Source organism: Numida meleagris, chromosome 2 (genome assembly GCF_002078875.1).
Source record: "Numida meleagris isolate 19003 breed g44 Domestic line chromosome 2, NumMel1.0, whole genome shotgun sequence".
In the NCBI taxonomy this organism is placed as follows: Eukaryota; Metazoa; Chordata; class Aves; order Galliformes; family Numididae; genus Numida; species Numida meleagris.
In genome coordinates, this window is record NC_034410.1 from 66,419,804 (window position 1) to 66,486,804 (window position 67,001).

Sequence of the window (67,001 nt, forward strand, 5' to 3'; positions counted from 1 at the left end):
TGGTGTGACAAATACCAATTGGCAGAACTGTACAGAAGCATCGTCAAAGAAAGGAAAAGCCTGAAAATGGCATATTTGCTTGTTTTTTAATATCAAAAGCAAAGCAAAACCAAGTAGTGCTCTGTCATTTGTGACTGCTTAGTAAATATGATGGTTTTAGCTGGGATGAGCTAAGAGTATAAATCAGGTTTGTCAGGTGAGATAGCATGTTTTATTAGATGAAGCGATAAACTGAGGAAGAAAACAAGATTTTTTTGTGCCCCCAAGCTCTTCTTCTTCAAGCCTGAAATAAGAGCAGCCTGCATCAAAACAAGATACAGGCAGATGACAGTTGCCCTGAATTTACCTTACTTATGCCTCTTGGTTGGAGTACTGAGGGAGATGTCATCCACACAGGGGAGAGGAAATTCTACTGAGAGGCAGCAGAGCTCACAGTCTCTGTGAAGCTTCACTAGTGAAAAGTTGAAGTGGTTATGTGAGAAAAGTACTGAGGGAGATTGATGATGTGGCATGAAATACCCAAATTCGGTAGATTCCATTCTAAGCAGTGAGGAAATCTCAGGACCCACTAGAGCTTTTAGCTCCCGGGCTAGACGGAAGCTTTCTCAAACAGCAGTGCTTTTTACCATCCACCAATACATTGGAACAGGGTGCCCAGGGAGGTGGTGGACTTACCATGCCTGGAGGTTTTTAAGGGTATCTGTGGCACTGAGGGGCATGGTTTAGTGGGCACAGCGGTGATGGGTTGATTGTTGGACTAGGTGATCTTAGTGGTCTTTTCCATCCTTAATGATTCTTTGATTCTGTTTGTGTCACGGGCACTGTACAGGGTGCGTAGGACATGTTTTGAGGGAGAGCGTACAGTGCAGGCTTGTCCCACTGATGGTGCGGCCTTTTTGGAGGCTTCACTGCCCTCTGGCTGGGTGTGCTATGCTGCAGGTCTTCAGCTCAGAGGCCCTCTGGGCCCTGAGGTGGGAGAGAAATGCTGGGGCTATGCCACCTGTGGACTAACATGGCAGGAAAGGGCAAAGTCGGTGGCCAAGAAGCTTGTCTGTTGTGTACTGTGAGGATGGGCAGAGTTAGTCTGGGACAGCAAGTGCAGAAAAGTGAGAGATCAGCAGAATCACAGAATCATTAAAGTTGGAAAAGACCATTACAATCATCTAGTCCAACCATGAATTTATCACCACCATGCCCACTAACCATACTGCTTAGTGCCACATCTGCACGTTTCTTGAACACCTCCAGCAACAGGAGGGCAAAATGGGGCCAGTTAGAGTCATTTTGCTGCTGGGCCTTATCCCCAGTGCCTGCATGGGAAGCTGGGAGGAGGAACTCAAATATGTGAAAGATGTCTCATCAAAACCACCTCTTCATCCACCAGCTGAAGGCATTATAAAAGACTGCTGATAGCTGAAGTCTTATGCAGGAGGACAGGTTAAATTATTGTACAGTTCCTCATGGCCTCATAAGCAATGAATCTGTAAAGCCGTGAAGTGTGTTGTTGCTTTCACCACAGAGGAATTCATCACTGTAGCCAAATTAATGACTGCTTCTCAGAAGTTTCTCCTGCTACCTGAAGCACTGATTTGCTGCCTACTGTTTGTTATCTACGGCATTTTTAAGCTTCGCCCAGATGAGTATATTGCTTTGTGTATTTAATGCCTGGGCACAGCCTATCTAACCTTGATGCTGTTCATTGTTTCACTTTATTCTTTTGCTGGGGTTGATGATGATAGTGTAACAAATTACCCAGCCAAGATCTTGCTGTTTATTTCCTTTGTGGCTGTTCCCTCCAATCCTTTGAATGGGCATGCTTTCAAGTTGACCTTGCAGTAGGAGCAGTAAGGCTGAGATGTTTCATTGGTATGTTAGATTGTGCAGTTTCCGTCTGAAGATGAAGCGCACGGTTCTCTATGGTGCCAGAGAAGGGGGAGAGAAGCAAACAGGTCAGCTGAGTGGCTGCAAATGAGCTTGTAAAGTCATAACTGCAAGGCATAACACCAACTAGCTGATATGCTTTGCTGTCAGTGTTATGTGAACAAACACCCTGAGCTGCGTTTAGTCAGCTCAGATTATTGCCAGCATTATCCTGATCTGAGCTTATCACTTAAATTTTTTTCTGTATGCTTCTATCAGGTGTCAGGGGTTGAGAGCAATGGAGAAACAGTCAGAAGGCTCCAGGGCAGGGCCTGATTACAAAATGTAATGGGTTAAATTAATCCTAGAAAAATGAGTAGAAGGGTGTTGGTTGTGTTCCCTGGCAGGTCTGGAAATTGTATGAGTAGAATAAATACATTGGCATGGCTGACACTGCATATGCAGTGGTTTTCACTTTGATGCTATCTGTTGCCGCTGAACATCAAGGCTGTTAGCTCCCATTAATTAATTTGGGCCTTTTATCAGCTGTATTCGGAGCTTTGCTGCTGAGATATCTGAAGATTCAGCACCGTCTTCAAATTTGTTGTGTCCTGGATGGATCAGAATCTCCAGGCCTAAAGAAACGACATGTCTCTAAATTCCAGGCTTTGGAGCCAGCTGATGGGCTCTCATCCTACCTGTGCTGGGGAATAAATAAATAAAAATAGAGCTGTGACTTAGGACATATTCAGTGCAATCAAAACACACCAGTAATTAAACAAACAAGCCAGTGTTTTTGTTTCTTCCTGCCCTGGTTAGAAGGCCACTAGGATTATCTGTGGCATGCAAACAGCTCCCAAGCTACTGTTCAGCTTAGCAGTGTCCCCAGCCTAATTAATTGGACACAGGTGGGGACGGGCACATTAATTGCACCAATGTATCACTTTTGAGCAGCCCCAGTCATGCCTATGTAATGGGAACAATGCAACTCAAGCAGGTTTTTGTGGTGGCCCTACGTGGAGCGTGGATAAATCATGAAGGCCCAGTTCTGCCACCTTTATTCTCGGTGAGCAAGACACGGCATGAGGAGTGGTGTTTGAAGCACCAGCATTAATGGTGAATAAAATGCTCTCGGCATGACTAAGTATTGCTGAGCAGCAGATTAACACGCTAGGCCAGGCGCTTATCTAAAATTAAGTGTTTTCCTCTACTTACGCCCTGAGATTCTTGTCTCTGATTATATTTGTTTTTTTTTCTTTCCTTTTTTTCTGTGTACACTCAAATATTGATAAAAGCTGCCTACGCAGAGACCAAGGGATGGATAAGGTCTGTGTAACACAGTAAAAATAAAGCACCTGGGTGGAGTTCAGCTGCTAAATCTTAAGGCTATACTTAAGCCATTATTACCTTCAGCTGGGTATAAAGAACTAATGTACCTCGGCAAGAAAACAAATTTACGATTGCTTCGATAGTAGTTCCCTTTCCAGGAAGATCTAGAGTAAACAAAACTTAGGCTGAAACAAAGCCAGGCTGCCCACGGATGTATTGAGAGAGGCCTTGCTGAAGTCAGAATAGTTGTGTGCAATTAAATTGACACAGACCCCTGGGAGCATGTCAGGCAGGGTTGGACCTCCCTTCCTGATGCCCAGCTTTCTGCCAGACCTCTCCCTGGCTCTGTCCCTTCGGCAGCTCAGCGCTGATCTCCTGCTGCACTGTGCAGGAGAGGCTCTTGTTTATACCTCCTTCCACAGCTTGAAGGCCCTGCATCTTCCTGGCAACATCTCTGGGAAAAAGGGTCAGGGCTGGAGCACTGGGCTTGGTTTACCAGGTGTCTGGTAGAAGCAAAGCAGGATTTAGGGCAATAGGTGTTTTACCAGTTAACAGTCTGTGCCTGTAAATATTGAATTCTTTGCTCATGCCAAATGTTGTGGTTTTGAGGTGAGGGTGAAGACTTCAATTTCCTCACTTGGCCTATTTAAAGTCTGGCAAGTGACTCCATGTCTTAGGAACATGGTTTAGTGGGCAATGTTGGTGGTAGGTGGATGGTTTGACTAGATGACTTTAGAGGTCTATTTCAACCTCTGATTCTATGATCAGTGTGTGTAGGCATTCAAAAATTGTTGGGGAGGAGCTAATAGTAGCACTGCTCTTTCACCTCACTGAGCATTTTTCAAGTGCCTGTAGGCAGAATATTGAATGGAGAAGCTCTGAGCTCTCTGTGGGCATCAAGCATTATGCCTGACCATGCCCTGCTCATGTGCTCTGGGCCGTGCTCATCAGCAGACCTAGGAGCAAGGAAGTTCCCTTTGAGTGTTTGTTTTTCTTTTTTTTTTAGTGGGCAGGAAAGCTTAGCTACTGAAGTCTCCAATGCACATCTGCCAAACAGGCTCAGACACTGGAGAGCTGTCAGAGGGAGATGATACCTCCTCCTCGCCTTCTGCAGCCCCATAATTTGTATTTTGGGGGAGTGACGCATACTTACAGCATCAGGATATTTGGATGAAACTGAGAAATGAGATGGGATCAAGCTGGATGCTCCAATGATCCCTGATAAATCTCACTTTTCAAAATGCTGTATTTTTTTTTTAATCTGTAACACAAACTACTTCTGCAAGCCTAAAATGAAAAAAACCAGCTACCAGCCCTCCAGTTTACGCCTCTTTCAGGTCTTGTGCAGCAGCCATTCTAAAATACCTCTTTACAAATATATTCATATCTTGTTTTTAAATGAAGGCTCTGACCTTGATCACTTGAGAATACATGGCTGAATTCAAAGTGAACTGCTTAAAACTTGTTTAAGATATTGTCATGTAGGATTTAATGCGGAAAGACATTTTAGAATATTGTTTATATGAAAAGCGCTACAAAATTTAATTGCATATTGATGTATCAATCAAAATGGTATATTAATGTAATTAAAACAACCTTCTCAATGCTTTGGAAATCAGTGAATGGTTGGTAAGTTCAAAAGCAAGTGACAGTATAAAATTCAGACAAAGCATGGTTTTGTTCTTTCCTTTGGTAATGCAGGTATCAGTTTTAGTGAATTGTTTCTCCTGTGTGCCTGTATGGTTTCAGTCTGACAGCAAGGATGATGGAACAGTGTGTTAATAGCAATTATCCCTCAAAGTGCTTTGTGTGAAATTTAGAAAACAAAGCACAACAACTAGTGTTCCTTCTCATTTACTCAAAACCCTGTGCATATCTTGAGAACATTTAGCACAAGCTGAAGCCTGTTTTATAAAAGCATATATATACACGTATAAAATGTATGTGCATGTATTTATACATATATATGTGCATGTGTTTAGTGTTATACATGTTGTAAAATTTCACATGACATTCCCTGAGAAGCCTCATGAGCATGGCATTTGTTTTCATGAGGATATAAAAACCTTGTAGGGAAAACCTTGCAAGAATCCATTATCTAAAGTAATAATAAGGTTGGAGTTCTACCTTTCCAGTGCTACTCACCTCTACATGGGGCTTTTCAGTTTTGCAGTTTTGTTCTCTCTCTTTCAACTCTTTCATGCGCACATGCAAACAGGAATACTCTTCTGTGACGTGACTCCAATTATCTGGTACCATTCCTCTAATTTTAAAAGACCATTCTCTTTCATCTTTTGAATAATTTAAGGTGAATGTCATATGCAAACCGATAGATATTATATACTGATGTAATGTGTGCATTTGAAAATTTGCAGGATTGATTCATAAGACAACTGGATGCAGATTGTAGTCTACCACATGCTGACTGCAAGCACCCCACTGTATTCTCAGCTGTGCTGCTTTGCTCAGCAGTCATCAGGAAATTATTCAGAGGTATGTGAAAGCCAGAAGTATGGTGAACTGGGTCAGTGGAGATCATTGGTTTCTTTTTGCTGATTGACTTTTGAATTCAAAATAAAAAATTCATTCTTTGCAACTGCATTCTAACGATGTTTGCTTCTGCTGCTCTTCCTTTGATTCAGTATTTGAGGAAAGCAGGAACAAGTGGACACTCCTGAGCTCAACACCCAAATAACAGAGCATCTCAGGGAGTTTTCCCAGGCAGCAGAATGCAGCCAAGTCTCTTGCCCGTGGCAGGTTGTTCTGTTGATTAACCTGACCTTCCTTTTTTTGCTCCAACACTCTTGAATTTTTTTTTCCTCTCAAGCTTCTCTGAACTACAGCTGCCGCCAGAGCACCACATTTTCACACTTACAGTCCATACCCCCTCAAGGACAGTGGGAACACTGCAGAGGAGTAATTTGTATGCTCAGGTAACCTGCATAATTTGGAGCTGCATCCTGAAAATATACAGAGTGGCCTGTGGGAGACCACGTACTGGAGTTTTACGGGACACAAGAAATCAGGACAGCTCAAAGGCAAAGAGGCTGCTGGGAAAAAGGGAACTGGAGCAAATGCCCCTTGCATTACCCATCTGTGTGTATAACCTAAGCTGTTACTGAATTGCTGTGGCTTTTCACAGAATAAGAAGAAGTTATGTGTCATTCCTTTCATTTTCCCCTCTGTGCATCTTTCCCTTTTTTTCCTCACTTGCAGTGCCACAGTTCATTCTTCTGTGCTTATGGTTGTCACCTTACGCAGGAGAAGAAAGCATGTCATTTCCAGGATAATTCCAGCCATGCCATTTAGGTCAATGTGCAAAATAGTCCAGATCCTTTGGGTTTCTTCAAAATGCTGCTGTACAACAGAGCTTATTTGGGCATTGCTTGCAGTCTTCATGGTTCCACTTGGGGAGCTGGTACCTGAGCTTTGCTCCTTGTGTAATTTGCAAGGAGGAGCTGTGCTAACAGCCCGTACAGAAAGCTGGAGGATCAGATAACACTTCTCTCATTCCATACTCATCAGGGAAAGGCAGTGTTTCCCTCCAGATTTAAGAACTGTTCTTCTTACAGGGCTGATTGCAAAACTGCGCTGAATGTTGGAAAAGAAAGACACCGCTCTGGCCTTTTGAAGCAACAAAGAAGCTGCCACCTCAAAACCAACAGGGATGTGTACCTTTCTCTCCTGCTTTGAGCCAAAGGGCAGCTACTCTCCTATTAGCTTTGCTGTGAGCTGACTTTCTGTTTATTGATTTTATGACCTTTCAGGCACTGTCTGTCAGTCTTCTTCGCTGACAGCTTTACGAGGATCATTTGTATGGTCAGAGCTCATAAAATCTTTCTATTTTTGGTTCTTTCAGAGTTGGGCAGATTCATAAAATCCTCTGGGCCGGATGCTGATATCATTTCTCACCTCCAGCAGCACTGTGCTTTGCAGGCCAAATCAATGCAGCTGCTCTGTGAGCCTGAAGAATTCAGACCACAGAATTAGCCTTTGGGGTCCACTTTTGCTCTCAGTGAAGTCTGGGAGGAAGATCATCCAGGGTCACAGTAACAAACTGTGTGCAAACTTTGGTTCATGCACTCCTCTATGGAAATCTGGCTGTATGCCAATGATGTTGAATTCTGCATCTAAAAATAGCTTCCTTTGTGCAAATGAGAGGTTTGCTTTGTTCGTGTTTCTTCCTTTATCCCTGACTGATTTTTTCTGTCCGTAAGTAGCAACAAAGCCTCATTGTTTTGGTGCTCTGACTGGGACCATTAAATGGATCTTATTTTCAGAAACTGCTGAGCCTCCAAGCCCTTGAGGTGCCTGACCTTTGGGGTTTCACCTTGGATGGCCCAAGAGGGTGGGAGCTGCACCCCCTCCCCGCAGCAGTATTGGCCAGGGATGCAGCTTTCTGCAACATGGTCATTTAAGCCCACCTAGTCTGTGATTGTCAGGGAAGTAGAGATACTAGATTGCTCTTCAGATTTTCATCTTGCCTTTTTGCTGAAAATAATGCCACGTCTTTGCCAAGTGATCTCTCACTTTCCTTTGTTTTTATCCTGCTGACCATTAATTCTCTATTCACCGGCCTCACAAACAATCTCATTTTTCATCCCTGCTTCTCCATTTGTGGACACTTCAGGCTTCTGCCCGTTGTTCTCCCCCAGCAACAAGCTCATTCGCATTCCATATTCAAAACCCACAACGTGATCCATTGAACAGAAGAGTGCTTTTGCTTTACACTGTTTGTTTGAGACAGTCCTGGAGGATGACATTATAAATGAGCTCCTGTATCTGAATTGCTTTGTTCTCCTTAGCAAAGTCAGTAGAAAATGGCAAAGACCTTTAAGTTTGAGGGCGATCAGCTGCTTCTGTTCCTGCCGATCTTAGGTCTTTGCTCCCCTCCTGTTTCATGGGAGGCACCAGTTTCAGTTTTTAGGTCCATGGGGGAGATTTTGAAAAGGGCATTTCACCACAGTTTCCAAAAGAGGACAGAATAGAGGTGGTCTTCAGATATGAAAAGAGAGGGCTGAATTGGTTCAGCCACATTCAGAGCTAATCTGAAAGCATGATTTTCTCTGTTCTGATGGTCAAAGTGAGTCTAACTTTTCAAATGTATTGTGTCAGTTTTGCTTGCTTCAGCAGTATTGGAACTGTTGAAGCAGAGTGTCACTCAGAACACCTTTGCCCAGGTATCTCCAGCCAGGCTGGACACAGGAAACTTAAACTGTGAGAATCCTACCGCGTTAATTTTGCTGATTTCAGAGGTTCCAGCCCGTATGTTATTCAGATCATTGACGTTAATGGGGAAGTTCACTCCTCACTGGTAGAGTTCAGCTCATAAACTGCACATAATTATCTAAACTGTCTAAATTATCTATATATAAATATATATATTTATATATATCTATATATAAATTATTAATTCTAAAACCAGATTGGTGACTGCTTTTGACTCACATCAAATGGGAATAACCTAAGATCATTCAAATATCAATTTGTCATCTATAGATTAATGTGATGGTATTGGCCGGATGTGCTATCTGTTTTTACAGATTTTCTCAGTTTTCTTTTAACCTCAGACATATTCTACAATATGTCAAGCCGACTGACTACTGCTGATGGGAGTGTCCCCATTTATAGAGTGGGAAAACAATACCATGTGGGTTAAAACTTCATTTTGAGACATAGTGGGTTTCAATATTTGTCGTAGTAGAGGTTAGCATATGCTTTAGTACTTACAGTGGTTACTACAGTAATTCAAAACTTCCTAGCTCATATCACAAAAATGGCATTTTTAAAAGTTGAGAAAAAATAATTTTAAATATGGGCTTGAGAAGAAAGCTGTCCTCAGGAGTGGGACCACAGCCCTTCTTAGCACCTAGAGGAGTTCATTAGCACAAGGTTATTACCTGTATGTTTATGGAGGCCACTCTTCTCTATCCCCAATGCTGCTCACTGTGCAAAGGGCTCACCTGCTGTAGGAGAAAGCTGCTCATGCAGAGTCATCGCAGTTGTTTCTTATGGTGTGGCTAACAGACTATGAAGAAGCAAAAGGTGTGCATGGTTAAAATGGACAAGAATTTTCTGGCATAGTGATTTAAGATAGATTTCTGAAGATATTTAAGAACTGCTTAATTTAAAATGTGCAATATACTGGCTTTGATGGAATGGAGTTCTAGTCTCCTGAAATCCACTGGAGTTCAGAAATTTGAATCACAAAGCAGGAAAGGATAGAAAGACAACATGAAGGAATCAGGAGTTGTTTTTCTACAGGAGTGGTGAAATTTAGGTGACACTGTGACTAATGTACTTGTGACCTGTACCATGTATAGCCACAGTGGAAGTGTTACATACTTTTCTGTGCTTGCATTTTTGAAAAGATTTTTGAAAATGAAACACTCTCAACTATAAAGGAGTTGAGAACGTTTTTTTGCGGACTTGGGAATCTGATGTTGAAACAAGAATTCTGTATCTCAGTTTTTTTCAGAAATAAGAGGTGATAGGTTTATAGTGCACAGGTTCCTTCAAGGAGAGAAAGCAGTTCCCATACAGAAGGGGGTGATCCTTCTGGATTTCCTGGAACCCAGACATACCATCAACTCTGACCACTACATCATGACACTGACTAAGCTGAAGGCTCCAACTACCAGAGTCGGGCCAGAGGAGAAGACAACCTTTCCCTTGCAACACGGTAACACCAGGCCCCATTCCAGCGTGAAGTCCTTGGAGCACACTGTCAGTTGTCCTACCACACCCATGCATCCTTAGTCCAGATTTGTTGCTTTCTGACTTACATCTGATCAGTCTGATGAAAGATGGGCTGCATGGGTAATGTTTTCCTAGCAATGACATCGTCATAGCAGCTGTGAAACAGTGGGTCATCTCCACTGGTGCAGATTTTTACAAGCATGGCATGCAGGCTCTTGTTCACTGCTGGCAAAAACGCATAGCTAATAGTGGTGACTGTTGAAAAATAGTGTTTTGTAGCTGAGAATTTGCTCTATTAAATAATATTATTGTGCTTTTTGCATCTGTGGCAGTCTTCATGGAATTAAATAGGAAGCATTACTTTTGAAGCAACCTACATACGACCATACATATTCTTCACTGCCTTACAGTGTTGTCTTTGAAGAAGGGCTCTATCCCAGCAACTCTCTTTTCAGCAAGGAAATTAGATCGATGTTCCAAAGAGGGAACAATTTTCTGGCGTTTTTCAACATTGAAGACCAAAGGAAGCCCGTGTTAAACACTGATTTGCAAACCAGCCAATTCAAAACCTCCCAGTACTTGTAATACAGACGCTCACAAGCTGAATTGCATGATGTCTTGGCTTGCCAAGAGGAAACTGGGAATCAATCCTTCATTCCACGCAGCTACATGCCTACCGCACTATCTAACTTCAAATACATCCATGTACCATCTTGTTTACCATCTGACTTAAATTAGAGATACCACTCTAAGAGCACCACTGAAATGATAAAAATAAAAAGCCATGAACAAAACGAAGAATTTGATTTTCTACATCAGTGACGAATACAAGTGTGCTGTATCAGTGTACAGCCAGTACAGCTTACGCTGTTACTGAGACAGAAAAAATAGCATCAAGTATAAGCAAAATTTCAGCAATGTAAAGCATCTTTCACACTGACATCACCTTACAATTCTTCCTCATGAATGTGTACGTTTCTTCCTTTCATATTCCCCCCTCTTAGTTTACTGACGACTTTAAGAGGCACAATTTGATGGCAATAAAGATGATGAAAATGTAACACAACTCACATCTGATCGCAGAGAAACCCAGCAACTAATGTAAAACTGTTAAAGAAACTTTACAAGTGTGATGAGATAACAAAGAAAAGGATGCCACTTTCTGTAATGCCGCTCTCCGCTTCTTAAGAATTAAATTCTACATTGGCTCAAAGGACATGAATATAAACCACGTTTTTGTCTCTGCTCACATCTTTCTACGTGTCTAGAAAGTGCAGAGACAAACTCACAAAAGCAGATCCCGTCCCAAACCATCCCACTGTGACAAATGCAGGAACTTCTCTGAGGAAGAACACATCGAAGTGTAAAGAATCAAACTCAAACCCAGTAACAGCATACGGCCATTTATCTACTTAATTTTTGAAACGGTTAAGTTATATCATGATCTTTGGCTTGAATTCCATGAATTTTTAAAATGGAGAACAACTTAATATGACTACTGTCAGACTGGGAGCCTCAGAATAAAAACAGTTTCCAACAGAAGTAACCTTTGGTCCAGAAAAGACAGTTATAAAAAACTTCTTCGTGAGCAGTTAGCAAAGATGTCTTGGGTTGTGTACTGAAACGCTTTCTTCAAGGCCAAGATCCAGCAAAGTATCTCGAAATGTAGGAGCATTGACTGAGACTCCTCCTCAAGGAAAGGCAAAGTTAGCTTCCTGACTTGGAACCACAGTGTCAGAGCACAGATCTCCTGGTCGACAAAAACCACTCTGAACAAACTCCATGTGAACAGCCGTGGCATTCCTCTCGATCTAAGCTCCATACAGCACTAGCCTAAAGTATCAAGAACTACGGGGGCTGCTATTACCTGGCTGCCTTGGATCCCACATCCAGCACAAGACAGATGCAAAGAGCTCAGTGCGGCTCCACAGCAAAGCAGTATTCATCCTTTGCCAAGTTGTCTTCCACAACTTTCTCGTTTTACTAAGTGTTATTGTACAAAACTTCTCTGGAACACCTTAAGAGCAAGAATTACATTGCAATTATATATAATGCACCAGATTTCAGCAGGAGGGTAGATTTACCATTTTTATGGAAAAAATCTTCACTTATACACTGAATGAGGTATCTGAATTTCAGTTTTTAAGATCTGTCCAATGAAAAACTCCAAACAACGTGAGGCACCATGCACTGTTCAGCAAATGTAGAAAAAGTGAGAAACAATCCCATATAATTAAAAGCAATGAAAAGCTGTAGCAAGCATGCCTTTAATAAACCTTCCAGCACCTCAGTGTGGGAAGTCAGAAGAGCCTCCTCATCCACTTAGTGGGGACGTGGCAATATCAGCTGAACAGCAAAAGATCACAAGTTACACGTGAAGCACATTAGGCTTCTATTTCATCACATTTCACAAACTAAGCAGGATCAGGACAGCAATCCCTGACATGCCTCAGGTAACCGCTGTACGCCTGGTAATGAAAGTGCACAGAGTACAAAGCAAGCAAACCCCGTGCAGTTACCGAACAAAACCAGCTGTGACTGCCCTGTGTTCCTGCGATGGTGGCAATTTTCAGCCAAGGTGCACACACATCCTATTCACTGGTGGCCAGTCAATTCCACAGCGCTCTGACAACCCCAGACAGCTGCCCCGGTGGCTACTCAGCATCACAGCAACAAAAACCTACTGGTAATTCTAGTTCTCTATTCTAGTCAAATGTGGTCCTCTTTTGCTACCCTGCTCAAGCTAACTAGCAGCCATACGCTGTTTCTGCAGTGGCTGGCTTTTCAGCAGACCAGACCACTGCACACTTAAGATTGAATAGAAAACAATAAACGCTGCAGTGAAGGAATGCTGTCAGCGCTGGGGACACCGGCATGACCTTATGTTCCACTGAAGTGGAAATGCTCACTCAACAGCGATCTTGGATGTGGGTGGCATAGAATCAGAGAATCATTAAGGCTGGAAAAGACCTTGAAGATTGTCTAGTCTGAGAGACAGAGGGAAGCGTGAACTTTTATTAAATAAACCTTCTTGCTGTATGTTCGTGGAGCTGCATGCCACAGCCAGAGCGACCTGATGGGGCCTGTGGGAAGACATGGCCCAGGCGCTGGTGGTTGGTGTGAAACACTGATGCCGAGCACACAAGATGTGGGGGGGAATGGAGCAGGCAGCGGTGATGGGAAAGCCCAGAAACGTGGGCTGGGGCTGGAGCGCTGCTGGCGCATGTGCAGCAGGTGAGGCTGGCTCATGATGATGACCAAGCAATGGAGGGCGGCATCACTGTGAGACGGGTGGTGATGGACCCAAGTGAAGGTGAGGACCAGCAACACGGCCAAGCGATGGTTTGTGACATCTCCGTGCGATGGATTGTGACTGCTCGGCCCACACCACTTTAACGCGGGCGCAGCTGCCCAGCCCAGCAGTTCGTGCCTGGCCTCCAACTGAGCGTGTGTGCGAGGACTGGAGTGTGGACAGGGCGAGCTTTGGAGCTGGAACGTGCTCTGGGTGCTGCTAGCGCAGCCCTCAGCAGCCGTCTCAGAGCCACTCGTGCTTTACCCCGACCCTGCTGGGAGCAGGCAGCTGGGACATAGTGGAGAGGCGTGTGCAGCAGCACAGGTAAGCAGTGTGGCAATGCCTCATGCCGGCAGCTGGGGGGGAGCTTCTTGAGGGACTGCCCCCAGTCCGGTCCATGCCCGTGGAGTCTCTCGTCCCCTTCCAGCGTGACACCTGCTGCCACAGCATCTCCGCTGGGGAGCACATTGCCATCTCCCACTCCCCCATGCCCACTGCAACTGGTGGAAGCATGGAGGCAGCATTAGACACCCGCTGCCCCATATGCCTGGAGAACCAGGACAGCATGGCATACACCATGTCATGCTGCCACCAGTTTTGTTTCCACTGCATCCAGCAGTGGACTAGCAGCAGGCCACAGTGTCCACTCTGCAAACAGGGCATGTAGTCCATCATCCACCCTGTGTGGGCGGACAGATACTATGAGGAATAGGTCCTCAGGCCTACTGAATGTATCTGGCTTCATCATGTCATCGTGTGGCACCAGCTAATGACAAGTTGGTTACAAGTTACACGTGCAGTAGAAACATGTGCAATTTTTATTTCCCCAAGTATATCACCATTACAAAGGAAAATCATGGAATGATGGAGGGCAATGGAGGCCCAGGCTGGTGCCCCAGTACATGCAGCTATGGACAGTGAGGTCACTGACAAAGGGGTTGTGATGTCAGCGATGGAGATGACTGTGACCTCCCTAGCCCTTGCTGTACAGATTCGGACATGGGCAGAGGCCAGCGTGTACTTGTGCCTGGACTCCAGTTGAGCATAGCTGCGAGACTTGGAGCACGCAACGAATTGGTTGGGTTGTGCTGTGGGGCTGCTGGCAGCAGTTCTTGCTGCCCATCCCACAGTATCACCAGTGTTTCCTCCAGCCCTGCCTGGCTCAGGCAGCAGAGGCTGCACAGGGTGCACTTGCAGCAGCAGAGGTGAGCAGTGCAGGACATGGCCCCTGTGGTGGCTGGTGGGGAACAGGAACGGAGAGGGTTTCTTGCTGAGGGACAGGGGCATCGCTGCTGCCTGCCCCTGGGGTAGTGAATGACCGTGGCCTCTCTCTTTTGCAGTTCGTAACACCTTCTGCCTGCTGCAGCACCACTGAGGGGAGCAGCTTCCCGACCTCAGCTCTCCCCAGCCCACCGCACAGCCCGGGGCCATGGACGTGCCATCCAACTGGACCTGCCCCGTCTGTGGGCAAGGCCGGGAGGAGGTCGCCTGTGTGACCCCCTGCCTCCACCAGCTTTGCTATGGCTGTGCTGTCTGGTGGGCACAAAAGAAGCCAAGTTGTGCCATATGCGGGCACAAAATCATCACCATCCGATACTCGGTGAGGTCGGATGATGATTATCTTGAGTGCTCTGTCCCACAGCCCACAGAACCCTCAGATCATGGCCTGCAGGATGAGCAGGGGCCTGCAGAGCCGGTGCTCATCCCTCCTGAGCACAGCTTCCCAGCTGAGGTCTGGGCTGCCTTTTTCAAGGGACATCCGGAAGACCTCGCACCCCTGCTCCAGTGGCTGCAGGAAGAGATCCAAGAGGTGTCCAGCGACGACTGGTGGGAAGTGTATGTGGGACAGTGCACCACTGTCAACTTCCTGTGTGAGCATGGGCTCGACCAGGCGGCCTTGGTGCGGGAGCTGCAGCCAGTCACCAGCGGCGACGTGGTGCCCTTTGTAAGGAGGCTCATCAGCACCGCCGCAGCCCTGTACGGTCCCGAGATCCGCCGCCAGCTGGATCTCCGGGACGGCCGTGCTGAAGGAGAGCGGGAGGACAGCCCCTCAGCCAGCCCCAGCCTCAGCGCCTCCGATCAGGAGCCTCCTGCCTCAGGCCCAGGCCGCTCCACCAGCCCTGCAGCACCCAGCACCGAGGAGCAGCCCGGCAGCTCTGCTGGGGGACCCGGGCACCCCAGCACCACCACCGCGTCCTCAGCGGAGGAGCCAGGGCATGCGGTGGCAGCGGGCCCCTCCGCCCAGGGCAGGGTCCGCTCTTGCAGGGGGCCCCAGCGCCCCCTGAAGAGGAAGGCCCAAAGCAGCCCCCAGGCCTCATCCCCGCCCCGGAAGAGGCGGCCCCGGCGGCACTAGGCCAGCACCCCACGGCCGTGAGTGGACGGCTCCGGCGGCCTGGGAGGTCAACATTTAAGTCTCAGCCTGGTGCTCTGAGAGAAAATAAACATATATTTTAAAAAAAGAAAGAAGATGTCTCTGTATTATTGGCAGTGCTGTTGTCTCTGCTGTCCCTACCCATGCTGCTTTCTCCCTCTTCTGGTCCTGGGAGAGGATGTAGAAACACAACTTTATTTCCTTGACCATAAATTGGCAATCATGACAGTGCTAACAAAACACATGAGGGCCCCAATAAGTTGGACATGGACCTCATGTTACTCCAACGCTCCTATCATCAGAACTAGTGGGGGGGAAGGGCAAATTTCTGCACCCAGAGTGGTCCTCTGCATTCTCAGACATTCTTTGACATTGCTATATGCCCTGTGCACCTTTATAGACTTTGGTGCTCTTGCAAAAAACACTACACATTGTGCCAGAATGACCTGGAAACAAGAAAGGGGAAAATGTTAAATGATTTCTTTTAAGCTCTAATGTCTGTTATCCAGATGTTTTGTGAAGCATGACAAGGCCTTTGCTTGTATACTGACCTCCTTCTGCTACTACAATATGAATATTATTTCACGACAGTACAGTTCTTCATGACTTTGGCTACTAGAAAAGAACAGCTAATTTACAACAGCTGGATATATGGCTATTTATAATTGAAAGAAAACAAATGAGCCAGAGCAAAGCAAAATTACTTGAAATATCACTTCAACAATACCTGTGCAGTAAGATTTCAAGGACAGCTTATATTTCTAGAGCAACAATGTTTTCTTACTCAAAGCCCTGCCTAGAACAAACCAATAAATTTGTCTTGTCCTTGCAATCTCTGTTTCTTTTTGATAATTACAACTAGGTCTTACAATTTACGTTACTCTCACATCAGTGAACTAATGAAGTCTTTACCTCGCATTCTGGCATGCCAATGAAGTGACAATCTTGATAAGCAGCAACTGCTTGCGTTAAAGCCAACGAATCTGCCAGCCCTGTAAGAAGGGATTACATGAAAGCAGGTTTAAGTCAGTTTACTTTAATCACAATGTTTCTTCTCCTCTGCCATGGAAGGCTGTCCATGCACACTTCAAAGTTGCTGTTTCAGGTGCTAGAACACCTGGTACAATATTTAACAGCACATGAGATAGATGCTTTCCATCTATAACCTTCTCCCTTTTGAAAGGCTGAATCTGTTGCCACACGGTGGTGGCCTGAGCAGTAGCAGGTAGCATAGGATTCACTTGCTTTTTGTGAAAAAGAAATGGGGAGCTATTGCTATACAGATGTAGCTTCCCCAGATCTACTTTGTCTTAACTTATCGCTTACACACTAAAAATGTTTCTGCTCCTGTTACTTAGGATAAACGAAATGCCTTAAAACTACAGACCCACCTATCACGAGGTTTGCATGTTGAGGTAGGCTTTTAACTTCCACAGCCATTAAAACAATGGAACTAACAAAAAAACTTAGGCATCCCTGCCACACACATTCTCTGTGACACAAGGTGACCTACAATCATGACTAGAATTGAAAGAATAGATACTTACACACATTCAAAACCTAATCTCAAAAATCTTTGTTCCTCCTGCAGCAGTCACCACAATGACACCAAATGTAGGGTTCTGTCTGCATATACTTAGTTTTTGTTGGACACAATCCATTTCAGTACTTTGTACCTGTTGTGCATGTAGTATTTGTTTTGGTATTTATTTCTGCCCCCTCTCCAACCCCCCCCCTCCAGGTACTAATCTTGGGAAATCAGAAGACTGGCAGTACTGCAAACAAGGCCTTGAAGTCCAGGAGGACCGCCAGTATTCTGGGAAGTTTGTAAACTTTCTGGGTACTGCGCTGTAGAGAGAAAAATAAATGTATTTGCTTTCTCTTGTAAAACTTCAAGCGATCTCATTCCATCATTTTTCCTCTGTTAATACTCAGAATGTACTGGGCCTTTATTAAGTCCACCACTCTGCTTTGTGGAGCTATATGTATATATAATACATAAAAACACTGATGGAAATACCTATTTGGTGTCTGCATACAATGTGGTAAGAACTGGACATTGAAAGGTACGTCCCAGAGAGAGCTGCTAATTTTACAGAACCTGTGATTTTTAAACAGGCTTCCAGTCTCCCCTTGAATCCCTTATGCATTTTTTGAATGTTCATCCGATGATCATGTTGTTCATCTCCCTGAGTGTACTCCTCATCATTTCACTCAGTATTTGTATTTATAATATTTTGAGGAAGCCTTCCCTAAAGCCAGAGAATACTGAGTGGCAGGGAGTGTGGAGGGACTTGGGAGAGACTTTAGAGAGATGGGCATCGCTGGTGTCTTGGAAATTTACTCCTGAGCACTTGCAAGATCCTAAGAACCAAAGCAGGTATTTGAGACAGGGATGCTGTGGCTCTGGTAGATCTGAGGAGGCACAAATTATTTTGGGCCTGGCTTATGGCCACCGCTCCTTAAACAATACTATCCCAGAGAGGGAGAGAGTCTCTGAAACTGAGCATGGTCATTTTTTTCTGAGGAATTAAGACCTCAAATTTTATCAGTCCCTATATTCTACATTTTTAAGCCCATCCTGTTCTCAGAAGCTCAGGTGCCCTACCCTCTTTCAGTTTATCTTGACATCCCTGCACCTTAGAACAGGGAGGCAGAACAACTCGCATACATTCTGAGCTCTTCACAAGCTCCTGATCATCTTGCAGGTCAGCAGTCTTGTATTTTTTCATGCTCTAAAATTAACACAGAGCGCCCACTGGATGCCATTGGGCAATGTTAGTACCTTGTAACTGATGATACTTGGAGAGAAAAATATAAACAAGCCAACAGGGGCACCCCAGGATCCATCACTCACTGAGCTGAAGGTGATATACTAGCTCAAGTAATGGAAAACTACAGCTATGGGATAATCAATCATCCTTCCAACTCCTCCTTAACTCCATATCTTCAAGAAGGTTTGTGGCAAGAACCAATGGAAAACAGAGCATGAACTACCCCAGCCTGTCCATCAGCAGAGTGGTTGTTCCAATGACAAGAGGGTATAAGCAGAATCACAGAGTAGATACAAGGAAGTCTGAGCAAGAAGAGCTTGGATAATGAAAGATTTAAAAATAATTGAGCAGAATATGAGATAAAGTACTCACTGTTTCTTCCACATATAAATCTACTGTCTTGAATTCACAGGGCAATTATTTTCACTACACTCACTCTAGTACAGAGAGCAACAATTTTACAGGCAAGCATAATCCTTCATCTGTAAGTAATGTCTCCTACTTGATCATGTTGGCCCAGGAAGTTAAAGGTGGATGTTGGTGATATGGCAGTAGGGGTTGAACCTTCCCACCAATATTCCATTGCATTTTGTTGCTGTGGGACAGTTGGCATCAGAGGGGCAGTCTGACCAAATGGCATCTGACTTGGAAGCGTGTATGAAGCAGAAGTATGACACTGAATTCCTCCATGTGGAAAAAAAGGCGCTCATTGACACTCATCGACGCTTAAAGAATGTTTATGGAGACCAAATAGCAGATATGAGCACAGTGAGGCAGCGGGTGGTGTGTTTCAGCAGTGGCGACAGAACTGTGAGAGACAAGCCACGTTAGGGATGGCCACATTCAGCTGTCAAACCATGATATGAAAAGTGTCTTGATCAGAGAGAAAGGTCTGGACAAGTGAGTGACAAGATGAGCTGGAAGCTAAAATTACACCAAAAGAAACAGCAAATAAAGCACAGCTTTTGAACTAGGAACTCCATATAACAGCACAACAACATCAAACAAACAACAAAAAAAAACAAATGCAGATTTTTCCCTATCCTCCTGTTGTTTGTTTTACCTCTTTGGAAAGTGTGCTTTAACAAGTGCAGGATACTTGCTCCAGTAGAAGACCGGGTGAGTGAATGTTAATTGCTTTTAAAATACAGAGGCCCATCTTGAGTTGATTAATTACTGCTTTTTGTGGCCTTAAGCTTCATGAACCTATTAGGCTCTCTCCTTTCAATCAGAAAGAATTCAGAAATCAGTATCATTTTGTATTATTTGCTCAGATATGATATCTTCTCTCTGTGTCATAACTATAGGATACAAAAGTGATAGATGCTTTAGCATTCAGGTCCCTCTTCCATAAGCTGATAGTTTAGTCCTGAGACTGTGGACACTGTTTTGTCATGCCATCTATAACTTCTATTGCTGTCTTATCATTTAAATGTAGGATTTTGGTTTCAGATGTGGATGCTATCACAGGATTTGGACATAATGCTGTAATTCCTGTCATGCAGACATGGGCAGCATGTTAAAAAGTGTTTAACTTAGTGTGGTCTTTTTCATGGCTCATGTGTTTGCTGCCACCTAAATTCTAAACTTATTGGCCTTGGGCGCTGACCTTGAGGCATCATTGTCTTCTGATTACTGCATGTGTGGTCAGTTCAGGCATGAGTCACATTCTGTACAACACAAGCACATCTCGATACCACAATTTCTCTTAGAGGGGAAAAAAAATCTTATGTATGTGGAAGATTGACTCTGTTTATATCCAGCTATTGTCAAACAGGAGTAATATTTGGAAAAGATGTGGAGAAAAACAGGTCGCAGTAGACTCTTGGTATTTCATAGGTAAATCATGGAGAAAAAAATTTAAAAATAATACTGTGATGCCAGAGGCTTTTTATAGCAGATGGTATTTTCCTCATTAGCATTCAATTTCAGTATAAATGCAATTATCTGGAGTAGACTGCACTGGGGAGTAGAAGGGAAAATCCTTTAGTGTAGAAACTGTCCCATGTATGGCTTTGGTGAAGCACTCTCCTGGAAAGCAGGAGGTTATTTTTCCACAGATATTTTTGAAATTGGTGATGGAAGGAAATCAACTGCATTTTAGCTAAGCCTGAAACTTGTTTTTCATCAAGCCCAGATTTTACTTTCTCCAGTAGGATTATGACACACTTGAGGCTGGTACTCAGTGGTCTCATTCCTCATTGTCATCTTGACTGCCCTGAACTGCGTCGAACATTTGAACGAAGAAACACAGGAACAAATTACACAGCAGATTTCCTCATGTCTTTCTCCTACGTTCTAATTTTAGTATACGCTACGACCTGAAATGGTGGTAGTCGTAGAAATAGATGTTGTGTTACAGGTAGTGCTCAATATAATTACACACACAAAAAAACCCCTTAATCTGCATGTATTGGAAAAGTAGAATTATCATACAGTACAAAGGCCTTGATCTTCAGCCTTGCAGGACAGTTTGGGTGTAGATGGCTGCCTGATGGGTTTATTTTACAGCATTATTTCAAACCCACAGGCTTCAGAAATATTGTGATTACAGACACTAAACATCTTGCCTTTTTTTTTCTTTTCTTTTTTTTTTTTTCCCCAAGATATCTATTTTCTCCTAATGGCAGACCTGGAAGTCCCATGTTCTCCCTCACAGAGGTTGGGATGCTTCACAGGAGTCAGCTCAGAAAGCCCTGGGTAAACAAACTGCTTTTTATCTCCCTGTTTGCTGAATGAGGGTTTCTGTCTTGGTTATTTGCTTCTTACCTCCTCCAATCTAGAGTTTAAAGTGTGCTTTGGCTGGGTATTTGTCTTAAGGGGACAAGTAGAAGTACATTTTCTAACAGGTGGAATTGTACTTGTCGCTGAGTTGTTTTCTGAATTGAATGTGCAGAAGGTGCTTCCCAGCCCAGCTGCAGTCCCTGCAGGTTGCTGCAGCTAGTGGAGCAAGAAATGCTTTCCATAATGTAAAATTTTGTAAACGATCCCCCCACTGACCTGTAGATAGGTAACACTCCTAGCTAGTTTTTTTGGGGGGGATTTATGAAAAACACTTTCACTAGTATACACATCCACATGTAATCCATAAATTGTTAAGTCTGTCATTTTGCACAGGCTTATATAGTTGGGAAGGGCTGAGAAGGAACAGCACCTCTGCTTTTCTTTATGTGGCTTCTTCCAAACTGCTGTGTGGATAAAGGCAAAAGCCATTGTGTTCTGACTAGATTTGTTAGTTACCTCTTTTGGCCACTCAGTAGGCTGCCAACAGGGTACACCACAGCTACTTCTGGAGAGGTTTAAGCCCATGCCAGCTTGGGCGGTTGAGTGGTGACTCTGGTGTGCAAGTTGCTTACCCTCAGGCAAATCCATTCTCCGTAGCAGAAACTTATAGTCACAAGTGATTACATGTCAAGCATCTACGAAAGCAGCAGCCCTACATGATTGCTCACGTGAACGCACCTTATGAGTTACCTTCCAAAACAAAAGTTGGAAATGGTACTTAGGCAAAGTGTAGTCTTACAATTAGAGTGGAATACTCTGTGGAGAGTAGCTGTTCCCAGACGCCACTCACTGTGTAGATGCACCCCCAAAACAGCTTGACTTGCACCTTGCTCAGAAATCCTGCGGTATTTGTACTTTAGAAAGGAATTGGTTCACTGAGTGCCAGGTTTTTACTGCCTGAAGAAAAAGCAATATTTCCCCCTTACAATCCAATCTTGAAGGCTTTGAGGCAAAGCTTTTCCTTGACAAAGGCAAAATATTTTATTTTGCATGACTAAGGGACCAGGACCTTAATATATACAATCTTTTAGTCTGGCTCATGTTTTAATGCTCGCGGAACTGAAGTGCCTTATGAATTACAGGCTGACACCTCCCGTATCAAATGAAATGACTAAGCTGGACTCGTTCATGGAATGTTTCCCAGCACAAAACTCACTCTGCTTTACATTTTCATCAAGAGCTGATCCACAGCATACTGATTTGTACTCACTGGTAGCCATTTAAATCTTTTTATGGTAAAAATTTTGTGTTTTGTCATGTGTGGTTCAGTAGAAACATCCTCTCCTGTGCTCCAGTGATAGCTTCAAGATAAATAATGGTATTTTCAGAATGGTTTGAATTATATAGCTTCAGCAACCATTTTAGCAGTAATGCATGGTGCTTTAAGATACATGAAATCATCTTCAGGCTTGGGAAGGTATGCATTGAGAGAATATTTTGAAAACTCATGTGGCAGACAGATATACTATTGGCAAGAAATTAAAACATATAAAAACCATCATAAGAAAATCAGCCCTTGATTAAAGATGTTCATTTTTCAAACCCTTTTGCGAAGCTGCTTTGTAGACTTTCAGCCCTAGATTCAGATGATGTAAGTGGCTTTCCAAAACATAAAATTAGCTTATACTCAGGAGGAAGACAGACTTTTAATCTAGTGTGATAGCGATAGGACAAGGGAAAATGGTTTTAAACTAAAAAAGGTGAGATGTAGAATAGATGTTTTTCGTACAGAGGGTGGTGAGGCACTGGCGCAGGCTGCCCAGAGAAGCTGTGGGTGCCCCATCCCTGGAGGCACTCAAGGCCAGGTTGGATGGGGCCCTGGGCAGCCTGAGTTGGTGGGGGACAGCCCTGCCCATGGCAGGGGTTGGAACTAGAGGATCTTTAGCTCAAGGCATTCTATGTTTCTATGTCTAGTTTTATAGGAAGTCTATTCCCTGTCTTTCTTCAGGGCATGCTTATGTAATTCCATTAACTTTGAAGGGGGATCCATACAGCTCTGCATTCGGAATAACATCTCCATGTTTTTGTTTAAAAATATCGCTTATCAGAAGTAATTGTGGTTTAACGTGCTACCTCTTTACAGTTCAGCTACAGTCACTGAATGGAGTCCTTCTCGATTACAAAAGAAATACATAAGCTTGCAGCACTCCTAAGATGATTCTTTCATAGATGCACACATACATCACCTGACATAGACCTGACTCGAAAACAGGATGACTCCATTAGATTTCACTGCGTTTTTGCTGTCTTGACAGTGACTACAAGTGCAACCATCTTGGCACTGACGGCGAAAATCTGTTGTGATTCTTCTTTAAGGTCCTTTTCTGTAACTCCTACAGCTCACTAAGGTTCCCAAGGTTTGCAAAGCAGTCAATAGCATGAGAAATTTGTAGTACAGGTGCCACTGAGGAAGAGTCCTGCTAGTTCTAAGCTGTGCTCCAGCTTCCCCTCAGAAGCTCATTAATTTTTCTTTCAGATCAAATACTCCAGGTCTACAATTTTCCACAATTGAACTCAGACCATTTACCACTATGGGAAACGTTCACTTCAGCTTGTTCAAATTCCAGGATCTCCTACCCAGTCCAAGGAAATAACACTGCTTTCAGTGCCTTTCCCTATCTGCACCTCAGTTTTTTGTTTCTTTGCTGGAGACAAAGATATAATTCAAAACTGTAGGAGCAATTTTTTTCCCCAAAGTTGGTGTGGTTTGTGACAACGAGACAGAAACAGAAGGACCTCATGGATCAATCATGGAACAATCTCCTGCTGTTCCAGCACTGACAGCCAATAGCTCTAAGCTGAAATTTTTCTATTTCCATAGTATTCCATTAAGAGATAAGTCCTGGAGTAAATTGGTTCAGCAGACAGACATTGAAAATGGAAAACTGTCTTAATCCAGCAGTCCTAGTTCAATTACAGTGTGAGTTGCTGGGATACATTCATATGATTGTGAAAAATCTCTCAAACAATAAAAGACAGTGCAGGATTCTTCATGAATGTCACACAGCTCTGTTTTCCCTTATGAACGCCAGACCGCACTGCAATGAGAAGTATTTTCAGAGCAAATAAAAACATTGCTTCTGCAAACGTAGGTGCTTAAATATTAATCAGAGCTCTACCGCTACCCTACTGAAGTACTCAAGGATTTTCTGGCTGTCACTCATTGCAATTCTGATGGTGCTAATGAAATGCTGGCGTCAGCCATGTGTGCTATCAACCTGGGAGACTGCAGCAGGTGTTGTTCCCTTTATAAAGATGACTATGCACAAGCAACCAATCTCTTCTCATCTGGAAGTGTGGCAAGTGGTATGTAAATACAAAGAGGGAGATACAATACTAGCTGTCCTTTGCAGGTGTTATGTGTGACCCCTCTTTTCTCAGTTCATGGGAGCCACGGGGAACAGCAATGTGTGGGCAGAAAATGCATCCAAGCTCTCTGCCACAGGAAGAGTCTGCTCTGAGAAGAGCTGATGCCTGAACTCTGGGTTTTTCCCTGTAAAGAGTCCTAGGCTGTATGGCTGTTTCTTAAGTATGGGATCTGGATCAGAACTGTTTGTTTCCTGTAATGAAATGACATTTGAATGGACCTAATTCTGCAGCCCGTCTAGATTGATTGCAAAGCGTGTGAAACATACTTTAGCCCCAGAACTTCAGAGTTCATTTTAAAGACTTGTCAGAGATAAGAAACAAGCCAGAAAATGATATTTACCTCTAATTGTGTTTTGTTGTTAGGCCTTGAGCAGAGAGAGGAAGCAAGAACGCCATTTAGGTGCACCACCCTAGCCAAAAAAATACATGTGTGTATAAACAATACAAATTCCTCACATCAAACCTTTAACCTTTCACTGGGTGAGTTCCAACTTCCTATGTTTTCTTTCTCTGAAAAACTCTTCCTTCCATCCTCTCATTAATATACTTGGTACATTTTGAACTGTGTTAGTGACAAACAAAATGCATATAAAATTGAGCTTAGTAAAAGTTAAAGTTAAATTAAGAAAAACCTATATAAGAACAGATGGATGTTCAGAGCTTTTTCCATGCTGCCTACAGTATTACTTCTGTTTTAGAGGGGTCCTGATACTTGTATATATTTGACATGTGAACATTTCTTTTACTTGGATGCCTCCATTTTGAAAACATATTCCATTTATTATTATGAACGGGAAGGTATAGTTTAAAAGTAATGCTGAAGTACTGGCTGAAAGATTGGATGTTCCATCTGTGGGAATTTGTTCCTCGAGCGGAGAAAGAGTATTTATTATGTTTCTTAAGTGTGGCTGATGTGAAGCACCCGTGTTCAATATCAACATAGCATTCAGAAGGCTTAAGTGAACTGGGGTTACTGGCTATGAGGACACTTACCTGTGAATTTTACCTTTTCTCCAACTGACCCTTGCTGGAGGCTGGTCAAGCATATTGTGAGCCTTCTCGGTCTTCATTCCAGGAGAAATGCAGGCATGGGGAGGGTCCTCTCTGCCCATCTTTTGTAGAGATATGAAGAAATGAAGATGGGAAGTGTGCACGTAAAAAAGGAAGTACTTTTTCACACAGCATACAGTATAAATCCCTGGAGATGGCTGAGAAGGAGGTTACTGTCCGGCCACCCTTTCCTGTTTGGTACCTGTGGTTCAGTCCCAGGTTCTGGCTTCACTGTCTGACACCTAGGCATGAAACCAGGATGTAAATGGCCATGTAGTTAGGTGCATGAGGTTTGGCAGCTCCGCTCTGGTTCTTTCCAACCCAAGCTATGATTCTGTGAAAATATGCCACCAAAACAAGCACCTGTGCACCCCAACTGAGATATGACCTTGATGTGCAGTGCAGATGTGCCTGTTATCTCCATACCATAGTGAGGAAAGGACAATGGCACAGAATGGCTGAGACTGGAAGAGACTCCTGGAGGTCATCTAGTCCTACTCAAGCAGGAAACTTGGAGGTGTTTGACCAGGGCCATGTCTTTTGAATATCTCCAAAGGAGACTCCACATCCTCTCTGGGCAGCCTGTGCCTATGGTTGGTCACACTCTGACTGAAAAAGCATTTCATCATGTTCAGATGGCACTTTCTGCTTTTCAGCTTGTGCCCATTGCCTCTTGTCTTGTCCCTGGGCACAACTGAGAAGAGCCTGGCTCCATTTTCCTTGCAGCCTCCCTTCAGCTATTTATATACATTGATGAAATTCCCCCTGAGCCTTCTCTTGTCCAGGATGAATTTCTCCAGCTCTCTTGGCCTTTCCTCATGGAAGAGATGCTACAATCCCTTCATCATTTTTGTGTTGCTTTGCCAGACTCTCTCCAGTATGTCTAGGTCTCTGTTGTGATAGGAAGCCCAGAGCTGGTCACGTTAAGCCCTATCTTAGTGTTATTCCTGTTAGAACACCTTAGTCAAAATTAGGTCAGAGTGAATCATACCCACTGGAGCTTCTCAACCTTAGTGCTGGTAAGTCACTGAAGATGAGACCTCGAGGTCTTTCTTTCACACACTTATGAGGAAATAAGGTTGGAGAACAGATTGTGGTGCTCATGCTGACTGCATGTGTGGGGCAGGATGGCTCAGTAAGACCACTTGGGTCATGCCCTGTCCCAGAGGAGATGAAAGTTGGCTCTCTGAGCAGCATGCTGTCTGGGCAACCTGCTGATGTCCCACTGCGGTACTGGATGTGCTGCTGCCATTCTTTGTGAGCAAGGGGAAGCCTTAGCATCATGGAGGAGCAGCTGTTTGCTTTTCCCTCTCTTCTTTTGGCCTCTTAAAATATCAACAGCAGTTTGACTAGCCACACAGCCCCATTTCTCTATTTTTTCCTCCCCTTCCTTCCTACCTCCTGAGATGGCTCTGCCCCTCCATTTTCCCACAAAAGCAATTGCTACCTCTTAGCCCTCCCGTGATGTCTCCTTCTGTCTCTCCCTGGGGACCCTACTTTTTACTTTTTCTAAGGGTGAGAAAGTTATTATCCACAAGTTAGTTAGCACATGGATTCTAAATCTATATACATTTATGAAATAACAAACAATGGTTGAAGCAACAAATAAAGTACACAGGGCTGCAGATAAAGCTGATCTGCATGCTAACATATGTTTGTGCATTTTATCTTTCTGCTAACATAGCTCTAAAATCAGCCAAAAAATAAAACGCTGAAATTAGAATTAATATATTACTACTCTGTAAACAAGACTCTGCATAAACTAATGGAAAAAAAAAAGTAGTGTATAGGCATACTGGAACAATGAAAGAAATACACATTGCTAGGGACACATCTTTCAAACAGTAAATAGAACATCCCCATATATATTATCTTAACACACTAATGCAATATTATGTTGAGGAACAGAAATGATCTTAGGTATATGCTGAAGAGCAACAATTAACAGCTGCCTTAGAAATGATAATTTGCAGATATCAAAACATCTTGTATATAATTTTATCTGAATTACTTCTTGTTTATATATGCACTGTAAAGCGTATATAAAGGATGTATACTTTATTAGTTGTACAAAACATTCTTTCCATCATCAGTCTAGGAGAAATTGTTTCAGATAAAAAGCTTTCTATTTTCAATTGCATCTCAGCAACTCAACATGCATTTTTTTCTGATTTCAGGAAACAAAGGAGAGGTTTTTCTGAGTAACACGATTCCACTTGTCCCCCCTCCCTTCAGATCTGCTTCAGGTGAAAGATATCATGGGTTGCACCCAGAAGCAGGTGCTCAGGATGAGAAAACAAAGGGCACTGGTAGGGGAAAAGGTGGAAAGCCTTAGGAGGAGAGGAGTGAAGTGTATACATCTTGACATTATGAAGCTGAGTGGTAGAGTTCACTACTTTGGTCCCTGTGGGATGTGGTGAATATGGATTTGCATGTGGAAAAAATGGACATAATAATAGTTTGTTATCCAAATTTGGGAAGGGAAGAGTCAGAGGCAGTACTTGGAGGTGCCTCATCAAAATACATCTTTGTCCCTGGCCCTCCCTGCCTTCCTACAAATCACCTGGTTTTTCTGAGTTGCAGGTGTGTTATATCTTACAGCACTGTTCACTACCCACCAGCATTGGCAGCCCTTCTTCTGAGCTCGAAGGGAAGCATGGCCCTGACTCCCCAGATCTTGAGATCTCAGAAAAGAGTGAAAATGCCTTATGGCTCTGTGACTGAGGGGGTCAGGCCATAGGGTAGCATGAGAAGGCTGTTGCAATGTGGAAAGGGAAGGTCTTCAAATCCAGATTTGATCTTCAGGACTGCGCAATTGGAGCTATCCTGGTGTTGCAGCATTGCTGGTACAAAGAGGTAAGGAGGAGTATATCCTGGTGCTTGTGTGATGCTCTGCAAGAGTGGAGTAGTAGTGTGGAAAGACCCAGGACAATTCTGAGCAGTATTACAAACTCCTGATGCTGAGGTGGAGCTTAGCTGCTGTGCGACAGAACTGGTTGTATCGCACAGGGGGATCCTGGAGTCATGAATGAGTAGTGGGAAGAGATGTGAGGAGGTAGGAAAAGATGGGTAAATCTTAAGGTATGTGGCTGCCCATGAATGGAGCTGTTTCCATTTTGCCTCCTATATTGGGTGGTCTCTGCTTCTGCAGGGACTCGCTGCTTCATCTGGGGTGCAGATGGTAGGGTGGTGGTGTGGAGAAAGGATCTGCTCTATATTTATTATCAGGGAAATAAAACTACTCCAAAAGCAACTGAGGATTGGAATAGGTGAGAAAGCAATTTGTGTCCTACTGAATGATCTGCTCCTCTAAGAAGTGTTTTTTAAGAACTGACTGCCTTTCAGAAGAGAAGCAGCGCTCATACATTTAAAGAGGAGGAAGACAAGAACGAGGCTGATAGATTCATTTTTCAGACGGTGTTGTATTTTTGGATGCTGACAGGCTTTAACGTGAGTTATTGTCATCCAAGTTTATTGATTGGTTGAATTGTTTTGCCTGCCCTAAATGTCCCTCAGATGTACTTGTTCCACAAGGCTTGTCACCTAATCACCTCTGCAATAACAAAAATCTCTGTCATATCCTCTTTGTTTGTAGTCAAGTTTTGGCATTGCTGCTACTCATCAAATTCATGGCTTTAGTGCAGTTTCTAGGTAAACTCAGGAAGGTGTCTTCTCAAGGTGCACCTGAGCCAAGAAATACAACAATGAGAAGAGTTGTTACATAAATTTCAGCTGCTCACCTGTAGTGGGAATGAGGTCGCAATCTATATTAGTCAACACTTATCTATGGAAAGAATCAAAGCAACACAGAAAAACCTCACTTTTCTCCTAATCGTGTTGTTCCATCAGGCCTTTTCTATTTGTGTGAATTGACTGTGTGTTGCTGTAGACTTGCTTAGAATTTTGCTAAGATGTAAGTGTTAAATCTTAAAAATAGTATTTTCTTTCAATAAGAGAGATCCCATGGAGCTCACAGGCCAGCTGTTCTGACCCACAAGTGTTTTATTTGATAATAGTAGGAGACAAATAAGGCCACATCTGCCTGACCTGCCATGTTCCCCTGGATGAGCTTTTCTTTATGTATTTGTTTAAGATGTAATATTAAAGTGGAATTCAGCTTTTAATCTCCTGCTAAACCAAACGAGATGGGAGAGCTGATTTTGTTTAAGTCTGCAGTAGTGAAAGCCATTTGCAGGAAGATTTTTCTTTGCAAAAGGGCCATGATTAAATAATTAATTAAACAGTGATTAATTTTTTTTGACAGCAGGAAAAAGATCTCAACAGGATAAACACCCAGGGTATTTCTCATTAATTTAGAAGTTGCTTTTATGAGAACAATAAAGAAATCACTTGTCAGAAGATTGGTTAGTTGTTAGCTAATTCTTGATTTTTGTAGTGATGGATTTGCTGTCTCCGGTGGCTTAGATCATGCATTTAGATTAGCAGTATTTTTCTTAAAGTTTGGTCTTGGAGCTTGATCACATAAAAATTAAACTTCCATTCAAATATAAAAAGAAGGAAATTTCTGCAGTCTAGAGAAGATTTGGGAATGCTACTTGAGCCATTTGTCATTAGGATGAAGTGTAGGAGGGGGTGAAGGCACATAAGGAGTACTTGCAAAGCAGATAATCCAGTGGCTGGTGGTGATCCAGGTGGAGGCACAGCAGAACCAGCAGCTGCTCTTGTACATCTGAGCATAAATCACTGCTTTTGTTGCCTGATACTTATGCTGTCCCTACGCTCCTGCTGTGGCTTGCCTTTGTGCTTTGGACTGTGGAAAAGCATATGTTCGTGTGGATGGGCTTGATTGTGGGCGTGGGTCCAATCATTACAAATTAGCCTTTTATGTAATCTGGTGGAAAGACATTATAGCCTTTGTTCAGTATGGTTGTTCATAAATTATAGCATCCCCTTTTTGTTTTGTTTGAAATTGTCATGTATAACATGTCTGTCTGCAAGTGCAAATCGATACTATTTCTCTTCTTTTTTTTTCTCCCCCTCTTCTTTCTTTCTTTTTCTTTTTTCTTTCTTCCTACCCTCCCCCCCCCGCCCCCCAAATGTCATTTTCAGAATTGCAGGGGTTGTAAGGGACCTCTGAAGATCATCAAGTCCAACTCTCTGCTAAAGCAGGTTCCCTACAGCAAGCTGCCCAGGAGCACAACTAGATCTGTTCTGAATACCTCCAGAGAAGAAGATTCCACAACCCCCGTCTGGGCAGCCTATTCTAGTGCTCTTTCCTCCGAGGGTGACAGAAGTTCTTCCTTGTGTTAGTATGAAACTTTCTGTGTTGCACTTTGTGCCCCTTGTTCTATTGCTACATGCCACCAAAAAGGGTCTGCCCCCATTGACTTGACCTTGACACATTAGATACTTATAAACAGTGATGAGGTCCCCTCTCAGACTTCTCTTTTCCAAGCTGAACAGTTCCAGGCCTCTCAGCCTTTCCTCATAAGGGAGATGTTCCAGGCCTCTCATAATCTCTGTAGCCTTCTGCTGGACTCGAGAAGTTCCCTGTCTTTTGTGAACTGAGGAGCTCAGAACTGGACACAGTACTCCATATGTGACCTCACCAGGGCAGAGTAGAGGGAGAGGATTGCCTCCCTCAACATGCTGGCCACACTGTTCCTCTTCTTAATGCACTCCAGGATATCATTGGCCTTCTTGGCCACCAGGGCACACTGCTGGCTCATGGCCAACCTGTTGCCTGCCAGGATCCCCAGGTCCTTCTCTGGAGAGGTCCTCTCCAGCAGGTCATCCCCTAACCTGTACTGATGCATGCGGTTATTACTCCCCAAGCGTAGGACTTCACACTAGTTCTTGTTGAAGCTCATCAGGTTGCTCTCCACCTAACTCACCAGCCTGTCCAGGTCTTGCTGAATGGCAGTACAGCCTTCTGATGTGACAGCTGCTCTTCCCAGTTTCACGTTGTCAGCGAATTTTTCCTAATGGATAGCCAACACGAAATAATTATCATGCTATAAAACTCTATTTGGAAGAAGACATCTTTATTTCTTATATTGTGGTGGCAAGATGAACTCAGCATTCTACACCATTCTTGTGGGTTACACTTCTAACTAGCCCAGAAGTGAAAACTCCAGGAGCTTTGTCTTCAGTAAGATTTTACTGAGATTGCAAATCCCAGCTTTTTCTTCACTGTTAAAGATACACCAGTCCTTGAGTACCACTTTTCTGGTGACCGTCCTTCTCTGAGTGTTTCTGTGCAAGTCCTCACTCCTATGCCAATACCACCAGTGCTTATGCTAAGATCCTACCACAGTGTGGGAGGAGACAAAACATGCACCTGTAACGAAAGCAGGAGTGTTAATGTCCGGACAGAAAACTTTTGGAGATCTTTTATCACTACTCATGTGAGAAAATAGGGAAGGGGAGTAAGCAATGGGAGAGAATTCATAGCGGAAGATGTGACTTGCAATATTTTCTTAATGAGTCTAGAAAAAGAGTTATGAGGAAGCACTGCCTTACTTAAAACATCTTCCCTCCCATGTGTGGAAGTTTGCAGAATCAACAAATCTAAGGTGTGTCTGTGAGCTGTCATGCTATCATTACTTCAGTGAGGATGTAGCAGTTGGAGCGAGAAGGGACAGGAAGTGGGGATTTGCAAGGGTCTGGGGTTCTGTGGAGACTGGGGATCCTGTTGCTCCCTTCTTATTATGTACACCTGACTTTGCACCTCAAAAATACCCTGGCCTTTAAAACAAAAATTTCAGTCACTCTTTCTGAAAGTGGCTTTTAGCAGGGCTTTTATTCAAACATGCAAATAAAAATTTGCATTAACTTCCACAGAGATGTAGAATTGTCTTCATCATCTTCTCAGGCTTTTCACCAGATGACAATATTAAAAAAAAAAAAGGCTAAAAAAGATAATTATCTGTGTTCAAAATAGCTCTTACTTCATAGTCACATTAATTTCCAGCCTATGCACATTGCATGTGATGGACTTCAGTGCAATTATAGTCTGAACATGACTAAAGAATGACAAGAAACAAAAACATTTCTGGCTTATTTGAGTCAGGTTTATTTTGGTGATGACTTCTTGCTCAGCTGTGCACAACAAAACAAAGCCATTGTTATGTTCTCGGTGAGAGCTGTGTTTATATGCCATGACACTACCAGTACTGAATCATGGTGTTCTTCCACATCTCCCAGAAATAACAGTCTGCCTACAAGCATTGAAGAAAGTGCAGTTATTGTTTTCTTGCATATTTTTGTACTGCATTATGGGGAGACTAAAGCCACAGCCAGAGTCTTGTTGACACTTCTGTTTTCACACAAGTGAAATTTACTGTCATTTGCTTAGAAAAGAAAGGTTGCTCTGCCATCACAGAAAATCAGAAGCATCTCAGGGTTATCAATTAAAAAAAAAAAATCCAGTTGGTGTGCTGAGGGTGGTTTGGGCTTGCTTGGAAAGATATTCAAAGCCACGATCTGCTATCTGCTTCTCACAGTTAAACAGTTAGTAGCATGCTGTGTTCCCTACAGGGCTTTTGCTGATCTCTGCCTCCACCAGAGCTGTTTCTGGATGCTTTCATCACTGCTTTTGTGTGACCTTATAGCTTCCCTGACTCATTAGAACTTGTTTCATGTCAGGAGACCACTTTCTTTGGCATGTAGCCTGCATCCAAATAACTCTTCCCGAGGTCGTGTCAGCGTACTTCAGGGAAATGACATTTTTGCTCATGATCTCCTTTTGCATATGCACGCATCTCTGTTTAGCCAGCTAAAGTCTGCTCGCACTCTTTAAATCTAGACAAGTGCCTTTCTTTTCACTGGGCGGCTATTTCTGTCCAACTTGCCTTGCCCCCAAAGAAGGAACTAATCTCCTATTGCAGTGACTCCATCTGCAGTTGGGTATATAATTTTGTAATTATTTTTAAACTGTTTTGATGGAAGCTACCTGGCAGCCTGTCAAAAGTGATAGATCATTGCTGAGCAGACGCTGCCTCTAGTTTACAACAGTTCATTAATGGTTGTAATGCTAAGGTAGGAGTGGCTTGTCTGAATCCTTTATGCTGAAATGATTCCAAGAAATAGAGAGGTGGAAAGTAGTCTACTCCAGTTCTCATACTTCCTAGTAAGTACTACACTTGGCTTCTTGGGCAAGTTACTTCCCAGCTTCCTTCATAAGCCAGAGTAGTGCCTGTGGAGGGTCAAGACCAAAGACCAAGTAACTGATTAAGAGAGAGGTATAGTGTATACCTTGCTTCTTTCTCACTTAATGTGCTACAAACCCAGGCTGACAGCTATAGATCTGCTAAGCATCACTGCCCCACTGAAGGGTGCTATTGTCTACATGTTGCCTTTCTCCTCCAGACGTGGGTGAGATGAAGGGCCTGTCACCATTGCTACAATGCTTAATGTAGACAGTAAGTATAAGCAGTCCTTCATTTCATCAGCATTAGTCTTGCTGATCCAGCAAAGAATGATTCCCAGACCTTCTCTACAATCCAGCCCAGGGCCTCACCCTGACTATGATAAAACTCCATCTCCTTCTAACACTGAATTGTGCCCATGTCTGCTTTCCCTAGGTCACACAAACCCCATGGATCTTTGGTTCACCCTCTGTTACCCTCAAAGGTACTGGTGGATTGTAACTATCCTCTAGCAAATTAGTTGGAGAATCATCATCTCCCTTTCCCTTTCTCGACCTTGTTGCTTACAAAATAAGAGTTACACTTCTATGACTCACAACCTCTAGTCCGGATTCAGTCTCTGTTGTAGTGGTTCAGTTATTACACAGAAAAGCCTGATTTTTTGCATAGCATGAAAGCTAGAAGTCACTTTTCCCATTTGTTCAGCCTTTGATGAAAAGGGATGGATTTTGTCCCAGTGAACTCAACAGCTTAGTCTTGCTCCACTCTGGATAAAATGATCTTCTTTCTTTAAACTTTAGAAACACTGATGCACCTTTCCAGCTATTGAGGAATCTTTCTGGATTCCCTTTGCACACAGTGGCAAGTTGTGAAGCTACTTAACTCGTGGGCATTCAAAAAGCAACAACACAGATCGAGGCTTTTAGCTTTCTTCTCTGTGTGAAGATGACAGCAACTTTTTCTAAACTTACTGTTCCCAACCCCACTGAGGTCCAGAGAACAGGCTCATGCTGTTGTACATCTGTCCTGTAGATGCTCATGTGTTGTTGATGCTTAGCTGTACATTGCTCTGCTGTCTCTGGTAAGTTTTAATTGAATGATGTAAGAGAGTGATTTAGCAGAACATAAAAAACGTAGAGCCTATCATCAGCAAGGTGTTTTGCTCAACTGTTTCTGACAAGAAATAGAAATTCTAGTAGAGAATCTTTGGCATAAGGGTCAGCCCAGCCCCACAAACTTACAGCTTGACCTTCCCAGAAGCATTCTAATGCTGCTCAGCTACTCCATTAGCTGAACAGGACATGAGTGGAAAGGAGAGCAGACTTGGATTTAACCACCTGTTCACTGGAGAGCACGTGTGAACACAAACAATCATGCAAGGTGTGTTTTTTGATTTATGACTCTGTATGATGCAGAGCTCAAATTCCTTTCCAGTCCCCATAATTTAATCTATGTAGAATCATAAGAGACTCCTTCCTGCCCCAGAATATTGAGTCCTGCTTTTGGGGTGCAAACACATGATACATTCTCTTTCATGAGGCTTTGACACTTGCCATCTTGGTTCCTCTTCCCCCTTTCCTCTTTTCTAGGCTAAGTAAGGCAATCTTGGTACACTCTTGTAATGCAGGGCTTCCACTTTTTCTGATGGTTTTTGGTAGTCCCTATCTGAGCATCATTCCCATATATCACTGATGCTTCATTTCTTAACCTGTGCTATATTTCCCTCAAAATCCCCCAGCCAAAGATACTGTTCCTCACCATGTTAATCCAGAGACTGCTTAAGAACAGTTTAAGGCTGTACAGAAAGCTGTCCATCTGAGTACCATTGGTTAATGCCCATGAATCCAAAAAATCATTCTATCTTTTCTTGGTAAGGTCAATGAATGTCATGTAAAAATCAGAACTCCTGACGGCAGAAGCAGTATTGGTACTGATGGGCAAACATGGATATAGGTAATACAGCAGACTAACACAAATCGCTTTTTTTTTTTTTTTTTTCAGACAAAAAAGCTATTACAAATCCATTAAGGGTTTTTTTAAATGTGTCAAGTTAAGCCTTGTATGATACTCAGTGAAATAATCTGTAGGCTCTCCACACATGTACCACCAGTCTGTGTGCATGTGGAACATAGATCCTCAGTATCATCTCTCTGAAATTAGATTAGAATTTCAAGGGCAGGGACTTTCTCCTTTGTTTGTGTGTAAAGCTTTGTGCGATGTTTTAACACCTTGTAAATAATATAACAGAGCTCTGCTCCTTTTCTTCCTTGTTTACATATGAGCAGTCTCTGCCACTGGAATAGATGCAGATTAACTCAGTACATGAAGATGAAGGTTGGATATGGGAGGTTTGTCTGATGCAGATCTTTTATTCTGCATGATCTCTAACTGGAAGCTCTGGGTGAAGGAGCTCTTCTAGACTCTGAAAATGCTTACCTGCTTGTATTTGCTGTTCCCATCCTCTAGAAATTGTTTAAAAGGAGCTGTAAGATTGGAATTCACAAGAAAAAATTTGACTAAAAATAACCACAGAATGAACACTGCTCCTTGAGAAAATACAGATCAGTCTTGTTCAGGGTGGAGGAAAAGATAATTAGAGTGTTATCTTTGAAGGTCAGTTGTTTTCTTACTGCTGGTCCAGCTGTCCAAGCAGTCTTCCCACCATTGCTTCTTGGTGAGGGACATAAATCTGTGGAGCTTGTGCTGTTCTTAGATTTTTTTTTTTTTTTTTCCCATTGACAAGAGTGAGGTAACCTACCACCCTTTATTGTTTTTGTCAGCCCAGGAATACTGACGATGGCATTATAGATATCCCGAAGAAACAGAATTTCAGGCCCTGGTAATCTCTTTTCTGCTCTACTGCCTTCTGCCCTTGGGGCAGTTACCATGTATGACGTTGATGTATTGGGCATAACTGTTACCTCAGCATGTTGTTTGCTATGCTCTGTATTAAATTCAAGATCCTCTCTCATCTTCAGCATCAGATCAAGTCTCCTAATGTTTTAGCATTTAAATTTGTATCAATCATGAGACTGTGGTGGAAGAAACTGATTGTACGGGTACAAGGGTCCTTCTCTGCTTCTTTGTACTGGTGATCCTCACCCAGTCTTGTGAGATGACCTGCTGTACTACAACAGTTTTAACTACAGAGTACCTAACTACAGGGCAGGCCTGACACCTGAATGGTTTTATTTTGTCATTTATACTGACTTTCAACCTGTTTTAACTTTGTGGCATACTGTAGCAGAAGTAACACCAGGATAAAAAAGAATGCTTGAAAAGGGGCAGAGTCTGTCTGGAGGGGTATGGTGTTGTCACAGCTGCTGTCCCAGTGTCATGAAGCTTATTGCCACCTGGTGAAATGCAGTCTCTTTCCTCAGAAGGAGCACACACACCTCCTGGGGTGGTGCTGTGGTGAAGGCAGGGGAGGCAGCTGTCACTCTGCTGGACCACCAGGAGCAGCTGTGCTGGATCAGAAGAAAAGTCAAAGAAAAGGCCACGTGAGTCAGCGTCCCCATCTCTGGAAGCTGCCAGCAGTGGATTCACATGAAAAGTCTATAAGGAACAGGGCAAGCCTGGAGAGGATACCTCTTAAGAAACCTTCACTGCATACGACCATAGGAACTTCCTGCAGCAGAGCTTATTTTGGCCTCTGGGATTCCTCTATGATTACTCTGTGATTTTATGTTTTATAAATGACTGAGATATCCCTATTCTAACCACAGTGAAAGCAGCGTCAGATTCTGCAACCAGTTCAGAGACTTAACCCAGAGCCTCCTACCTCCTCTGTGCCCTGTCTCTTGCTCCTGCTCTCCAACAGTTACTACATGCACTGTCTGCAGGATTTCCCACTTTGTAGGATCTGACTTCTATCTAGCAGGTGCAAATACTGAGTTTGCCCAGCTTGCAAACTATGCTGACACATTTGCAGCACTAACTACATGTTGCATGCTTTCTGTAGCGGGTTGTGAGAAGAGAATGAAAGCCCACAGGAAAGATTAGTGTAAACCTTTTTTCACAGCTTCAGGCTTCCCTTAGTGCCGTTTTATGAGTTCAGTTGCAACATCTCTCATGGCAGTGGGTGCTGATGGTACCAGTGCAAGGGAGATAGACATGGAAGAAGTAAGCAGTAATTGCTTGGCCATGTGTGAGCTGTTTGTCTTCACTGGTATGGAGATTTCCCTCCTGAGTAGAAGGAGATACTTTTAAAACATTATCCTTGGTGGCTAAAGCAGTCCAACTCTTGTCTCCTGAGGTTCAGCTGCTAGTTTAAAAATGTCACTGACATATTCATTAAACCACACTCTTCACATGATGGGTGTAAAATCAGAATAGCACCTGCACTGTGGCATTTAATCAGAAGCAGTCACTTAACACAGTACTTAATTGTCGTTACAAGAGTGAGTCAGGTCATCCCAGGCTAGCACCTAATATCTGGCTGCCGCCTACACTAAGCTTTCTTCTCTGGCTGTTTTTTTTATGTCTGACTGTTGCAAAAATGAAATCAAAGACTGATTCTCACTAACACTGGGCTGCATTTCCTCTTTCCTTTGCTGTATTCAAGATACCCCTTTCCCACCCACTGCTTTTTCCCATCAGGATCTGTCACATGATAAATCTTCTGAAAGTCTTACATTAATCATGCTCTTGTGAATTATCCAGCAACATATTTCCTCCGTCAGTCAGACTCCCATTTGAAATGACAAACCCTGCTTGCTAGTGACTACTGCATTATCACTGGTTGCATTCTTACTGGCTTTAATAGCAGAATAAATGGATTTAGACTGGTTCATTTGTAACTCCACAGCACGTATTTCCTCCTTTTTCTAATTCTTGAAAGGTGGAAGTCCAGATGAAGCACAGGCAAGGTTGTCCAGAGCTAATTTAGAAAAGTCTGCTCTTGGCTGTAGCTATGCAGTAGTGTCCTGCCCTCAGAATCACTCAGGATCCAGATTAAGTTCACCCTTACAGTATGATGCTAGTACTATAATGTTATCATTAAAGAATCCTAAATTTATTTTTTTTGATCATGAAACTGTTTTAAATTGATTGAATTATATCAGAGCAATAACACATGAGCTGAATTGCATGTGCAGGGTTTTCATTTCTTCTTTATGAAGACAAACTAATTAAGTTAATAAGTGCAGAGCCAAAGCTTTAAGTAAAGAAATGAATATGATACGGTATAGAGGAAAAAGATTAGGAATTAGATTGTTCTAATGGAAGCACTTTCTTGTATGTGGGTTAAAGAGATGATTTACATTCTCAGATACCCTGATGCAACCCCCCACCTTAATATATCTCTTTCCCATTCCTTGTCTTGATGTTTTATTTTTCCTGTACATGAGACTGATCCGTACTCTATCAAAGTGAAAGTTCCCCTACTGTCTTGAAAGGAAAATGCTCTGTGAAGTGCTAGTCACAGGCCCACTTCTGAACACAGTTAACTCAGGGGAATGGAGGAATACCTCCATCCTTGGGGAGTTGCACTGGAATACAGGGCACCATAAAGATTTTTGTAAGCTGCTGGACACCGGAAAGCCTTTTAAATATCTATTGGTTTATATTTATAAGGAGCAAAACTCAAAACCTCTTAAGAGTCAGCCAGCAGTGCAACTAGTGGAAAAATATGTCCAAGTTTTGTCTGCTTAGGACTTGATCATTTGGTGGTAGATGCTACAAACTGGTAATACGTTTTGCTCCTGTTGAATTCAGCTGGAGAGGAGCACCCTGTGAAAGTCCACAGCACCTGGTAGCACTGATCTTCACTGTGAAAACGCACATTTAAGGAGTGAATAGTGATACTGGATGAGGGCACACCTGCTACTTCTGTATATTTCCCGAAGGTGGAAGTGGAAAGTGGAAATACTGCTGTGAGACTGTTTCTAACTATTTTCCCGTTAAGCAAGATGAGAATACTTATTCCTCCTACTACCATGGCCTTAATGGCAGGCTATCATTTTCTCTTAACCACTTAATTCCCTTCAAATTTTCAGCACTGCAGATCATACTATTTTTCTGACACTCCATTTCCTTGTACACACACCAAAATTAGAAGCTAGTGGAGTTGCCTTCTGTCTCTAAGTAGGCAGCTTCTGTCACTTTTGTTATTTTCCCATTACTCTGCAGCTGCTTTGCGAAGAGCACTTCCCTCAGCAGCAGCAGCACCACCAGCACCTCTCTTGTCTCTTCAGTATGCACACTGATACCCCTTCAGATACGATTACGAACTCTTGTGGTTTATGATATTTTTTCCTGAGTTCCTTGTTGCAGGTTGTGCTTTTTGTACCCTGAGAGTAGTAGCTCCATGGATTGTAGGACTCTTTTAATTTTGAATATTTTTGCTGGCTGTCAGGGCCCTGAGGGCACCAGCAGGCTTCACTGTGTATGACCACCTTTGCTTTCATGTGGAGCATGAAAGCTCCATGTTCCACCATGGGCTCACATCCCAGTTTGGCTCTGGCACAGGCCCTCCCTGGTCCACCAGGGGAGGCCCTCTGCTTGGCTCCAGGGTGCTGCCGGTCCATGGTACCCTGATGCAGAGCTGTGTGGTCTTTGTTTTCCAGTTTCATTTTTGACTCATATCTTGTTATTTCTATCATGCTTACAGTGTGAGCTTGCATTGTCTGTGTTCCTGAAGCTTTACTTCACTTTTGGTTGAGTTCCGTGTTTTGACAACTCCTTCAGCAGTTTGTTTTTTTGTGCTCGGGCACAAGACATGAGCATGACCTGAGTCCTGTTGGGCTTTCAGTTTCTGAGAACTGCCCCAGTTCTTTGCAATACAGCGTGCACAGACCTTTTGGATTCCCTGCCTATTGCTTGGAAGTGTCTCTGCCAGGTGTTTATCTGGTGTGCAGGCCTCCTCCAGCTCCTATTATTGCATTTCATAACCTCCTGTCCCCGAAATAACTAAAAGCTCTTTTAAATGTCAAATGATCGGAGTCAAAGCCTATCAGGAATGGAGCTTGTCAGAGACAAAGCTATCTTCTGATTGCCTCCACTTTGCTGGCAGCCATTTCTTGCTGATACAGAATGAAGCTCTGTTTAAATCCTTGGCAGTAACCTCCTGTCTGTCTCTCCATTTCCCATGAGTTTCGGCTCTGGGTGGGATTTGAATTCTTCCATTTTCTTAAGGTATTTTCTGAGTTTGTTTTGCCCTGAGGACCATATGCTATTCAGCAAACACTTGCAACCAAGGAGGCCAACAGCAGTCCACTCTGTCCAGGGTGGAGCTCAGAATCACCGGCTTTACAGAGGCCTAACATGTTCCTTTCCCAAGGCCCTTTAAATGTATGATTTCTCACTGCCTGATTGCTTTTGCTTGGGAGTACAAATGGTTATCATGACATTCACTTGGAAGATCAGCTAAAAGAGGGTTAGCCTTGAAGTCTTGTTATTTACCCTTGCTATAAGGTTACTTCTGCACCATTTCTGCGACATATTTTTTGTTGTTTGGAAGTGAACATTTGACATATCATTTTTAGCCCCCAGGCCTCAATTTTCTAAGTAACATCAGTTTCTTTCCTGGTTTGACATGCAAGCTACCCAGGTAAAGGAAGATCTGAATCAAGATCTCTCCCCATGTTTCTCTGCACCTCTAGGGGAGTAATATCTGGGTCACTTTGAGTGCAAAGCCCTTTCTTTCTCTCTCTGATGAAAGCAGAGGCAGATTGAGCTCTACAAGATCAAACGAGAGATAACCACCACCATGAATCATTCTTCTTTTCCTAGAAATAGTAATTCATCTAACCTGTCTAGGGCTTTCTGAAGACAGAGGTTGTGAGAAACAGACCCAGCTTCTGCGCAGATCTCAAGGCAAAGAATGAACGCTGCTGATGTTTCAAAACTTGGTATCTCATTCAGGACTGCTCTACAGGCTGCTCCTGTGTGGCGCGATATTTTTATACAACTTTGCAATATTATGACTGAGATTTTTTTCTCTGAGAAATATATTGCCTTTTGCAAGTCAAAGCTTTCATAGGACTTATGTCCTGCTAGTTTAAGCCAGCACTGCCCTCTTCTGGAGGTGACAGCAGGCCTTTTCAGCTGAAGTGGTGGTCTTTCTCAACATCAGCTTCATCGGGAACCTAGCACTCACTCAGCAAAATACTTACTTAACTTGTGTATGCAATGTAAAGCATGTGAATAGTTCTGCTTAGATGCTTAAAGATGCCAGCGTGTCAAACTGGAGCCAAAATACTGCGACATAAATAGCTTCAGTGGAATCATATATACATGAACCACATCTTTGGATGTCAAATCCTGGGAGCAGCTTTTTATTTGATACTTGCCAGAGAGTCAGATATTTCATTAATCTATGACAATTTGTCCACACTGAGCATCTGCTCTTCAGCTGCCTTATAAGCACACAACCTCTAATCTAGCGTCCATAAATGTTTCATAAACCTTACTTCTTTCTGGCAGGGTCCAATTCACAAAAGAGAATAGACACTTGTAGTTGCTGGAGGAAGTGGCTGTAAACCTCAGTTTCCTTGTTGGGAAGAAGCCCAGGTGGACATAATGTCAGTGCCAGTTATGTGCGAGCTGAACACATGCTGCAAGGTGCTGCGCTGTCCTGGCCTCCTGGCAATGCTCATGAGAGTCTGGGTGTGCCTGGGATATGTACATAGACCTGACAGCTGGTGGAAAGTGCTTGGAGTTGCACAGCTGAAGTCACAGCCAATACTGTGTGTTGGTGGTGGTTGTGGAGACCTTGAATTTTCAGTTACCAATCAACTTGCACAGGCTTTTTGAGGGCAGTTTATCTTATGAGTTGTGATGTGCTCAAGTGGCTGTGGAGGCTGAGAAGCAGAGCTTGATTAACTTTATGACTGTCACCAAGACCAGATTTCTCTTTGAATATTTTATGTGGTACATTTGCAGCCCAGAGAAATTTGTACCTTCCTGATAGTTCCGAGTCTCCTGAAAAATATGATGTGGGAAGTTGAAAAGGAAACCCCAAACCAAAGCTTATTCATCTTCAATGTGAAATATGGTGCTGTATCGCTCTATAGCAATTTCAGCCAAGAAATAGACAGTGCTTTTCAAGAATTGATGGCAAATGATGTACAATATCCTTGAAAGATCTAATGTATGTTCTAATGACACTGCCATACTAAGTGACTTACACTGTTGTTCAGTACTTCATTTATAATTCAGGCTACCTGATGTCTAATTGCATAAGACAATATGGTCCTTTTTTTTTTTTTTTTTTGATACAGTTGTCTGCCAGGATTGCTAAACAAGTAAGAAATAAATTATATTGATATTTAGTATAGTTTGAATTAGATATTTTTCATCCTTTCTTTCTGTGAACTTCCTAAAGTTTCGGCGTGCCACGAATCAAAAATAGTGGATCTTTTAAACGTTATTATGCCACTGACATAGGAAAATATTGTATAAAAGTTTTTTTTTTTTTTTTTTTTGTAGGTTTTACTTCCTGATTAGTAATTCTTGGGAATTCTGAGAAATTATACAGATGGTTGAAAGTAGACAGATTAATCCAAATGAAGATTCCAAGTTCTGAATATTTAAGTCACTTTTACTTATTGTCACTATCTCTTTGTCCAGTGTACACTTACGTCAAGGTATGGTTGATCTTTTCCTTTCAGATTAGTCTCACATTTTTCAAAGAGAAGGGTATCTTACAAGAGGTTTTGGAAGTGCTTAGCACAGCATGATAGCCTTTCTGATTTTCCTACAGAAACCTTCATTTTCTGTTGTGTGAGAAGAAATGTACAAGGCTTTTCACATTCACCAACAGAAATCTTCTGCCGGTGTAAATTAGGAATAACTCAGTCAAAAGCTGTGAGGCTTGACTGGTGTGAAACTGCTCTGAAAAGCTGATGTCAGGGTAATAGGAGTTAATAGGAATGTCCCCCCTGACTTGCGTGTGCTGTGAAGTATGTCATTGGTAATGCACAGTAAGTAATAGACTTGTGGGCTGATGGCAGTGGTGAGGAGTAAGAGAAGGAGGAGAGGAAATTCTCTAAGGTTAATTTTTTCATGAGGAAAGCAGTTATCATTAGTCTTCATGTAGAGTCAAAAGAGAAAAAGCAGCTTCTCCTCTGGGCTTTTCTTGCTTGTCACAGCTCTTTGAGTCTGTAGTTTGCATTCACTTCTACTCCAGTCCTCCCTCCCTGATGTCTTCAGTGTGTCAGTAGTTTCCCACCCTTATTAGTAACGTTGATCAGTTTAAATTATGTTTAAATGGCTTTTACTGGAAATAGTTTAAGTGAAACTATTGAAAATGCAATTTAAAATAGTACCCAGGTATGCTTTATATAGGATTAGTCAAACTGGGGGTAATCAGGTACCCATTTCTTACAGTAATATCAACAATATTCTCAGCAGAATTTCCAGTATTTGTGAATTTGAAAAAGCTGGGGTTTGCATTAGGACTCAAGGACATTCTCTTTGAGCTCTCTCTTTTGCTTTCCTTAACAATCTGTAACAAGCTTCTGTAACAAAATGGCTGTTAAACTCCAAGCTAAGGGAGATTACTTGAAAAAGAGCGAGATGATGCATCACAAAGGCGGTGCGCTGCGTGCTGCAGATATGCTCTGCATTGGCAGGTCTTGGCATTGTGATTTGTCTTGATGTAAGTGTATTGTTCTTTTCATCTGACAGAATGCTGTTAATTTCTGCTGTACCATGTTGGAAGATGAAAAGTTTTTGGCTCCTGTGTGGTTTATTATAATACAGGCAAAAGCTGTGTGGGTTTTAAAAATAATGTTTGGCCTTCATTGTGTCAAGATTTCATAGTGTTTTGTACAGGTTTTTAAAATATTTCTGTGGTTATTACGAGCAAGCAATTACTATGGAAATTATAGACTGTGCTTGAATGTTTGGAGTGAGAAATTATAGATAATTTCTGGTATGTTGGTCCAGTTTCTATGGTAATCTGAATAAGCGTGAATTAATTGCCTGTTGTTGCCATGGTTCTTTATGGTAATTCCAGACCGTTAATGTTTGAAATATACCAAGTTGCATTTTATTCATGTTTTTAGGACTTGTTAACATACCTCTTAGGACATTCCAAAGATTACTGTCATCTCATTTACCCTGCTTTTGACTATCTGAGGATGTTAACATGAGGAGTTGGAAGATAATCTTCTTAAAGAAAATCCCTTGAACAACACTAGCTTTTACTTTACAGTCCAAGCAGAAGTCTGTTAAGGCCAATTTCCCATTACTACTCTAGGCTCTAGCTGGGGCCCACGTTCTTTTATGTGCAGTGGTGAGTGGCAGGTCATTGTTTTTCACTTATAATTCTCTCCTACTATTGCTAACAGATGGAACTGCTGCTAGCTTCAAAAATATCTTGGTAAAGTAATGATTGAGTCAGTGCAAAACCAACATTCAGATCCTTCTAAACAGGAATTCGAAAGGGGAAAAAAAAATTGGAAAAAAAATGTATTCTCATGAAAAGGAAAGGATTCCCCAAGCAGTGTTATCTTCATGTCTGCTGCATCCTTACTGGTGGATAATGACAAAGTATCACTGCACACTAAATGCAAAGGTATAGCAGTGAAAAATTTGCTGTGTTCTTTTTTGGAGAGTAATCATTGTGTCCGAGGAAAAAAATTCATGGGGAATGTAAGGTATTATCAAGGGATGAAATCGATATTCCTTTTTGTGTTTAGCAATGTGTCAGCTAAGTATGTGCTACTGTGTAAATTACAAGAACGTGTAGACTGCTATCCAGTATCTTATTAACTCATAGCCCTGTGAGCTTCATAGCAGACTCAGGCCCTGCTTTGTTATTCAGATGAAATAATGTGAAAAACTTGGCTACCTGGCACCTGTCTCTTCCCACCATGATACTTTGATGATTATGATTCTCTCATATCAGTCACCACTGGTTACACACAACCCCTAAATTAATTAATGCTATTCAGATTGCAAAGTCATGTGTTCAGGAAGTTCCAGTTGAGTTTATAAATGACAGAATTTAGGTATTTGTCTGTGGAGGCTTAACTCAATCCCCTTGTGCTTGGGCTTTGTGATCCAGCTTTTGATTACATGATCACATACTGTTTTTCCCACATTCAGTGCCAGGATGGCCAGTGCTGTCATTATGAGCCAGCTAATTGATATTTTGCAGTCATACTTTCTTAGTGGTTGGTGCCAGGATTATTTGTGACGTTCTAATGAGGCACTGTGGATGTGTTAAATTCCCTATTATCTATAACGACAGTGAATATACTTATCACCAGAACATACTTAGAAAGGTGACATTTAAAGGAGAAAAAGGAAAGTTGACAGATTCACCACGGTGACTCTTCAAAATCCCCATTGCTCTGAAAAATGTAGAGCAAGGGGAAAGTTTTAAAATATATATTTTTTAAAAAATACATCGTTTCAACATTCTGGAAATAACGAAACAGATTTGTTTAACATTTCAAAAGAAATCTTTGAAACTTCTTTGTTTGAGAGTAGTATATCTTTAGTAACTGTCTTAAAAGCAAACAAGAAACTCCAGAAAAAGACAGAAATGATTAAATAACACACACATCATTGCATCAGGCAGTTGTTAGATTGATCAAAATGGTTTGAGTTAACCTTAAGTAAAATGTGTTGATGCTCACAATTGGAAAATATCTGTTTTGACTGGATTTTAATCAGTTTTTTGTTGACTTCTTTGTTTTAGTTGGTGTGTTCAAGAATCTGTTCTTTTTGCAATAAGATCTAACAGTAATTGATAGCAGTAGTAGCTCCACCATTCATCAAAAAGAAATTGTGAACTGATTTTATCACTGGGGGTAGGTACTTATTGATGGTAAATAGCTCATTTTGGCATAGGAGAGCTTTTTTTAACTTCACTAACAAAAGTGCAAGAAGATCTAAAGATGTAATTTATAAATTCTTTCTTGATGTAAAAGGCAATTGCTTAGCAGTGGCCTTAGAAATTAGTACAAAACGTGTTATGGGAAGTCACTATTTCCTGTGACTTTTCAAAGTGAAATGGAGTTTTTTTGTTTGTTTGTTTTAAATGTTTCATTTTTAAACAGGCCTTAAAGTCATTTCTGAGGAAAAAAGAAAGTCAAGTTAATCCACATTTTTAAGAATGATAGAGTGCTTGGACCAGGGCTCTTGTCTGCTTTAGCAGAGGGCAGATCTCCTATATTTATACTTTTAAAACTTGGTTCTTGATGACAATACTACCTGAATTGTCTTCAATGTAGACCTAGCATTTGCAACTCTGTGTTAGATTTACTGAATGATGCTTCATGTTTCAGGGTATCAGGTGTTTGCTTGCGTAGCTCAGGAGAAATTTCTTCTTCCCTTGTGTACAGCCAGCCAGCTCTTTCCTACTTTTTCCCTTCTTCCTGAAGTGGTTAGAAGACTGGATGAGTATACACACATCAATTTTTTCCTAAGCCACATAATTTCTTTGTGTTAGATGGGCTGAGAACTTGAGTTTCTGACCTTTCTTCCACATGCTTAGGCTGATGGAGTCATCATGTAGAAATCTCAAGCACAAGCAGCACTTTGACAGTACACTGTGGAATGGAAAACACCCTTCTAGCTAAAACATCTAGGTTTGGTACAGGACCTGCTTCAGTACAGGAGAGAACATAGTGATCCTCTCTTGCCTTGAGATCTGTGAAACTCTGCTTTGAATAGCAGTAGGGGAACATGTGGAAAATACCATTTGCCAGAAGGTTTCAGAGGTGTTTTCTACTAAAAAGCTTCAGTAGACTTGGTCTCTGGTGGAAGCATGAACGCACCAGTGAACAAACTTTCATCTCTTTTTTTCCTGTGTTCTTGCTACTTCTCAAATCTGCATCAAAGGGGACCAGTGTATGCTTGATACAATACAGAGTGATGTGGGAGTGATGTGTGTATTAGAAGATACCCTCCAGGCATCCTATGGAGAAAGCCTGGAATCTGGAGAGGTGATTTCAGGGTTCTTAGGTCATAAAGATAGGAAGCTGCTGGCTTCTGCAGCATGACGTGTTTCCTTGTATGACCAGTATTAAGAGGTCTTTCTTGTGTCACTGTACTTCCTTGTCTTTTTCTGATGCTTGGTTCAAAAAGAAAACAGGACTCTAAAATTATTGTCTTCTGAGGAATTCACCCAAACAGTACAGATTAATGCTTGCAGCTACCATCACACACTTGTAGTTCAGTTGAATTTTTACATACCTTCTTAGCTTTGGGTATTTTAATGCGAAAGTAGAGAGATGCATTTTGTGGTAAAAGAATTCAACCATTTTCTTCTTTATTTCTTGTCACCTAGATGTCTACTCTAAGCTTTCCACTGTCAACCATCTTAAGAGATAACAAAAATAAATAGGTATTTTGAGATTATAATGTCTCGTCACATTACACATCAGCTTGTTGTGACATAGCTTACAACATCATGTCATGCTACTACTGACATATAGGATAAAGACAAGTAAGAGTGAAATGGAGACAGACTGTAATTTGTATATTTGTATAGGCAAATATCACAGTACTTTGAAATTCTCTAACAGAAAGAAAATGAGAACTTAAAAAATACTGCTGATGTTGGGAAACGGTTCATCCACTTTCACCCAGTGCTTTTATCCCCAGAGACCAGCTGGTGGCAGAAGAATGCAATCAATGGTTTCCAAACTGTCATTGCTGCTCCTATCTTTCACGTGGTGGAGGTCTGCCTGCTACCCCATTAACATGCACATGCCTGGGGGACGTCTTCTCTGACGCTCTGGTAGGTGAATTCAAAAGAACTACAAATCTGTTAATGAAAGAAATATAGATGTGTAAAAAGCCACAGCAGTCTGTGGGTTTTCCTACTGCTTTGGACTTCTGACCTCCATGTATCATCTATGAGTCTCTGAGGACATCAAGTATTAACCACAGTATCTCAAAGGGGTGAGACTCTGGAGGAAGTCATTGCTGCTTTCACCTCTCCTTTGCAAAACAGTTGTCCTTGGCTCTGACTGCTACTTTTGATCTTGGAAAATAACCAGCACGCATAGTTGTAAAAGCCATCCTGTCCTCCTAACTTTGTGAGAAAAAATAGTTGTTATTTACCATCAGTATGAAAAGAATCCCACAGAAAATCTTGTACCTGATTTCTTGTTTAAATTTGTCTTCAGCTTCTAGTCAATATTATCTTTCTCTTCTCTTTAGTGGGATTACCAATATTTTCTGTTTAGGAGTATCTTCCTCAGCAGAGTAATTTGTTTAACAGCAAATCAATAAATGATTGGGCTCATTGTCTTTAGCCTTGTACAGCTCTCAGGTTTTTTAATTGGTAAGTTTTATTTTTGACACCCATTTTTCAATATCTGTTGAGAAAACTGGCCAGCAGAACTGGCCACGAGCCAGCAGTGTGTCCTTGTGGCCAAGAGTGTCAATGATATCACAGGGCACATTAAAAAAGAAAAACTGGCCAGCAGGTTGAGGGGGGTGATCCTCTCCTTCTACTCTGCTCTGGTGAGGCCACATCTGGAGAACTGTGTCCAGTTCTGGGTTCCTCAGTTCGAGAAAGACAGGGAGCTACTGGAGAGAGTCCAGCGGGGGGCCACAAAGATGATCAGAAGCCTGGAGCATTTCCCTTATGAGGAAAGGCTGAGAGACCTGGGACTGTTTGTCCTGGAGAAGAGAAGGCTGAGGGGAGAATTCATCACTGTTTGTAAATATATAATAGGTGGGAGTCAAGTGGATGGGACCAGGCTTTCTTCAGCAGTGTCCAGCAACAGGACAAGGGGCAACGGACACAAGTGCAACATGAGGAGTTACGTACAAACATGAGGAAAAACTGAGGGTGACAGAGCACTGGAACATGCTATCCAGAGAGGCTGTGGAGGTGTACCTGTTCATCGCAGGGGAGTTGAACTAGATGGCCTTTAAAGGTCCCTTCCTACTCAAACGATTCTATAATTCTGTGACTCTGTTCTTTACTGATTAAGGCATCTCATCAACTCCTTTTATTGCAGCACGAGAGTCTGCATAGAATCGTTTGTTCACTGTGGCTGTGAGAATTTTTCCCCCAGTCTTTCAACTATGTAAGGCATAGAATGCTCTGACAGGAGGGCATGGCACTCTATACTTTATTGTGCCACTCACTGAATTTTATGTGCAGCAACTATTTTATATTTATTTCTGAATAATTGATAAAGGCATTTGTAAGTAGAGATTAATCTCCCGAGACACTGAGAATACAAATACTACAACTGTGATCTTTCTAGAATGGGAAGGGCCTGTTCACCTATGAGTCTGGAACTCAAAAGGTGTGCATGCTTGGGTGCTCTTGTAGTCTAAGGCTGTAAATGACCAAAAAACTCAAGAATTTGAAATAAATTTGCGTTTTAAACAGTTAATTTAGCACTGTACTCAATTGCCCTATCTTTTAAAAATGAGTAAATACGTTCAGATTTGATTTCTATTTCATATTTCAAATTCAATACTTACAGGAAACTGAGTCACAGATTCACAGAATAACTGAGTTGGGAAAGGACCTCTGGAGATGACTTGTCAACTCCCTGTTCAAGAACAGTCCCCTGGAGCATGGTACCATGTATTGTGTCTAGCCAGCTTTTGAATTTCTTCAGAAAGGGAGACTCCACAACCTCTCTGGACAACCTGTTCTAGAACTCACAGTAATTACATTTTTCCTTGTGTTCAGTCAGAACTTCCTGTGTTTCAGTTTGTAATTGTTGCCTCTCATCCTTTTGGTGGGCATCACTGAGAAGATCCTGATCTTGTTCTTTTGACACCCTCCTTCATGTACTTACATTAATCAGATGCCCCATGAGCCTTCTCTTCTCCAGGCTGATCAGACACAACTCCTCCAGCCTCTTCTCGTTTGAGAGATGCTCCAGTCCCTTAAACATTTTAGTAGCCCTCTGCTGCACTTTCTCCAGTATGTCCATGGATCTCTTGTATTGGAGAGCCCAGAACTGGACACTACATGGCATTCTACATGAGGCCTCACTAGGGCTGAGTAGACAGGGAGGATCACCTCACTCAACCCACTGACAATGCTCTTCCCAGTGCACCCCAGGACACTATTGGCCTTCCTGGCCACAAGGGCACACTGTTGGCTCGTGGTCGACTTATTGTCCACCAGAGTGCCCAAGTTTTTCTCTGCAGAGCTACTTTCCAATGGGTCAGCCCCCAGCCTTTACTGATGCATGGGTTTATTCCTCTCCAGGTGCAGGACCCTGCACTTGCCCTTGTTGAATTTCAAAAGTTTCCTCTCTGTCCATCTCTCCAGCCTGTGGAGATCCTTCTGAATGGCAGTGCTCTGGGTTATCATCTAATTCTCACAGTTTTGTGTCATCAGTATACTTTCTGAGGAGGCACTATCACTTTGTCTAAGTCGCTGATCACAGAATCACAGGAGTTGGAAAGTTCTTCCAGTTCTCAAACGTCTCTCATTATTGCCATGACCTTTCCAAGATGATTGAGAGTGGCCTAGCAGTCTTGTTCACCAGCTCTCTCAACACTCATGTGTTCATTGCAATAGGGCCTGTGGACTTGTGAATGTTGGGTTTGTCTAAATGATCTCTAACCTGATTCTCCTCAACCAAGGGGAAGTCTTAATTTCTCCAGGCTTACTCCCTTTTTTCCTGGGTCAGGGATTCCCGAGAGCTGACCTTGTCAACGAAGACTGAAACAAAGAAAGCATTTGGTATCTCTGCCTTCTCTGTGTCCTCTGTCACCAGGATCTCTGCCTTTAGTCAAATGATTATAGAATGACTTGGAAATATCCTTAATGCAATACAGTGCAAAGCCCATGAGAACTGCAGGTCTCTTAATCTTGGGACACATTGCCTTCCCTTTCTTGTCTCTATTTTCTACTTCACGCATAATTCAGCTGGAAACTTGTATGTGTCCTTTCATCTTCTGCCATCAAAGAGAGGATTTTCTGTGATGTGCCTGTGAATTCTGCCATGGACTGCCAGTTTCCCTAGTGGATGGTGACAAGACTGTGCTATTAGGACTTGATGCTTAAACTCTGTAGAAGGATTGTCTTCCTCAAGCTGAATTCATGGCTCTCTTTATATGTGGGGACCCTCAAATGCTCTTCCAGGGACACTTTTTTTTTTTTTAAGTCCCTTTTCTGCATCTTCAAGGCAGTTTTGAAACAACCTAAAATATGTATGTACATCCTCTCTTACTAGTTAATCTGTGTGGGAACTTTGTGGCATTTGAAACGGGGGACTTGTATGGGTGTTTGGGAAGTTCCTCTACATGACTTAATACAGTACAGGAGAACTGCAGGTCTATGAGAATCAATTCCTATTTGGATGCAGCTCTCTCTTCATTCTCCTGAAGCGATTTCTCCTGACGTTCAGTGGATTAAATCAAGTTCTTTGTCTGAGAGTTCTCTTTCTTTAATGTTACTTAACCGCTAGTGCTCCCTTTCCTCTTTCTTAGCATCGTCTGGTATTTTTCCTGCCGCTATGGGATTACTATTGCAAAAGGTCATTAAAACTCAGTGATTTTGTCACAACAGTGCTGTCTGCTAGGATAACACTGTTCCAGTTTGACCCCAAGAGGCCCAGCTTCCTGGACATGGCTTATTTTGCTAAGCTGAGAGTCTAAGTGACACTGAAGGTTGAAATGGGAAAAATGACTGTATGTACTTGAATGACATTCCAGGAATGTACATAGCCATGATACATTAGTAAATGGCGTACTTACCACAGTTCTTAATAGCTAATTTTAAAGAAAATCTTGAGAAAAAGAATCCTGTTTTTATGTACTTTTTTTCAAAACATTAAAGCAATAAACATACTCTAATGTGTATTCCACAATCTGTCACAGGTGTTTTTCCAATCAAATGTTATTTATTCAGCTGAGAAAGGGACATCTTCCTCCTTTCCCACAGTCCTGCAGTCACAAAGGGCTCACTGGAGTTTTCTCACTCTCTGGACTTACAGCCACTTGCATGATGTAAGAGAAATTTTAGCTCAGACTCATCAGAAAGTTGTATTTTTGGCTGTAGAAGAGGAATAAAAAATACTGAAACCAGTCCATTCTAGTTAAAATATGAGTAAATAAATCAGCACTCCCAACTATCTAAACAAAATGGCAGTATTTAATGAGCAGAGCCCCCGCAGGCTGGTGGAGAGCTTGTGAGCTACAAACTACAGTCACTTTGCAACAGAGTTCACACTGATGCTAATGGGAATCACATGTCTGGCAGGAGGGCAGTAGTAATCCAAAGAAAACAGTTTCTCAAGGAGATACCATCCTGACAGTGTCTTTGCCTTGCTGTGCAATGTTATGTTATGGCCTGGGAGGATGGAAAAGAGCATTAGAGAGGTTGTACAGAGGTGGAAAATGAGAAACAAGGGAAAAGGTCACAGTGAAGATGAAAATGAGAGAATGTTTTAATAACTAATGGCAGAAATGAAAAGCAGTGTTCTATCTTGTGAGGGTGCCTGTGATAGAAAATTCCACACTTCTGTGAGTGAGCAAAAGCTGGAAGATTTTTTGTTATTGTTGAAGTACTATATATATATATATATATACATATTTGTATATCAGAATATCTATGTATACACACACACACACACACATATATAGATTACTATTTGGTCATGGTTTTTCCACAGGTGTCCCATTTCACCCAGCACACAGGATACTTGGTGCTCATTCACAAAGCATCTTCTAAAATACTACTTTTTCCACTCTTCCTTGATATGGACTCATAAGCTTTCCCATAAACATGAGCTTGTTCTTTTCCTCTTGAGGTTTTCTATGGTGCTTGTGCTGGAATAACCTCATAGATTCCAAATACTAAAAACTTTATAGTATCTTTCAAGTAGAAAGGTAATATTATCTGCATTTTACTGACTGGTGACATAGATCTGAAGATTAAAGCCAGTAGCATCAAGAGGAAATCCAGCAGCAGAGATACCAATTGGATGCTGTTCTTAGGTTGACATGCAGTTTCTTTAGCTGTGAAATCTTTTCTCCTCCAGTTTGCTACTCTTCCACTCTTTAAGTCTTCATACATCAGTAACAGCGGAGCTGGGCTACAGAGAGACCTGATTGCGGCCTTTCAGTATCTGAAGAGGGCCTTTAAGAAGTAAGGGGGCAGTCTCTTTAGTAGGGTCTGCCATGATAAGGCAAGGGGAAATGGTTTAAAATTAAAGGAAGGGAGATTTAGATTGAATGTAAGGAAGAAGTTTTTTACAGTGAGGGTGGTGAAGCATTGGAACAGGATGCCCAGAGAGGTGGTGGAAGGCCCATCCATGGAGACATCTAAGGTCAGGTTGGACTGGGCTCTGAGCAACCTGATCTCGCTGTACATGTCCATGCTCATTGCAAGAGAGTTGGACTAGATGGCCTCTAGAGGTACCTTCCAACTCAAATAATTATATAATTGTAAATGATCTACATTTCCACCACAGAAATTCAGTTTGTCCCCTGGTCATGTAAAATGAAAGGAGGAAAGATGAAATGGGAAGGTTACATCCAAGAAAGATTCCAGTTAGCGACTGCTGTGCTTGGAAACACTGTAGGATGTGGGAGATCACAAACATTTCAGGAAACGCAGCAGACAGGGCGTTTGAGAAGTGTTGTGTACTGCCCTCACATGGTGGCCAGAGGGTGGGGAAGGTCAATGAAGACAAGATAAAACCTGCAGAAATAAGATGATCTAAGGGATAAGTGAGAGTTTCAGAAGTGCAGAAAGCACAGGAAAAAGAACTGAAATGTAAACAGTTAATGCAAGGCTGGTGTGGGAGATTCATGGGCTGCTAAAAGGGCTTAGCTGTGCATTGGGAATGGACTGAGAAAATGTGCCAATAGCATATACCTACAGTTGCACAGGAAGGTGAGAGCCTCTGCAAGGCTTCTGTAGCCCCTCTGCATACGTTTGCATTACTCAAGACCTCTGTGATGGGCTGGAGCGTCTATCTACAGGAGATGTGAGAGTAGCACTGCATGCTGAAACATACTGTAAGTTCTCAAAAATACGTGTAATGATCTTGTAGTTCTCTGCAGACGTTTGAGGGATGTAGACTTTTCTGCAAATGTTGTAGGAGGATAGACGCTGAAGGTGAAAATGTGTTTTCAACTTAAAGGTCAGAGAATGGCTGCGCACTCTTATGATCTTATGATGCCTCATTTCCAAGTTACCATGAAGCAGAGATGAGCTGAAAAGATACAACTACTAGATTGTCAGGTGATTTGCACAATTAAAAGCAAATTGCATCGGTTTGGGAGACATATGTATGATTTCTCCTCCCTCTGTTTGATTACTGTGCAAAACAGTGAGCTCAAACAGCATTTGTGACGTGAAGCTTAGCTCAGCTCCTTGCCAAAGCCTTTGAAACATATACTTTACCATCACACCCACACGTCTTACAAGCATATATGCAACTTTGATTGTAGCTCTGGTATGATAGCCTTGAAGAATATTGAGAACACTTTAGTAGATTTTGCATTGGGTTCCTATGTTTTCATAGGTTACCGTTTTATTTCCTTATCATTGTGCTGCAGTATCACAAACCAGCTGATTCTTAACCCTTGATGACAACATATAACACTACCCGTAGCCATCAAACAAGCTGCCTTTTTGTACATAGACATGTGTAATGCTCTGAAACACTGCCATCTTTTGGTTGCTGGAAAATGTGTTGTATGATGTGCTTCAGATTACTCACAGGTGATGGGGAGGAGAGAGGTGTTTATAGGCCCTGATGATTTTACCCTATGCATTAATGCAAGACACTGCAGGTGCATAGAGAATCACATTTCCATATTTTGGTGGGAACATCAGAGCTTGGAAAGTGCTACATTATTTTTCTTCCTCCTCCTGTCCAGGAAATGCATGTACAGTTGTCCCCTTTAGGCAAAAGGAAGAACGAACCACACATAGCAGAGTTTGATGCTATGCCAAAAAATGCTTATATAGTTTGAGTTTTGAGAATGCCTGCCTAGCATTCTGTCTGGGATGTATTTTTGTACAGTCAGTAGTAGCCTTTGAATTGAGTTTAGCCTAGGATGTTTAGAAATGAAATCTGGAAATAAGAAGAATGGAGAGAGAAGCAGTAGATGTTCTTCACCAGACAAGTGCCTGGCATGCTAAGAGCAGACACAGGATTCACAGGCTCTTCTCTTTGTGCTGATGCTGACTACAATCAAGGAAACTGTGACAGTGGCCTGAATACTTCATGAGAGCTCTGTTGTGTCTTTACCTGCCTTATCTGATAGCTGCAGTGTTCTGGGAGATGACTAATGTCATTATAAAGTAGAACTGTAATCAGGAAAAAAAGGATAAGGTATTGAAGATTGGATTCACTTGGCTCGATTTTCTTTTTCCCTGTGCAGCTATTTGTGTGAATTTAACTCTATTGCATTGTTTTATATTAGTGTGAGGAAGAGCAGACTTAAGCAGCCTTGTGCAGATGCTGCATAATTTGATCGCATCTCTCTAGCAGCAGACTGGAATATGTGAATGAAGAACTGAATGCCCAGACTTACAAATAGATGCTTATTGATATGTCATTGCACAAGGATACAAGTCAGTACAATTTTTTTTCATGGCAGAGAGCCAGAAGAAATTGTCACATTAAATTAGGAGGATCTATTTTAATTTTCTCCTTCTGACATCTTCCTATTGATTTCATCCAAGTGCCTTTATTCAATAATTCTACTAAATGAATACCCAGCAGTCTAGTTGCTTAAATAGCATTTATTTATCAATACAAATTTTAAGACACAGAATTCTGGACTATTGGGATCCAACTTATTTATGAAAGGGTATAATTTAAAAACAAAAACATAAAAGTGTATTTTAGCAAGTAACCTGGCTGTAGCATGGAAGCAGTCTGTTCTCAGACGCAGTCACGCTGTGACTCTCTGGCAACAGTGCTGTCAGATACACGTTGCCTTTTACACAGGATCTATTTCTGTCTGTATTTTCTATCTCTATTTCTGTAACAGAAATAAAGTAAATAGACATTATATGGCAGGAGGGGACATCTACTCTATGACAACATTCTAGTCTGATGACATTATCACTTAACCACAGGAATAATTGGAAATCAAGTGGTCATTTGTGAAATCATTTGAAAGTACCATGTCAAAAAAGTGATGTGAATCATTTCTGGGTGGCATGACATCATATGTATACGTTCTCTGGTGAAGAAAAGTTTTATCTGTTATCTCTTCCTGAGAACTGATTATAGCATCAGCAAAGCTTCAGCATGTCTATTGCACTATATATAATTGGAAAACATAGGTCATGATTGTAATATCATCTTTAGAGGAGAAGGAAAACTGAAACCTTGACAATTTTGCATTTACTTGGAGTCCTCCTGCAGCACCACTTGGCAACAGAAATTCTGTTCACTTCCTCATCGTAACAGCCACGCTTTGTTCTTCTCTCTTCTCCTACAGTTTCTGAAAGCCACAACAGAATTTTAGAGGTTACTGTATTTGTGTTTATATGCATATGCAAACATGACTATTAATAATATCATGGGTCTTTGCAGAATTAATAAGAAATTCATTCGGGTTCTCATAGTCCATCAGTTTAACTGATTCGGTTTCTCTGCCGCTGTGGAGAAGAACTGGTGTGAATACGCATGGCAAACATGTGAATGTGCATTAATTAGTTGGGCCTCAAATTTGTGGAGCCCTACCTAACCAACACTAATTATAGCAGTTCAATACCAATCATATCCAGAAAGCTGGCCAGTAAGTATTCATCAGTAGGATGGCTAGTACGCAGCAATGCGAAGAGGAGAATGTTTGTATGTAACAATAAAGTGAAACTTGCAGAGTCCAAAAATGGGATCTCTCTTGTGCAATTCAAATACTTCCTTATGCACACGTTTTTGTGCACAGTGAACTTCAGAAGAAAACCTCTTGCTTAGCCTGCCAGACACTAGAAGACAGAGTATGAAGAACTTAACTACAAAGTTTAAGACTAATTAGCTCTTCTGTTACCTTAGTAGTGCTAATTCATTTAAATGGATTTGATGGAGTAGAGTTTGATCAAACAAGGATCAGAGGGAGGCAGTCACTGACGGTGGCTGATGCAAGGAACAGACATCGGGAGATTTGTTCCTTTCTTCCTCCCCATCCTGTTGTCTCTCTGAGAATTACTGTCTGCAGTGATAGCAGCCTTCAGAAGAGGCTTGCTGCAGCAGCTAACTTATGATCCCGATTAATTTTCTATAACTCAGTAAACTGTAAATAAATGGATTAAAGAGCCATTTGATCTTCAAGAAGAGGTTTAAAGTGGCTTTGATGGCTAAGTACCTGGGGGAATACAATGGATTATCATGGATAATTGATTAAAGAAGAGAAGACATTAAATTGATGTATATGTGAATGAATATAATCTACAGTTTGTGTGTGCGAGTCTGTGTGTAAATGCAAACACATGGATGAGAGGTTGCAGATTAAATATATGTGTTACTTTTTATTTACTTTTTATTCTATCTAGTTAGGAAATGAGAAATGAGACACCACGCTGTTAAACCATAATTGTATTTGGAGATATGGCAGCATGCTGCTAAACTCCAGGTGAAGTTCAAGCATCAGGTGAATTTTTATCAGACGTGCATCATTAGTAGAACTGCCTGAATGTAAAGGGCAGCATTGTAACTGTAATCATACGTGAGATGAAGCATTCAGTGATAACTGAAAAGGTAACCAGATGGTGGAAACATGAATATACCTCCCCATAAATACGAGTACTAGGGAGCATTATAGCGCTTGCTGTCTTCCCCAGTGCGTCTGAGCATGGGTACCAACACCTCATTCTGCTGTGGGAACATGGTTAAAAAGAGAATGGTGAGGAAAGCTTTATAGCACATGGGACAAATAGAAAGGGGATGAAAAGATCAAGGGGCTCCCCCCTCCAGATTTCTTCATGGAAGAACCTAAAGGCTTGTCTCAGCTTTTAAAAGAGAGAATTTTAAAGTTGGACGTGTCCAGAAATGAAAATAATTCAAGGTAACCCTTGAGACTAGTTGCGCGACCTCTTCAGATTAAACAACTGGCTCTCCTACTCTGTAAACTGGATTTCAACCTAGGGTATATTAAGTCAACAGAGCTGTATAAACCTGCTAAAAATAAGAAGTGAAATGGAAACAACGATTCAATCTTGACCTTAGCCCTGTGAAGGCTAGATTATAGGAACTGAAGGAAATCTGTATATTGGTTGCTCTCATTTTCCCTTTTCCTCTTGGATGAAACACGTTCAGTTTTAGATTCCTTTTTCTTTCATTTTAGTAAAGACTTTGTGGAGTAGAGAAGGGTGAATTTGCCATGGGGAAAGGGAAGAGGGAGATGATGTTTGTACCTTGTGGCAGTTCCTCGGCCACTCTTGTGATGGTACTTTTAGTTTTGCCAGTTTTGTAGTTTAAATGATTACTTTACAGATAATACAGAGGTGAAATGATATAAAATAATTCATTCCTTGCTTTTGCTCCTCTCCCACATATATTCCCTGCCCAACTGTAGTTGCTCTTTAAAATTAAGTGAAGAGAGAAGGATTTATTTTGCACCAGGGCTTCGGGAAATCTAGAAAGCAGCTGTTCACTTCCACTAGAGCAACAGAGACGGCACAGACTGTCCTCTGGGAACTGACATAGAGTATAGCAGTGCATTATAAATACCATTTCCTAAATAAAGACGAGGCTCCCTGTGGCTGATGAATAGAGCTGTGCTGGCTTAGAAAGGGGATTTAGAGAACAACATTTTCCTCACTCTCTTTCAGAGCTGGGGGAAGAGTCTCATGGCATTACTTTTACTCCAGTAGTTGTGTGTAGTGTTAGATAGACCTCTAACAGTCATTTGTGGACTGGCCTTTGCACTGGCTCTGGTGTCACCGCCTCACACTGAGGTGAGCGTCATTGCATTGCGTTGCTGCTTTGTGAACTGGAGCCCAAACTTCCTCATGGTATGTAGGGATATAATAGACCATGACTCTCAGCTTTGCTGTGTGCCTGTTTTGTCTTACTCATCAGAATTAATTTTCCAGTCTCATTAGGACAGACAAATTTCTCTTGTATGTAGAAAGGAATTAATTTTGTGCCAGCAAAGTAAACTAAAAGAGCCATGAAGTAATGGGGTAAGTTTCCACTGAATGACTGCTGGAGGACTGTTCAAGGAGGAGCAGCTGCTTGCTGCCCACATCCTTGGGTGCTTTTTCCTCCTGTCGCGTCCTGTCTCTGCGTGAAGATATGTCCCTTCCTTTCTTTCATGTTCTCATGCACCTTTTTGCCACCAGGTAGTCTCTCAAGAGGTATGAAAGTGAAGGCAATTTGCAGCTCCCTGTATTAACTGTGAAAAGCCTTCTGTGAAATAGAGTTAAACGATGTTCTGTTCTGTTAGGAAACAATCTGCAGTGATTGTATTTCTTTTTCTTTTTTTGGAATACCTCTTTGGTGAGCTTTTACTACTCCAAAGGCTTCTTAATCACCGGAATGGAAATTACTAGCACCTCAATATGCTCAGCTGCATGATCATTTAGTTTATGAAGCTCTGTAATTGCAGTAGCTAGTAATACCTTAGCCATCATTAGAGCTAAACTGAAATGTAGGAACCTCCTGTCAACATCGCTTCCATGCTGTGCTGCTGCCCCAGAGGACCAGAGTTTGCCATGCACTGCAGCAAAACAAGTAGTAATGCAAGAAATAAGAGGGAATTCTGATTTTGTCCTCTGCATGAGGAAAAGATGAACCTGGATTAGGTAAATAGGAGTATTCACATAATGGAGCAGGGATGAGTTGATACTTCAAAGGAGAGATTGCTTTGGAAATGGAGAAAGACTTCCATATTCTCTTGATGCATCCGCTTGGTTAAAGCTTAAGTGAATTCCTGAAGTTCATTCCGTCTCATTTTTCAGTCTGTTGCCTGACTATCAAAGAGACAGAAAACTACCAGCTGTTATTGAAGTCAATAAAAGCAACCGTAATGTTTGCCTTTTAGTAATTGCTTCTGTGCAAGGGATTCTCCCCTGTGAATCTGTCCCTTCATTTTTGATTAGAAAAATGGCTATTCAGAGCAGTGCTGTTTGCACATACTACAAGAAGAAACCAACCAAATTAAATTTCTGTTTGAAAATGATTCACAACATTGAGGAAACTGTAGTGTAGATGAAACAGTAGGAGGAACCAGCTGGAAAATGGGTGGGGGTTTTCCCCACAAAGAATTTAAATAATCTGTAAAAATTTGCCAAAACAGTCAGTAGAGAACCTCAGCTTTTCACTGGAGAAGTGAATAGTTCACTTCTTTCATTCTATCAAGACACAACCATATTCATGGGGAGAATGCAATTTCTGTAATGGTAACACTGTAATAAGCGCAACAATTTTGACTGAAATGAAAGGAGGCTGGAAGAGGGGTCAAAGCAATTAAAATTAGAAAAGAATATTAAACAGAACTCTTATCAATTCTCTCTCAGTTACTGATGTCACCCCTTCTCATGGCATACAGCTTCTCACTGGGTACTGCTAGGCCTTCTGGTTAATAAACAAGTTATTTCAGAGTATCAGCACCCTCTGTTCCTTTTGATTGCAGCCGTCAGAGCTGATGGGAAAGAGACCGACTGCGTTATCGGATCCAGTAAGGTCACTTTAACTGCGTGAATTTTTCAGGTTACTGTACAGTCCATGTTCCCTATCTGAGTGTGCTGTATTTAATGCATTGTAGCCATTTCCCTTGGAAATAAAGTCAGAAACAATGATTTAGGATATGTTTTAAAAATGCTGATCTTTTACTTGTGGCTTTGTTTCTTCCCTTGAGTGTAGGCAGAGCAGTTCTTAACCAGCACGGGCCGGGTGGTACAGACCTTAGCACGCAGCATAAGCTGTGAATTGTCCCCAGGCAAATTAAGGACAAGGAATCCTGAATGTTGCATTTCCTGTCTTTTGTGTGTCCTGTCTCTTTGGAGCAAAAGGATTTCTGGTGTAACAGTTACACTAAATGAAAATAAACAGCGCTGATGGGTAACTCACAAAGAGTTTAGCTCAGCTAAGCATTCCAATGTTATTTCTTATTAATTATTGAGAGCACCTTGGAATGGTGGAATACGCAGAGGATGTAACATGAACTAGAGAACACAGTATAACTGAGTCACTTTATTGTTCTGCTCAATATGTTTTGCTGGGGAAGGGCAAGAAAGGTAAGTAGTTTTAGAGCTATGCCATCCTCTTGAGCTTTGAACAAGATTCATACAGATAACTTAAAGGGAAAAATAGTATTGATTATTGGCATCAAGCTCTCTGCCTCTGTGAGAATATCTCCTAAATTCTTCTTCTTGGAAAAGCAGTGTATGAAGTCAATCACGCTTTCATAGTAGAATCAAAAAATATTTTCTCAGGTCTGTTTTATCTGGGCTATAAATTGCCTTAGGACAAAATCAGGGCAGATAGAACTGTCATAATTAAAGTGATGCAGTCAGAGAGTGTATGATGCAAACTGCACATACAGCAGCATGCAAATGTAAATTCTGAGTAAACTGCATTAGAAATGCTTAAGAGAAGAGGATGGAGGCCCAGTTTTCCAAGTAGAGGCATCCTAATGCCCTTCCAGATGCCTCCATCTTGTACACTCCTGCTGCTTCTCCAGGAGGATGTGGATTTCCAGTCTCATGTTGAATGTGTTGGCCCCACATAGATGCCTTGCAAACTTAAGAGCATCTAAAATGGCTCTTGATTCAGGCATTCAGGCAGCTAAGTCCTCTCTGAAGGACTGAAATGAGTGGCTACTTAGAAAATTGGTTGACTTTACCATAAACCCTTAACAGTTTTTGGACTTGAGTTTGAATACTGAAACACGTATGTGCTGTATTTCTGTGTTCTCATTCTCTCTTCTTTTTTCTTCTTCTTTTTATTTATTTATTTATTTATTTATTTTTTGCCTAGCAAGATAATAAATTTAGTTACTTCAGAACTGTTCTGCTTCCTTTCTTCCAAAATTGTTCTGATTCCTTTCTGTGAATAATAATTACTTTTTAAAGCAATTTTCTGTGCTCTGAAGGGCAATGTTTTGTGTTGGAGAATCCAGACTTTTCCAATAATTAGTCTGAGAGAAAGATCTTGTCATTTTTGTATGCCCATAAAGTAGCCAGCTCACTGCTATTCTTTTCTATATAGGATCCTATGTCATTCCAGCATCTGAGTGTTTTCTGGTGCTATGGTAAGCAGTGCAATTAGGATTCTGTGGACTCTGAATTCCTTTAGACTAAAAGCAGAGCTAGAGATCACTTTTCCTTTGTTTTTCCAACTACGCTAGGGAGATGTGAGCAGGCTTTGTACTTAATGCTTCCATCCGATCTTGCAAATATCAAAGTTTCTTTAGATTGGTTTACGGAATGGTGTTCTTCTTTGGAGCTCAAACAATCAAATATTTTAGGCATCTTTGACAATTTAATGCAATTTAACAAAATAATGATATCTTTGAGTGTTTTAAGGACTCCTACTTTCAGCTAGATGAGTTAATCTGATAATAACTACACGCTCAGAGTTTGCTGGTGACCCAAAATTTGCAGGTTTACATACAGAACTATGTTTTTTGCTGAGGAAGCAATGTATTATGAGCTCTGATTGCTGCTGGCTAGTCTCCGCAGCTATCAATTGTGTGGCTGAAAGATGAATTTCTCCCTGTAAATTGTGAGCAGCTCTGTGGGAATCTTTTTAATATGCGTAAAACAGACTGTGCATAGCAATAGAAAATGCCATGATACTATGGTGGAAACAGTATGGAGCAGGAAAAAAATGTTCTTCACACTGCTTTATTTGTTTCAACTAACTCTTGAGCCGCATCAGAAATGATCTCTAAGAATAATTTTCAATTCTTGAGAACCTCTGTACTGTGTTAAACTGGAGCAGTGGGATGATGAATCAGTGTGAGAGTGAAGGAAATATGGCCCTGGGCATTACGCGATGCAGTATTTTGTGCAAAGTAGGCCTTTGAGACTTGTCATGCTTTACTGACTGTTTGGGAGGAAGAAGGAGTTTTTGCAATGACTGTTTGCACCAATAAACTGTCTTGTAGGTGCTCTTATCAGGGCACGTAACCAGAGCAGGAAGGCAGATTGGAGAATCTTAACTAACAAGTTGCCATGTTTAGGTTGCAATTACCCACTTTTACTGAGCCTCTCCATGGAAAAATCTTCAAAGAAGCAGCCCTAGTGTGCTGGCTGTGGTTCATTGACATGATGTACCTGCTGCTGGGCCTGCAGCTGCCCCTGCTGTGACCGCTGCAGGGCAGAACTGCTGAGGCTTGAGCACAACCCTTCTCAGCGGTGCTCTGCTGCCCCATATGGCTTTGATACCAGATGCATGCACTGTGCTGGTAGAATCCTAGTAAACTTCTAGCAGTTTTTCTTCAGGTGTTGGTGTGCTGTGAGCTGCCCTAGATAGATGCTTTTCAATACTCTTAGCTTCTTATTCCATTTACCTGGAGGATGTGATTGCCTTCTGGCATGCTACTCAGTCTTCGAGGAGAAATAGAAGAAAAGAGAAGACATCATAACATCCAGGCTTTGTACTCTTTCTGCCCATATATTATTCTCTGTGACTAAGTGAAGCGGAGCTCTCTTATATCTCAGGCACAGAATTCCCTCTACACGAGAGCTCTTTCTGTAATGTGGATCACCTTAATTTTTCACTGTTCTCTGAACATAAACTATGAACACTGTCCCTTTTCTTCCTCCTGCCTTGTGAGTCCCAATTATAAAATGTGGGAGGGTCACGATCAAGGTGTACAGAATACAAGATGTTGCGTTATAAAGGTTTTACTGACACTCGTTTGGCATGACCTACATAAGTCACTGGTCACGTCATGCTTTAGAAAATTAGAAGGAATTAATTCATAAATGAAATTAATGGAGAAAAATGACCATGAATTTTAATAGAAGTATAACATTAAAAGAAATGGAACTCATTAAGCTTTGAAATATGAAGCAGCCTCTTCATCCACTAGACTCCACCGCTATGATTATAACTGATGGGGATTCGGGGGTATTAAATTGGCTGCATGAAGCCTTTATAATTGGCCCATGAATAGCATAAGAGTAAGGAGAAAGGAGAGAGATGGTTGCAGGGGAATAGCAAAGAAAATTGGGAGTGAGAGAAAAAACGACTGAGCTTACACCATGCTTGTTCTCCAGTTTAGGGTGAGTTGCAACGTTCATTAGCTGCACTAGCTGGGAGTTTGGTTTCACATGTAAGAGAGCCAGAAGAGGTTTTGCTGCCTCTTGCATCTTTGCTTGCGTGCATTCCCCAGTTAAAAGTATTCCCCTGCCCTGAGCTGCTTGCCCTCTCTCCTGCCCGATGAGCAGCAACCTCTGTATAACCTGATGCTTCTTTCTGCTACAAAGGCTTTGCACCACTCAGACTGAATACAGAAGCTGCACTTTTCTCGGTTTCTTCAACATGATATCTAAAGTTTGCCTTTGCTTTTCTTGTATGTCTGATTGGTGCCTAGTTCTGGTTCACTTAGTGTGCATTTATACATCTTACTTTTCCCTTGAACTTTTACCCACCAGGGGCTGAGAGCCAAGCTATATTGCCAGCCCTCAGTTAATTACCAGTGCTGTTATTTTTTTAAGTTGTGGTGCCTGAGTAAGCAGGGGAACAGCAGGTTAAGTCACATTTGCAAAGAGATCGTGACTCAATTAGTGCTTATGAGTAAAAGAGGAAAAAAAGGCATAATTAAGGACATGGCAGTAACAGCATTATATGCTCACCTAAATGCTGAGGAACCTCCTCAAAATAGCAGCCCTATGAAAGAATAGAAGGTTAAAAAAAGAGTATATAAAGCCTTGAATGCAACCAGAAATTTGTGTGAGAGACTTTTCAAACAGAGGAATTAGAGGAGCTTGGTAGAGCAGAGCAGAAAATCTTGGCTCTAGTTTTGCAAAGGCAATGAACGCAAATGCCCTGGTTTTGGAAGGTTTGCTGTGTGGCTGGTTTAATTTTGGTTGTGGAAGTAAAAACAAAAAGCACTGGACATTCAAGGTCAACCCTGTCCATTACAATTAGAAAGACACTAAAGTGTGAAGATTTTGCTCATAAGTTCTGCTGTTTCTCACTAGGAAAATTGTTTTTATATTCAGCTATGCTTCTCCTTTCTCCAGTAACTTGTTATTAGTTATACTAATTCACATTATTTTTCACTACTTGCATCAAAAATTAATGAAATACGAACTCACAAACTCAAGGACAGAATGAGATGCATGAGATTTGCCCCTTCAGCTTTCCAGATGGGTTGTCTGTTTTGTTCTTCCTTGGACATGCTTTAATAACATGGTGCTACATTGTTGGGATATTTGTCCTTTGCTGATAACCACTTTGAGGAACATAACGTGCGTGCTGTTTATTATCTAAGTGAAATCTTTCTGAATGACATGGTAGTTAAAAGATTTTTGAAGCGATTACAGGGAAGAGATTGCTGTAGACGGTAGCACAGATAGTCCATAAAAGGTTATCTAGCTTTTAAAATGTAAGAAATAAACTTTTGCCCTTGAAGTCAGTGTGCTGATTTAAATGGGAGCAAGGGCATCATGGGATCCCATCAGGACATTGATTACTGTGTTTTCCAGAGCCTTTTGGAGACCCAAGGGAGGTGCCTGCCTGGCTGAGTTTACAGTGTTTTGATATGCTCGATTGCAATGACATCCATAAAAAAACCAAACAAACGGAGGAGATTTTCTCCAGCTTTCCTCCTGATGGTATTTTTAACTGTCTGAGCTTGGACACAAAGCATTCTGCAAGCAGGTATTTGTTCAGCTTTTGCTATTTTGACTATTTTCAGATGTACGGCCTTGTTACTGCATTTTCAGGAGAAATCAAGAAAACAAGAGCGGAGCAGTGGGTTCTGCTGACCAGGCTTGATGCATTACTATCCACCCTGGGGTTGTAGTATAGGTCTTACAGCAGCTGTCAGGTCTCCTCTCCTCTCCATTCCATGGGTGTAGTGCTACGTTTGCCTCCAGCTCCTAGCTGTCCACCACAATGTCACTGGATCCCACCAGTCCTTGGCGCTGCAGAGAGGGAGCCACAGACTCCATGCCCCTCTGACATTTGGTGATCCTCTTGAGGATCACCAAAACCACAAAACTTGCCAGACCATGCTGTACAAACCAAGAAAAAAAGCCTCAAAAATCTGTAGGCCTCCTTTTCCACTGAACAGGCTGCTCTGGCTTATCCACCACCTCTGGGATTCTTGCGTTTTCTACAGGATGCTCACTGGGAAAATAGGACATCCTGCATGAAGAGAATCCAACCATTCCTAAACCTGTGTGCCTTTGGCTCACTTCTTAGTGGCACTGCTTCACCCTACCTCTCTCCCTCTCTCTCTTTCTCCCCCTCTCTCTTTCTCCCTCTCTCTTTCTTCTCTTTCTCCCCCTCCCTCTTCCCCCCCTTCCTCTCTCCTCCCCC

The 67,001-nt window shown here is 42.1% G+C and overlaps 1 protein-coding gene and 1 long non-coding RNA gene across 2 annotated transcripts; both read left to right on the forward strand.

The window, feature by feature from the left end:
- Positions 10,147-15,613, forward strand: LOC110394824. Its single transcript, XM_021388862.1, has 2 exons — positions 10,147-14,385; positions 14,521-15,613. Exon 2 carries the CDS (start codon positions 14,610-14,612, stop codon positions 15,531-15,533), a length of 924 nt encoding a protein of 307 aa, XP_021244537.1. The 5' UTR covers positions 10,147-14,385; positions 14,521-14,609; the 3' UTR covers positions 15,534-15,613.
- LOC110394234 lies at positions 27,895-37,806 on the forward strand. The gene is made up of 2 exons (XR_002435468.1): positions 27,895-28,384; positions 37,020-37,806. It is a non-coding gene; the product is annotated as an uncharacterized LOC110394234 (long non-coding RNA).

Excerpts from the sequence above, each read along its gene's own strand:
- LOC110394824 (XM_021388862.1), top strand. The coding sequence starts at position 14,610 with ATGGACGTGCCATCCAACTGGACCTGCCCCGTCTGTGGGCAAGGCCGG.